Below are 72,089 nucleotides of genomic sequence, written 5' to 3' on the forward strand. Positions count from 1 at the left end.
TGGGGCAGGAGCTGGCATCCTCTTTATAACTCCTCAAGGGGATTCTATACCAAAATCATACCGCTTATCATTTCCTTGCGCTAACAATATAGCGGAATATGAGGCATTAACAACTGGATTACGGATCACAGTTCAGTGGAAGATCCAAGAACTTCGTGTTTTTGGGGATTCTCAACTTGTAATCCATCAAGCAACTGATGATTACCAAACAAAAGATGAAAAATTAATGCCTTACAAACAAATGGTGGATGACCTGAAACAACACTTCACAAAGATAGATTTTGAGCAGATACCAAGAGAGTAGAATCGCGCCGCAGATACCATGGCTACAATTGCTTCCCTGATCTATCTACTTCCAAATGAGACCCTCTATGAGTTCTTGGTGGATAACCTTTTGGTTCCTTCATATGAGATCATTCCTACTGAGATGATATGTGTTGTTGGTCCCGAGTCCCAGTTATATGGTTCCATTTTCACATACCTTCGTGACAATACCCTACCTCCTGATCTATCAAATAACCAACGTCGCACTTTCATTCGCCAATCCTCTCGATATGTCATTTTAGCTGATATCCTATACCGGCGAGGTCTAGATGGCACTCTCCTTAGATGTTTAGAAAGTGACGAAGCTCAGATTGTGTTACGGGAAGTACATGAAGGGATATGTGGTCCACATGCTAGTGGTCCTACCTTGGCCAAGAAACTTATCAGGACTGGATATTACTGGCCCAATATGGAAAAGGACTCATATCAGTTTGTCAAGAAATGTAAGCAATGTCAAATTCATGGAGACCTCATACATGCGCCAGCACAAGAACTTCAACCAATTGCGTCTCCTTGACCCTTTTGTCAGTGGGGACTCGATCTCATAGGCAAGATTCACCCTCCTTCTTCCAATGGTCATAAATTCATTATCACTACCACAGAGTATTTCACAAAATGGATTGAAGTTGTACCTCTCACACAAGTCACTGGAAAATAGATTGCTACGTTCATCCTCAATTATATCATTTGTCGATACGGTATTCCTGTTTCTATTATCACTGATAACGGGCGTCCTTTTAAAAATCAGGATGTTCGTGAACTTTGTGACTGCTTCCATATTTCCCATTGTTTCTCCACGCCATATTACCCCCAAGGTAATGGTCAAGCTGAGGCGTCTAATAAGACAATCCTTAAAATCCTCAAAAAGACAATCGACGATGCTGGCTGTAATTGGCATATCCAACTTAATCCTGCACTTTGGGCATACCGCACAAGTGTTCGCACACCCACAAGAGCTACACCCTATTCACTTGTCTACGGCACTGAAGCCATCTTGCCTATTGAGGTTGAGCTACCCTCTTTACGGGTCTCTTTGCAAAACATCATCAGTGATGAAGACTATAGGGTCTCTCGCTTACAAGAACTTGAACTATTGGATGAATGAAGACAAACTGCTTTTAACATCTCAAGGCTTATCAACAATGAATGAGTCGCAGCTACAATCACAAGGTCAAGCCTCGCACATTTGAGGTAGGTGATTTGGTTCTTAGAGAAAACCCCAAAAATCAGCAAGACAGAGAGAAGAAGGGCAAGTTCGAACCAAATTGGCTTGGTCCTTACATCATTACAGCAGCATATGGATCTGGGGCATATCAGCTCTCAACTACAGAAGGTGAACCTTTGGAGGATCCTATCAACAGCATGCACCTTCGCAGGTTCTACACATAGCTCTTTGGAATATCCTAATTCAAAAAATACAAAAAAATCAAAAAATTCAAAAATACAAAAAAAAATTATAAAATATAAAAAATCGTTACTTGGTGAAAACCTGGCAAACAGGCGCCTTGTGACACAAAAAAACATTGAAAAATCGAAAAAAGTAAAGAGAAATATTTTCGTCCAACAGTGAAAACCACTTCGGTGGCGCCCTGGGCAAGTACCATGGTGAAAACTGGGTCACCAGCGCCATGCGTAGAGACATTGCTCCTCCCTCCTTTAGGATTCACTTTCATCACTTCACTTTGCACACACTCACGACCTATTCATCCATAATAAACTTACTCATTCCCATCATAGCTTGTTATTGATCTACCCAAGATTGGTTCGCCATTTATAATAAACCTTCCTTTTCACTCCTTTCCATCCATAATAAATCAGATCCTATCTGTGGCTAAGGCAAATCCTACATCTAGTGATGGGTGTGGAACTGAGAACATCACATGTTTCGAGGAGTACAGTTTCTTCCAGCTTCCTTCAGGCTATCCGCGCACAATTCGCAATAAAGCAACATTTGCATCACAGATCCACAATAAAGTTTCATCTTCTCCACAATAAAGTATTAGTTTCATGGATTCAGTCAGTTTCAGATGAGACACAGCAGCAACAATGGGCTTCAACAAATCAAATCTTTCAACAGACTCAGACAACATATGGTTCAGTGCTATCTATCCTTTCTATGAAAGTAAACATTGTGACCACAATCAAATAAGACTTATACAAGTGACAAGAGACACTAAACTTGAGGACTACAGTGGATGTTGGTGTCGAGTCTTAGTTTTCTTTTGATTTTATCTTTTGGTGACATGTCTTTTAGCTTTTCCAAGACGTGTCTGACTAGAGATTCTATCTCCAGGATATCTTTGACTAGAAAGGCGAGGATGGGGTATCGTCACCTATTTGTATTTGCTATCTATGGATTGTCTCTTAGTAATGCTATGACTTGTCCAAGGATATGAGGACACTGAGAGTCTAGTGTGAACTGGGGCATTCTTTGTTTGTGACTGTCATATCTCCATGCAAACAGGTACAATGACTTTCTGGGTCGAACATATGCCTCGATTGTCATAACCTACTTGTCATAATAAAGCTCAATGATGATAACGCACAAGAAGCTCTTTCACTTTCATATCTTCTATCTTTCATCCCCCTTTCTTGATTGACTTCCATCGTCCTTCTCGAATCCGCGTAGCCTGCTATCACATGACTGAGTATAATGACACACCAAAAACATTTGCATTTCATGTAGTTGCACCTGCATTACCACATATAAGCATTTCATACATACATATAGATATCACAACTGAATCACATCTTGCACCCAACACCTATTAGCACAATTTACATTTTCATTATCATATTCATCTGCATTACATACATTCGCATTTGCATCATACATACACATTTAAAACATAAAAGAAGAAAAATATTGCATTTCATTATGTACATATTTGCATCCATATCATAATCCATCACATAAAACATACACCATGAAACATCTCATCACATAGGTACACATACATATAGTTGTCGCAAAGATGAATCATCTCATATATATATATATATATATATATATATAATGTGTCATGATACAATGATGTCAAAAAAATCATATGGCTACAATCACCCGAAGGTGTCTACATCATCATACAAAAATGATATAATACTGATACATAGGGAGCCCTCTACGGCTATGATGAACTCCCTCCCTCGGAGCCGCCTGGCCTCAACGAAATCTGAGCCCCCGAAGGACCCGCCCCAAGATCATCCCTCCTATCCCCTCTATCTGGTGGTGGTGGAGGACCCATAACCCCACCACTAGATGCCTATCTCCTCCAGCTCCCTCCCATAGCTGTCGCTGTCTGCGATGGTCTATGGAAGCTCCTCGCCCGCTGATCAGCTGGCACCACACCATAATAGAGATCCCGCCAATAACCGATCTCCTCCCTTGCCCGCAGGACGTAGACATATCCAGCCCCTATGTCCTCTGCCGCCTGCCTCCCAGCCCTCAATGTTGTCTCAGCCTCTGTGTAGTGTTGAATGGCCTGATCCCGCTCCCGCTCAGTATCTCTGAGCCGCCTCCTGAACCTATCCCTCTCCCTCTCCAGGTCTTGGATCTCATCTGCTTGTCCCTAGCAGATCTCCCTCAGCTCCGTCAGCTCATCCTCCTCTGCCTCAGCCCCCTGTGGCTCCCCCTGTACAGGTGCCTGCCCCTATGCCTGTGCCTGTACTGGTGCCTGTACTAGTGCCTGTCCCTATATCTGTCCCTGTACCTGTCCTTGTACCTATCCCTGTACCTGCACCTATCTGGGACCCTGTGCTGCTAGCACCTGTAGCGGTAATCCACCGCGACCCCTCACCACCCGAGCCTGCCTATCCTCTCCACCCTCCCTCCATGGTGCCACCCTCCTCTCTCCAACTGCCTCCCTCCTCCTCCGTCGGCCTCTACCACCATCATCTCCATCATCATCACCATCCCCTCCACCATCTCCATCTAGTAGCTCTCCTGGATCCGTCAAGCGGGGGAATGGATGCTCGGCCCAGTATGCTGTGTACTCGGCATCCATGTCGGCATCCTTGATCTCTAGCCACATGTCCCAAGGTAGGGGCATCATCTCTACTAGCTGTGTAACAACCTGATCATATGATAATAAAGGCCCAAACTGCACCGGATCTCTGACAGTCCGTGCATACATGCCTGAACCTCGTGGCATCCGCTGGATCCTGCCGAACTGCCTGCCCACCCTATCCACTAGCTGCCTCTCTAGTACATAGGGCGTCCGCCCAATCAGATACTTGCTCTGAAAGGTGTAGGGAAGCTCTACCGCATCATCCTCCCACTGCTCACATCCCAGGTATGGCCTCCATATGACCATATCAATGTCATCAATCACCCGCCACCAATGCTCTAACCTGCCAATCCGTGGCTGCGAAGTGATCATGTCGTACAAGTGTACAAAACTGCGTCTGTGACCTCTGCCCCTGAAATGTATCGGTCTCATCACTAGCAGATGCTCATAGGCCCACACCTGTAACAATGTGACCCCGCAGCCCAATCCCACTGACCCGTGGTATATAAACTGATGCAGCTCGTAATACAGGTGTGCTAGCACACACGATCCCCAAACATATCTGGTGTGTTGTGTCACCAGTGTCTCCAATGCACCTCCCCAGCCCATAGCCAACCCTCGTGTCGCTCTATCAGGACACAAGAACCCACTGATCGCTCCTCCTATCATTGCTGGCTGCGCCAATCCTGTAGTAGTCATGGTGTCCCAAGCCACATGCCCTGCCCTCATCTCCAGTCCTGAGTCCTGGAATACTCATCTCAGGGCCTCCCTGTCTCCATCTCGATCGTAGGGAATCAACTCCCCATCGATTGGTATCCTCAGGATCCTATATACATCCTCCAGGGTAACTGTCATCTCCCCCATCGGCAAATGAAACATACAAGTCTCTGAGTGCCATCTCTCCACCAGTGCAGTCAACATTCCCATGTTCGCCCGAAACTCAGGCACGTATAGAATATGTCTCAGACCCATAGCCTCAATAGCCGCTCGGTCCTCGAATGTCAGCTCAGGTCACAATCTCTGAGTCGATGGGAATCTCTCCCGTGACTCCAACATAGGCAAATACTCCTGCAGTCAAGCAAATCAATCATGTCAGTCATAGTGGCATTCACTGTTCATCACAAAATGCTACTTTTTATCTAAGTGCATATGGTATTTTGTCCTAGTGACACTCACTAATCATCACAAAGTGTTGCTATCTATCCTAGTGACACTCACTGTTCATCACAAAGTGTTGCTTCTATCCTAGTGGTACTCCCTGTTCATCACAAAGTACTACGTGTTTTGCACTCCCTGTTCATCACAAAGTGCTCCTCACATTTGCACTCACTGTTCATCACAAAGTGCTGCTCATATTTTAGTACTCCCTGTTCATCACAAAGTACTCTATCTTGGTACTCACTGTTCATCACAAAGTGCCTTGATCTATTCTAGTCTTCCCTAGAGGACCTGTTTGAGTGTATCCTCTCAGCAGCTTATCCAATCGACAGCGTATGTTCATCACAGAACTGTGACCTAGAAGACACAAATTCACATTTTCTAACACAAACGCGCTTTCCTGACATAAACGCGCTTGAAGACTGCATAAACGCGCCTGTTTTTCACAGACGTGCTTGAAACACACAGACGTGCCTATGCTCTGCACAGACGCACCTAGGCAACACAGACGTGCCTTCTTGGCATAGATGTGCCTACACATCACAGACGTGGCCGCATTAGGCACATACGCGTTTTCCATCACAGACGCACCTAGCACCAACACAGACGCGCCTAGCGAGCATAGACGCGTCTGGCACCAACGCAGATGCACCTAGACGTTTTTGACATTTTTTTTGACCCTATTCTAAGCGCATTTATTACCCTATCTAGCATGCATTAATGACAACAATAAATGCAACAAAGTACGAGGAGGTTTTGCGGTACTTACCGGCTCTCCTGCCTCGGTTGGCCTCTGGAATCGGCGAACGTGGTCGAATCTGTGAATAAAGGCCATCGCTGCTGATTGTTGCTGCTCTATTCTCGCTCTGCACTCTAATCTCTTGGATGTGTGGATGACAATGAGGATGTAGTTCCCCCGTGGTCTATCTTATAGACTGCCCTAGCCCTCGTTTCCCGAGTCAATCTTCGTTATCTCGTGACTCTGTCACTTTATCCGGTTAGTCCATTCTATCCCGTCTTTCTTATCAAGAGATTGTCTGTGATCTTTTCAGACATTTTCATCCAATCTCTCGAGGGGGCATATCATTCCCATCTTGGGGCAACTCTGTATCAGTTCATCTTATCTTCTTTGAAACAACGCAACAAGCCGCATTGTCTCAAAGAGGGGCAAAATGTAGACACCTAAAATTGTCCAGTCTAATTAAATAAATATTTTATTTATTTAATTATCTAAGCTTAATTCTTCTATTAATTAAATAAATCTTTATTTATTTAATTAATTCATTTATCCTCTTCTAGCCTTATTTCTCATTTGAATAAATACATTTATTTATTTAAATTATCCTTTTCCTAAATTAAATAAACATTTTATTTATTTAATTGATCCCACTTCTTCTATTAATTAATTAAATAAATCTTTATTTATTTAATTAAATTATTAACCTTTTCTACCCATGACACATGTCATTTATCTCTTAATTCATACACTACCTACCCTCTCATTATTTTATTATTTCTTTTACCTACCCTCTAATCATAGCCGACCTCCTTTTACACCTCTCAATCTTATCCCTCCATTTCATGTAGTGTCTTCTATATAAGGAGATGCTTCCTTCATTATCAAACCCTAATCAATCATCTTAGTGACTTGACTACACTATGATCCTACTTGCAACCACATTCCGTTCTTTGTTGAGCTCTTGTGCACATAAAATCTGAGAGCAAATATATCAAGCAAGATCAATGGAGATAGGAAGAATGGAGATCCAAACCCTATTGGACATGTGATGGTATAATCTTTGTGATTTCATTTGATTTGCATTGTCTTAGGTAATCTTCATGTGTTATGGTGGATCTTTGTTGTTGTTAGGCTAGGGTTTTGTGGTTGAATTCATTTAGCCTTTCGATATTATTGTTATCAATTTTCACCATATACACTTTTAAAAACTGAATTTCCTCTAACACCATTTTTCAAATATATATATATATATATATATATATCGAATTAAAAACAATATTAAATATTACACATTGCAAAAGAAATAACATTTACTGTGATTTTGTTTTGACTAGTTTGTTTTTTTTACACAAAAAAAAACTCATGGCAACAATGCATTTCCAACACATGTATTTAACTACTCAATTGGCCCTAACGCTAGGAGAACGGATCCGATTCAATCCACAAATAAAATTTTCATATATAATATCATTATTCCACATAATAATTTTACATTTAAAACATCAGATTCACATTTTTCAAAAAGTCTAAGGAGACCAATAACCAGGTTTTGGAGGTCATCCACCATTGATGGACAAAATATTAAAACTTGCCAAATCAAAAATTCCTTAAAGCCCATTGGTTGATGGGTGCACAACATCACACTTTTGAAATAAAATTCACTTTTTGGGCATACATAAAAATTTGGGCAGCATTTTCCTAAAGCAACTCTTATTTATAAAAATGAAGCATACAAATTCAAATATAAACTAAAATCCAAAATTTAAGTTGGAGAAAGGTTCTAAATCCATTTGCTATCCATTTGCAACAAGAATTACACAATTTCATAAAGAATCAAGGGAGAAATCAAATAAACTCACCTTCAAGTTGAAGAATTTCAAAATGAAACATGGAGCCAAAGACTCTGAAAGAACTCACGAAAACTGAGTAGCAACAAGAGTTTTCCCACTCGAATCCAACAAGCTCCTACCCACAAAATTTCTCCAGGCATATCCTTCCCAATCAAAATTTCAAAATTCATTGCAGGGTTGGAAATATGCAAAATTTGGAAAATAATAATCCTTGTTCAAAAAATGCATAACCCCCCATTTTAATTCCCCCATATGGTAATAAATAAATACTCTAATTTTTCTAGCTTAATAGAATTTGATTATCAATTTATAAAAAACAATGGTCTTATTTTTATTTCTTTTAAACAATTACTCAAGCCAAAATATAATTTAACTTTCACTAATAATTCAACATTCACTCTAACTTAGACAATTAAAAATAATCAATTAATTAATTAACCACAAAAATGATTCTAATATAATTTATTCTTAATTCCCTTTAATCAACACAACACATATTAAATTCTCATTAACTACTCAAGAAGAGAATAATTAAACACACAAAACGCATAACACACAACACTCAACTGAAACCAATAACACACAACACTCAACTGAAACCAATAACACACAACACTCAACTGAAACCAAAATAGAACATGACACACATACCAATGCTGGAAAAGTGGCCTACTTGGCGAACCGACAAGGCAAACAAAAGACTGATGACGCTCACAATTGAGCAAGGCTAGGGTTAACTTTAGGACTTTAGACCTACCTCATCCACTTCCATTGGGTTAATTAGGTACGCTCAGACCTGTGGAGTCAGATGGAGACGATACCTCGTACCTATACTATACTTTTACCTGCAATTTCCTGCATCAAGGAACCACATATGTGTATATATACAAACACAGTAGACACACCGGTGAAGGAGAATCGTGACGTTCCCTATCTCACCAAAGTGAGTGAAGGAAAATCATCTCCTCGCACCCCATACACTTTCACACAACATGCCAATGTATACATAAAGCAACTCGCACATAAAGTAAATGTGTTAGTCCATCATACATAAAGCAATTAGGTATGCTCAAACCTGTGGAGCCAGATGGAGACAATACCTCGTACCTATACGATACTTTTACCTGCAATTTTCTGCATCAAGGAACCACATATGTGTATATATATACAAACACAGTAGACACACCAATGAAGGAGAATCATGACATTCCCTGTCTCACCGAAGTGAGTGAAGGAAAATCATCTCCTTGCACCCCATACACTTTCACACAACATGCCAATATATACATAAAGCAACTCGCACATAAAGTAAATGTGTTAGTCCATCATTAATAATGCATAAAAAAACTTCACATTTTATCATTTATAGAGTAAAATGTAGAAGTAGAGTTTACAACTACTCATCAATAAGCAATAATGTAAATTCAATATTTATTCCTCAATGTAAAATAATGCATAATCATATGCACCTAATCACATTCCCAAGTATAACACTAGAATAACACACCACAATCACAATAAATCAACCATCCACGTAAGCCACATAAAAGTCAACCTTGGTCAACAAGGTCAAAATGGGTCTGAACAAGGTAAGGGTATTATATCAATTTCCTACAATTCACTTAGCATCCAATCTCTTTCCATAGGGATTGAATCTAGTGAATTCAACCCCCCTCTTTTAAATGTAATGTGCATGAGAAGTTGAAGGGAATCCTTTGTGAAACTTTCACTCCTCTTTTGAGGGGAGTTAAGCTTTCCACTTGATCTCCTCTCATCACTTTTTGCCACATTATTTGGTGAACCCGACGTGCCTACATGCTTTACATTGAAAATGATTTCATATTTTTCATTTACAAGTTTAATTTTCTTGCAAAACTTAGTGGTTAATTCAATCAAAACCCTAGTTGTTAAAATTGAAATTGAAATTGTGTTTTGCCAAAAATTGCTATCTATTATCTTAGATCTGAAAATTACATTGCTTATCAAATTCAATTATTTCATTGTCTTATTCAATTTGCAAATCAAATTTATAAAATTAAGTGGTTAATTGTCAAAATCGTAATTTTCAAAAATCAAAGATTGGATTCACATTTAATTTTCAGATTTGGGACTATTTTCAGACTTGTCTTCTTGCCTAAAATTCAAATTTTCAATTTCCCTCCTTTTTTTCCAAAATTCAAAATTTCAAAATTTCGTGGTTAGGTCCCAAACCCCTAATTTTTAAATTTACTTGGATTTTGTGCAAATTTAAATCAATTTCAATCAATTTCAGTTTTCTAAATATTATTCAAGGTGGCCCTATCCATTAGATTTGACCTTTTTCAAATTTGCAATTCAATTTCTTATCTTTTAAAAACCCCTAATAGGGTCCTATTTTGACATTCAAACTTTAATTTCGCCTATCTAGAGTTCGTAAAATCAATCAATTTTTGTGGCTTAGCTCTAAAATCATCATAGCTATCATCCCTGAAAATTTTCAAAAAAGTTGGGCGAACCAAATACACTTTCAACCTGGTCCTTGGCTTTTTTACCAAAATTTCGGGAGACTGTTATGACTGTATTTAATTGGTTAAATCCAGAAAATTGGTTGATTTTGTCAAATTTTTATCCCTCTAAAATAAAAAAATACTTCCCAATTTCAACATCACAACTTTTAAAGAAACATTTAAAATAAAGTGGTTACTTATAATCTGCCCTAATTTTAAAATCTTAATTTTGTCAATTTTAATTTTAATTAAGTAGTATCCTATTGGCCCTAATTTTAAATTTTAATCTCTTTTTATTCATCATAAATTTTCTTGGAGATTGTGTCATTCCTTCTTTCCACAAAGTTCAAATCGTCTAATCATAATTTCCTTGGATTTTTGCATTATTCAATTTTGCAAACTTTATCCCCAAAATTCAAAATTCAAATTTTCCCTCTAGTGCATGAGTTTTACAACAATTAGTCCTACCTCTACTATCCCCATTAGACGAAGCATTAGAATTAAGGCTTCCCAAGGTTTAATTCCCGAGGAGATGGAGCCTAATTTGGGTGACTTCTACAATGAGGATATTGCTAATTCTTCTCGTCCTAATAACGTCCCTATCTACCCAATTGATGATTCCCATGATGAAGAAGAAGCTTCGAATAGATTTTTCATAGATCAACTATCAAAATTGGACAATCGATTCGATAACTTCCAACAATGGATGTACCAAGAATGTCCCAATAGTGAAGCTCTTCCATTAATTGAAGGTCTAAAACGCATGATTCAAAGTGATAAGAATGAAATTGGTATATTGTGTGGTATTGCTCACATTGTTGATTCTAATGTTATGCCTATGAAGAGTTGTGTTGAGAACTTAGGTTATTCACAACCTTCTACACAAATCAATCATTCTATTCCTTTGACCACTTCAATGACTAGCATTCCTACTTTCACTTTAAACATCATGGCTACATAAACTCAACATGTCATACCTACAACCATTAGTCATGGGGTAAATCCCTCTTCTTCATTCAATCCTCCATCTTTATCTATGCCTTCAATGAGTATTCATATTGTCTCTCAACCAATCAATGTGACACAAGGGGGCAATTCGTTCAATAATTTTACTCCTCCCTTTAGTGTCCCATTTCCTACTCAATCATCGCCTATGCCTAATTATCATAGTGTCCCACCACCTTATTCTCAATCAATGCCTTCTTTCAATAACATCACACCACCTTCTCAATCAAACATGTCTAAGATAAATTCCTCAACCGAAGCAACCATTAATAACCTTTCTCAAACTGTGTTATCATTGCAACAACAAATCGGTTCTATGAGTCAATCCAAGTTTAGTGTGCCCACATTTGATGTTGTGAGCCCAGATTGTCTTGATATTGTTAGAGTCGTCCCTCCTAAACATGTTGAAGTCCCTCAATTGGAACTCTATAATGGAAAAGGTGATCCTTTAACACATGTCAAAACATTCCAAACTTTGTGCACTGACTTTGCTTATGATCAAAGATTGCTTGCCAAATTGTTTACTAAAACATTAAGAGATAAGGCTTTACAATGGTATTGCTCTTTGCCTTCTTATTCTATTACTTCTTTTCAACAATTAGAAAATGCTTTTATTCAATAATTTCAAAACAACATAGGTGCTAAAATCACTTTGACTGATTTAATGCATTGTAAACAAGGTGTTAAAGAAAAATTGACTAATTTCATTGGTAGATATAAGCATTTGTGTTCTCAAATTTCTTTTCCAGTGCCTGATTGTGCATTAGGAAAAAAATCTTCTTTCTGAGTTTACTTCATTTCCGCAGTTGTGCGCAACACTTCACAATTATCAACTGACTGTGAGTCAACTAGAGCAATCTACTCCTATGGCTCTGAGTGATAAGGGTGAGAGTGCTCAACAACCATTTGTGAAGTTCAAACCAAAGAAAGGCTTCATCAAATTCAATGACACCATCAACAACAACAATGTTAATGCTACAATAGGTGTGCCTCCTATTTATAAATTTTTCAAAAGAGAAAGACAATTTACTCCTTTGAATGAATCTTTGTATAGCATCATGTCTCAATTGTTACAAAGAAACGTTATCAAACTTCCTCCAATAAAACCAATTGACCCTTCTAAGGAAGCCTCACCTTACTTTGATAATAATTCTTTTTGTCAATTTCATTGTCAACCTAGTCATGATACTGAGAAATGTTTTGCATAAAAAAGTAAGATTCAAGACTTGATTGATAATAATACTATATCAGTGGCAGGTGTGAGTGATAAGGGAAACAAATCAATAGCTCCTCCCAATCAAAATGTTAATATTTTCACTGATCATTTACCCTCTCATTCCTCTAACATGATTGAGACTGAACATACCTCTTTCTCTCCCTCTAATCTCACTACCATGGTCCAAATTTGGTGAATATGGTACAGAAATAAGAAACACCTAAGAATCAATGTATCACATTCGACCCTAGTGAGACCATTACAGCACCCAAAGATCCAAGGCCAACCTTGTCGAGGTGTGCTTATTGATCCCTCTTGCATGGTTAATGTCATCACTGGAGAATATCTTTATACTTTACATTTTCATCAATCAATCTATGATGATACTAATATGGTCACTAAGTTATTTGATGAATTTTCTTGTCCTATTGTTGGTTCTATCACACTCCCTATTGAGGTTCACACTAAATCTACAGATGTCAACTTTGTTATCATTCCTTCATCTGAACAATTCCATGTGAAGTTAGGCTACCCTTGGCTATCTTCCATGAAGGCTATTGCCTCTCCAATCCATAAGTGTTTGAAATTTCTCCACAATGGAGAAATCATATTAACTATAGATTATTTTGACCAATCAAAATAAGCCCAGGTGTTCCTATTGATTACTTTTGGCCTCAACAATTTCAATCTCTTCCAAAAAGAAGTGACGCTCTCTTTCAATCTTATCAAAAATGAAAGAAAGATATGATCTTATCCTTAAGCCAACCTAGAACTCCAACACTTGATATCCCCATTATTCTTGAAGATGAAGTTATTCCTCTAGCAAATAGAACTAATCTTCCTCCTAAGGAAGGTTCTCAACCTATTCCTATGGATGAAACTATGCCTTATCCTAAGAAGAACAATAATATCCCTCCTAAGGTTAGACCTGCACCTCCTCCTCTTGATGGACCTGGTCTTCTTCCTGCACCAAATATTCCTCCTTTATATGGTGAAGTTCCGCCTCCTTGCTCTTATAGAGAGAAGAGACTTGCCTCTCCTCTTGTTCAACCTAACCATCCAACTACCAAAGATGCTAATTGTCATGCATGTGAAGTGTATACCTGTTCCTGCATCACAAAACACTCAAAAGATCATTACAAGCATGCTTAGAAAATAAAGCAAAGAAAGATAAACCATAGCTAATTGATCTATCACCTCCTTCTAAATGAGAGTATGAATTTTGTTCTCAGATCTGGTTAGGCAAATTCTAGTGACTTGACTACACCTAGATGGAGGATTTAAATGATAAATGATGCATTTAAGCTAGAAATGATAATGATTAAGCTACATGATTCCATGATTATGCTAGAAAATATGCTAAAATGATGCAATTAAGCTATGATAACAATGCTCAAATGATAAACTAAGATTGCATATGCCTATAGTAACAATGCCTGAAATGCAAATGTGATGCGATGATTATTGCTCCAAAATAGGATCTATTTATAGGATTTCCAAGGCCAGGGGTGAGGTAGCGGGAATCAACAGTCAAGATTAAGTCTGAAGATATCAATTGTGAAATTGGAGGAGGTTGGAAAAGAGGTTGGATGAAAGGGAACATTTGTCATCTCTATGGTGACAAGTGTTAAGAAGCTTCTAGAAAGGTTGGATGAAAGGGAACATTTGCCATCCCTATGGTGACAAGTGTCAAGAAGCTTTTCTCATGAGAGAGCAAGGTGTCCAAGGAAAGGGGACATATGGCCCAAGAATGCCATGTGTCTCAAGGGAAGAGTAGGTTTAATTAAACCTAGGGTTAGATGGAAGGAGTTAGGTTTAGAAGGGGTTAGCTTAGGTGGTTAGAAGTTAGGAGGCATGTGGGTAAATTTAAATTTAAAATTCAAATAAGACTAATTAATTCTCAACAACTCATAATTTAATTTGTTTTAATTATTAGAAGATTAGAAGAATTAATTGAAGATGGGGGGAAAATTAATTAATTTGAATTAATTAATCAAAGGGGATTATGAAAATGAACCTATTAAATAAATCCTTAGATTTATTAATAAGTAAATGAAAGGGGGGATTTAATCAAATTACTTACTAAATTTAATTAAATTAGGAAGGGGAATTAATTAAATAATTGCTTATTTAATTAATTATCTTCAGACCATTTTTAGGTGTATACATTTTGCCCCTCTTTGAAGTGAGGTGTGATGACGCGTTGATTCAAAGAATAATCTCATTTTGATGATGATATTGGTTCGATAGGATGCCCCATCTATTGATTGATAAAATTTGATACGATGATGTCCCCTCGGGAGATCAATTGAGATAATTGATCTTTGGAATTTTTAGATTTTTTACAAAATTGATATCCCGATTAGAAATTATTTGATGTCTGCAACTGTGGTTAATGAAAATGCGATTTCTACGATCATAGTGATGTAGTTCTTGATTATTGATAAAGCTTGATTGGTTAGATTGATAAGATCAAGATTCAGTCCAGTTTCAGGAATGACACCTCCTCTATAAGACAAAGATGATCAAAGCGTCTGGTTTCAGGAACGATATATCCTGTATAAGACATGATCAGAACGTCTAGTTTCAGGAAAGATACATCTTGTATAAGACATGAGAAAATTGATTTAGATGTGATCGATTGATAGAATTGATAAGATTGATTGGATAAAGAACTGACAGTTTGTTGATATCAAGTTGCAGAAAGATTTAGATATGCTGATGTTGGTTTTGTTGAGAAGGTGGTATAAGATTTTTGTCGAGTCGACAATATCTAGAGAGATATGAGTCATCAGTCTGATTGCGTATACACTTGTGATGATACCTTGATGATTCATACAATAGATTGAACCTTGGATAAAAGGAGCATGTGAGATCCCATGCAAGAATGAAATGCAAGCTAAATGCAAAGCTACGAGCAGACTAGTCACTGGATTATTGCATTTTTGTCATCACTGAGCTTTTTAAAATGTGGGAAGTGAGTGCAAACATCGATGGTATAATTAAACCATGATGACCTGAGCACTACTTTCTTGGATTTTGATATGGCAAGTTAGCACAAGCATCGAGCTATAATTGAACCGAGATGACTTGAGTGTTGCTTGCGTAAAACAGACAGTATTAACCATTTCAATACGCAAATCGGAAATGTCTTCGATGCTACTCCGATGATCATGTCTTGAGACAAATTTGCACATATTAATGATTAATTTATAGACAATAGACAAGAAAAATATCATGTTTCTTCCTTGTTCCTCTAGTCAAAGACATCCTGGAGTCACTCAGAAATCATGATAGCGAAAATAAATTATAGAAAAGTTGAACAGTCATGTTAAAATTAATGATCCAAAAGATATCATCCATACGTTTATACTGACTTTGTGATAGTTTGATGGTTGATAATTTGATCTTGTGTTCAATGTTGGATATGTTTCAGTTTTCTCTTGGTAAGATTTGTCTAATTGTTTGTTCTACCTGTTTGATTAAGCTCAAAATGATTAAGAGTTTTGCCCCCAACTAAGTGCAGGATTTTGCCCCAAGCCTAGAAACAAATTCATTATGATATACCCAATGATCCAAACCATGGCGAGAAGCCACCTGAGATGCCTGCATATGTACAAAGGCTTTATGATGCATATGAATAGCGCCAATGGAAAAATGAATGCAAGCAAAAAGATGCATGAACTAATAGATGGAAGAGCTAGCTGACAGATAGTGCCTATTTGCCAGGTTTTCACCATCTATTTTTATTGCACTTTTTCTCATATTTGATTTTTTTTTCTGCTTTTTCACTGTTTTTTATTTTTTTATTTTTTTCAATGTTTTTTTTTAATTTTCTGCTTTTTCACTGTTTTTGGATTTTTTTCTTTTTCAGACATAAAACTTCTTTAGATGCATGCTATTGATGGGTTCTTCAAGTTGATCTTCGTCCTATGTTGATAGTTGACATGCTCTTGATTCGAATACTGTTGTGGTCACAAATGATCCGAATATTGTTGTGATCACAAACGGACCTAACCAGTTTGGTTCAAACTTTCCCCTCTTTTCTCGATCTGCTTGGTTGCGTGGAGAGTATAATGGGAAAATTGGCAGATAAAGTTTTTCTTTTGATTTTTCAATAAGTCGAGAGGTAAGGTGTTATCTTTCAGGTATGTGTAAGCTTGGTCATAGCACGAGGAATCATGCCCCACAAGGTGATAGATAGTTTGGGAATCAGGAAAATTATGAGCACGGTAAAACAACTCTTCCACTAGGAATTCATAACATTGTTGGTTTTCCTATGTCTGAAGGAGAGAAGCAAGTGTAGCCATGACATGTGCTACTTTGTTGTCATTTCTTGGAATCTGCTGGAAAGTTATTTCTACAAAGTATTTCTTGATATCATCAACCATCTTTTTATAAGGCATTATTTTTTCATCTTTTGTTTGATAGTCATCATTAATTTGATTAATGACGAGCGAAGAGTCTCCAAAGACTTAAAGTTGTGTAATATTCCATTCTATAGCCATTTTGATACCTGTAACCAAAGCTTCATACTTTGTTGTGTTATTGGTGCATGGAAAACTTAATTTGTATGCTTTTGGGATTGTATGACCTTGTGGTGTGATGAATAGAATACCTACTCCTGATCCATGATGTGTTCTATTATTTATGCCTACTCTTGGACTAATATTCAGGTGATGCATTGTAAGATATGGATCGAACCCTGGAATGTTTGTATATGAACAGGTAAAGTTGATTTTCCATCCTTTGAAGGGTTCCAAATATTTTTGCTTTGCTAGTTTTGATAGAGAAGTTGTTGGATATAGATCAGTTGTGCCAATGATAACTGCATCTACTGGTTCTATTAGGATAGATAACTTCTCTTGATAAAATTAAGGTAAGGTGTCAAATCTCCCATCTTCCAGCACCTCGAGGAGGTTTTCACCATTAGATACATCCTTTATTTTAACTTTTTCTCTATCCAATGTTGCCAATAAATGGTTTTCAACATTATACCTTATATGTTTTCTTGATTTTCATTTTTGCGACTAGGAGATTTAACACCCACTTGACATGGAAATATGTTAGCGGAATCCCTGGTGAAAGTTGTTGCAGGTTTGATTTCATTAAGATATAAGGATATGGCCTGGTCATTCGGTAAGGTATCAATTGCAATATGTCCTTCATTTTCCCAGTCCATAGGTTCAGGAGGGATTAAGGACAAAGGATCCTCATGTTGAATTATGTCAAAGATATTAGGGGTCACGATAGAGATGTCAAAGCTTTCAATATGTATTTCCATATCTAGAATGATACTCTCATCAGAATGACCTTGCGCGAGTAGCTCCTGATCATCCTTGGTTAAGTCCATGTTAGTCGAATATGATTATGATTCAAGTACGCTAGTTCCTAATGTTTGCCCTGCATACGCGTGAACTACATTGACATCTACATATGCTTCTTCCCTTTCAATTTCAAGTTGCTCTTATTTGTTTTTCCATGATAGCAAATATTCTTCGTTCCCTCGATCTTTTAGCTACATTTGTTTTTCCATGTTTGACAAAATTGATGCAAATGATTGTTCTTTGGATTGTGTGCTTGAAGATGTTGCCTCTCTATTATGTGAAACAATGAACTTTGGAGCTGATTTTAGATTATTACAACACTGCAATGGATTTGAGTCTCCTGATATTGTGATTTCCTGCCCATTGTATGGAAATTTTAAGCACTGATGATATGTTGATGGAATAGCTTGTATGTCCTGTATCCATGGTCTCCCCAAGAGTATGCTATATGGTAGGTCCAAGTCTAGAACTTGGCATGTTGTATCTTTTTGCAAAGGTCCCACGCTGATGGGTAAAATCACAATTCCTTTAGAGGAATGCTCTTCTTAATAATATGCTTTAATTTTTATCTTTTTTTCTGGGGATCAATTGCATCTTTTGAATAACCTAGAGCACGGACAACACTCAAAGAGCAGATGTTTAAGCCAGCTCCCCCATCTATTAGGACATATTTAACGAGTGTTTTATGAATGCGGACTTCAATTTGCAAAGAGGCGCTATGGGGATGTTGCAAGGAATCAATGCTTGGATATGAAGGAGATGAGCTTTGAATAGGATCCTCTGAAATAAGCTTGATGACAATCATGGATATCTTGTGGGGAACTTCATCTTTGGATGTATTCTTATAGAGGGATGAACCTTTTCTAGACATAGGTGCGTGATTGTGATCTTCTTTAGTCAAATCCTTTAGGGACATCTTTAAGAGTTACATAAAAGAGTCACCTTTCTTTTGAGATGTATTTGAATCCTTGTGAGGTTTTAACATAGTTGGATTTTTAATTTTGAACTTGTTTGATTGCTCTGATATGTTGGCTTGTTATATCTTTTTCTTGTGTTTTGCTTTGGTATGTCATGTTGATATGATTTTTAGCTATTTCAAATGTTTTTATTTCCATTTTAGGGGTTTGATTGTCCAAAAGTTGTTTTGATAAGTGATCAACTGTTAATGTAAATGTGATACCGCGATATGACATGAAAAGATGATTCAAGTGTTTAAAGGTTTGCAAGTTTTTCAATCTTCGGTTTTGGAGTGCAATGATGATGATTTGATAAAAACCAAGTCTAGTAGGAATGATATATCCTACGATGTGGGACAAGATTATCCTGACCAAATGTTTCAGTTTTGTTATAGAGGATGATAGATCTCGATGAGAAACTATGTTTGAGTGATCAGTTTATCAAATAGGGTGATAATGCACTTTGAGATGTTTAGATCTTAAACTTGTTGAGGGTGAGCACTTGAAAATCTTGAGGTGTTTATGTTCTAAAGTCTGATTCTGACGGATGATGACTTGATCAAGCGAACTAAGGAGATAATTTAAGCACAGAATGACAAAGAACGAGTGTTTATGATTACTTCAAATTGATCAAGAAAAAATGACAGATCTAAAAAAAGGCATACAAGACACAACTCTGGACTGGTAGAGACAGAAACTCGTACGATAGATTATATAGCCTCAAATGACAAAAGATATAAACCTATATGACAAACTAAGATTTTCATTGGAAACAATAGAGGGTCGTACGACAATACTTTCTTAACCATACGATAAAATAGATTACTTGTACAACAAAACTTACTAAGCCATACGACAAAAGATAAATCCCATATGATAAATGACTAGCTCATACGATAGAGAACCTGACTCGTACAATAGATAACAAAGCAAGGATAAAAAGTGTTTGTTTGTTCGAATTTTGATCACTGAAGTTTAATGTTTTGCTTATGTTTTCCAGTTTTAGATGTTTGATTTTTCAATTTAGGGATGAATACACAGCAAACACATGATGTGATAAGTGACTCCAAGCATGCTAAACCCTAAGGAAGTTGGCTGAGGAGAGAAAACCTTTGCTTGCAAACTTAGGTACACACCCAATAGCTAATCAAAATACAACCATTGAGTCTCATGCAATGGGTTCTCAACGTCGTATTATCCGACTCCAAATGCTAATGGGGGCACGATATGGCAAGTGTCTTGGGAGAGTTACTATCTCTCTTGCACAAAGATTATCACCCTTTCAGAGGTGAATCAGGTAGCTTCTAATTTAATCAGTACTTGTAAGGGATTCGTTTGACGCGTCGGGGTATAATAATCAATTAAGAGGTCTCCCAGCCTTGAAAACCAAGGTTCTCTATACCCGAAGGTATGGAGGAGAGCTATTCCCGAGCACTCTCGTTGACTTGATTTTCATCAAATCACATTTATTTTATAGTGGGTTGGATTACTTAGTGTTAGTTGTTCCCACTTAGGTCATTCCCCTCTCACTAGCCGTAATGGCTAAGATTTATTAGCTCCTCGGGAGGGAAGGCCTGCTAAAGATATGTATTAATGAAAACAAATGATGAGTCTAGCTTTCTGATCACCTAAGAAAGGTGAGAGCATACTCTCCTATCATCAAAGACACAAAATACATGATTGTTCATTCCTTTAGAAAAATACAAGTGCTTAGAAAGATTTAATAAATACACACAGTTTTGTTGAATTCTCCTTAGGCAACCTACAAAATAGATCCATTAGTAATCATGATGTGTTTGGAATTTGGTCTTTGACTAGCGTATCTTCGACCATCGTCCTACAGAAAAGAGTTAGGCTACCAAAAATCTCACAAACAAGTCAGGATTAGCATTAGTAAAGTTTAAATTAAAACCTGAAAGCCCTAAAATGCAGTCAATTTAAAACTACAAAGGCAGAGATTTGTACGACATGATTTACCAGCTCGTACAACAAAACTTTAGATCTTGTGTGAATGAAGAAGCGGGCTCGTACAACAATTAATAAGCTCGTACGAATCATGATGGATTGTCATCCTGGATCATAAAGGAGTTCATACGAGGCTACAAAGGAGCTCGTACGAGTTTCTTATTTTGTCCCAAGCAAAGATGAGTGTTGATGAAGCTTGAGAGGCCAAAAATGATTATTCCAGCCCCACGGTGGGCGCCAAAATGTCATGCCTATAAAGTGTATACCTGTTCCTGCAACATAAAACACTCAATAGATCATTACAAGCATTGTTAGCAAATAAAGCAAAGAAAGATAAACCATAGCTAATCGATCTATCACCTCCTAGTAAATGCGAGTATGTATTTTTCTCTTAGATCTGGTCAGGCAAATTCCATTGACTTGACTACACCTAGATGGAGGATTTAAATGACAAATGATGCATTTAAGCTAGTAATGATAATGATCAAGCTACACGATTCCATGATTATGCTAGAAAATATGCTAAAATGATGCAATTAAGCTATGATAAAAATGCTCAAATGATAAACTAAGATTGCATATGCCTATAGTAACAATGCCTGAAATGCAAATGTGATGGGATGATTATTGCTCCAAAATGGGATCTATTTATAGGATTTCCAAGGCCAAGGGTGAGGTGGCAGAAATCAACGGTCAATATTAAGTCTGAAGATATCAATGGTGAAAATGGAGGAGGTTGGAAAAGAGGTTGGATGAAAGGGAACATTTGTCATCTCTATGGTGACAAGTGTCAAGAAGCTTCTAGAAAGGTTGGATGAAAGGGAACATTTGCCATCTCTATGGTGACAAGTGACAAGAAGCTTTGCTCATGAGAGAGCAAGGTGTCCAAGGAAAGGGGACATGTGGCCCAAGAATGCCATGTGTCTCAAGGGAAGAGTAGGTTTAATTAAACCTAGGGTTAGATGGAAGGAGTTAGGTTTAGAAGGGGTTAGGTTAGGTGGTTAGAAGTTAGGAGGCATGTGGGTAAATTTGAATTTAAAATTCAAATAAGACTAATTAATTCTCAACAACTCATAAATTGATTTGTTTTAATTATTAGAAGATTAGAAGAATTAATTGAAGATGGGGGGAAAATTAATTAATTTGAATTAATTAATCAAAGGGGATTATGAAAATGAACCTATTAAATAAATCCTTAGATTTATTAATAAGTAAATGAAAGGGGGAATTTAATCAAATTACTTACTGAATTCAATTAAATTAGGAAGGGGGATTAATTAAATAATTGCTTATTTAATTAATTATCTTCGGACCATTTTTAGGTGTATACATTTTGCCCCTCTTTGAAGCGAGGTGTGATGACGCGTTGATTCAAAGAATAATCTCATTTTGATGATGATATTGGGTCGATAGGATGCCCTAGCTATTGATTGATAAAATTTGATACGATGATGCCCCCTCGGGAGATCAATTGAGATAATTAGTCTTTGGAGTTTTTAGATTTTTTGTGAAATTGATATCCCGATTAGAAATGATTTGATCTCTACAATTGTGGTTAATGAAAATGCAATTTCTACGATCATGGTGATGTAGTTCTTGATTATTGATAAATCTTGATTGGTTAGATTGATACGATCGAGATTCAGTCCGGTTTCAAGAATGACACCTCCTGTATAAGACAAAGATGATCAAAGCGTTTGGTTTCAGGAATGATATATCCTATATAAGACATGATCAGAACGTCTAGTTTCAGGAAAGATACATCCTGTATAAGACATGAGAAAATTGATTTAGATGTGATCAATTGATAGAATTGATAAGATTGATTGGATAAAGAACTAACAGTTTGTTGATATCAAGTTGCAGAAAGATTTAGATATGCTGATGTTGGTTCTGTTGAGAAGGTGGCATAAGATTTTTGTCGGGTCGACAATATCTAGAGAGATATGAGTCATCAATCTGATTGCGTATACACTTGTGATGATACCTTGATGATTCCTACGATAGATTGAACCTTGGATAAAAGGAGCATGTGAGATCCCATGCAAGAATGGAATGCAAGCTAAAAGCAAAGCTACGAGCAGACCAGTCACTAGATTATTGCATTTTTGTCATCACTGAGCTTTTTAAAATGTGGGAAGTGAGTGCAAACATCGATGGCATAATTAAACCATGATGACCTGAGCACTGCTTTCTTGGATTTTGATATAGCAAGTTAGCACAAGCATCGAGCTATAATTGAACCGAGATGACCTGAGTGTTTCTTGCATAAAACAAACAGTATTAACCATTTCAATACGCAAATCGGAAATGTCTTCAATGCTACTCCGATGATCATGTCCTGAGATAAATTTGCACATATTAATGATTAATTTACAAACAACTGACAAGAAAAATATCATGTTTCTTCCTTATTCCTCTAGTCAAAGACATCCTAGAGTCACTCAGAAATCATGATAGCGAAAATCAATTATAGAAAAGTTGAACAATCATTTTAAAATTTATGATCCAAAAGATATCATCCATGCGTTTATACTGACTTTGTGATAGTTTGATGGTTGATAATTTGATCTTGTGTTCAATGTTGGATATGTTTCAGTTTTCTCTTGATAAGATTTGTCTAATTGTTTGTTCTACCTGTTTGGTTAAGCTCAAAATGATTAAGAGTTTTGCCCCCAACTAAGTGCAGGATTTTGCCCCAAGCCTAGAAACAAATTCGTTATGATATACCCAATGATCGAAACCATGGCGAGAAGCCACTCGAGATGCCTGCTTATGTACAAAGGCTTTATGATGCATATGAACAGTACCGATGGAAAAATGAATGCAAGCAGAAAGATGCATGAACTAATAGATGGAAGAGCTAGCTGACAGATAGCGCCTATTTGCCAGGTTTTCACCATCTATTTTTATTGCACTTTTTCTCATATTTGATTTTTTAAATTTTTTTTTGTTTTTTCACTGTTTTTTATTTTTTTTGCTTTTTCACTGTTTTTTTTATATTTGTTTTTTCACTGTTTTTGGATTTTTTGCTTTTTCAGACATAAAACTTCTTAAGATGCATGCTATTGATGGGTTCTTCAAGTTGATCTTCATCCTATGTTGATAGTTGATATGCTTCTAATCCGAATATTGTTGTGATCACAAATGGACCTAACTAGTTTGGTTCAAACTTTCCTTTCTTTTCTCGATCTACCTGGTTGTGTGGATTTTCTTTTAATACTAGTTCCCCTAATTGAAAAATTTGTGGTTTGACCTTGTGATTATAGCTCCGGAACATTCTTTGTTGATATACCTTTAAATGATCAAATGCATTTTGTCTTCATTCATGGATCAGTTCTAACTCTTGTAATCTAGATACTTGTTGTTCTTCATCTGGGATGAGACCTTTTAATGATACTCGTAGAGAAGGTATCTCTACTTCTATTGGCAATATTACTTTTGCTCCATAAACAAGAGAGAAAGGTGTGACACCTGTTGGTGTGCGGATACTGGTATGGTAGGCCCATAGAGAAGGGTTTAATTGAATATGCCAATCTCTTCCCGCATCATTCACTGTCTTTTTGAGGATTTTCATAATAGTTTTGTTTGATGCTTCTGCTTGCCCATTTCCTTATGGATAGTATGGTGTGGAGAATCTGTGTTGGATCTTGAATTTCTCACATAGCTCTTGTACATCTTGATTCTTGAATGGTCACCCATTATCAGTGATAATGGTCATTGGTATCCCATAGCGACAGATGATATAATTCAAGATAAATGCAACAATTTGTTTTCCTGCGATATTTATTAAAGGTACTGCCTCAATCCATTTTGTGAAATATTCTGTAGCTACAAGGATGAATTTGTGACCATTAGATGAAGAAAAATTTATATTTCATACTAGATCAAGACCCCATTGGCAAAAAGGCCAAGATGTTGCTAAAGCATGAAGTTCTTGTGCCAGTGCATGAATCAAATTCCCATGGATCTGACATTGTTTGCATGTTCTAGCTATCTAAAAATAATCTCGTTCCATGGGTGGCCAATAATAGCCCAAGCGTATGAGTTTTTTTGAAAGGGTAATACCACTTGAATGAGTGCCATAAATGTCGTTATGGACTTCATGTAAGGCCTTCTCAGATTCTTCTTGTTCGAGACATCTTAAAAGAGTACCATCTAGACCTCGTTTAAATAGGGTATCCGCGACAAGAGTAAAATGGGGAGATTGGTGAATAAAATTTCTTTTTTGATTTTTTGATAAGTCAGGAGGTAAGGTGTTATCTTTCAGGTATGTGTAAGTTTGGTCGTAGCATGAGGAATCATGCCCCACAAGGTCATAGATAGTTTGGGAATTAGGACAATTATGAGCAGGGTAAAACAACTCTTCCACTAGGAATTCATAACGTTGTTGGTTTTCCTGTGTCTGAAGGAGAGAAGCAAGTGTAGCCATGACGTCTGTTGCTTTGTTGTCATTTCTTGGAATCTGCTGGAAAGTTGTTTCTACAAAGTATTTCTTGATATCATCAACCATCTTTTTATAAGGCATTAATTTTTCATCTTTTGTTTGATAGTCATCATTAATTTGATTAATGACGAGCGGAGAGTCTCCAAAGGCTTGAAGTTGTGTAATATTCCATTCTATAGCCATTTTGATACCTGTAACCAAAGCTTCATACTCTGATGTGTTATTGGTGTATGGAAATCTTAATTTGTATGCTTTTGGGATTGTATGACCTTGTGGTGTGATGAATAGAATACCTGCTCCTGATCCATGATGTGTTCTATTATTGATGTCTGCTCCTGGACTGATATTCGGGTGATGTATTGTAAGATATTGATCGGACCCTGGAATGTCTGTATATGAACAGGTAAAGTTTATTTGCCATCCTTTGAAGGGTTCCAAATATTTTTGCTTTGCTGGTTCTGATAGAGAAGTTGCTGGATATAGATCAATTGTGCCAATGATAACTGCCTCTGCTGGTTCTATTAGGATAGATAACTTCTCTTGATAAAATTAAGGTAAGGTGTCAAATCTCCCATCTTCCAGAGCCTCGAGGAGATTTTCACCGTTAGATACATCCTTTATTTTTATTTTTTCTCGATTCAATGTTGCCAATAAATGGTTTTCAACATTATACTTGATATTGTTTTCTTGATTTTCATTTTTGCGACTAGGAGATTTAACACCCACTTGACATGGAAATATGTTAGCGGAATCCCTGGTGAAAGTTGTTGTGGGTTTGACTTCATTAAGATATAAGGATATGGCCTGGTCATTTGGTAAGGTATCAATTGCAATATGTCCTTCATTTTCCCAGTCCATAGGTTCAGGAGGGATTAAGGATAAAGGATCCTCATGTTGAATTATGTCAAAGATATTAGGGGTCATGATAGAGATGTCAAAGCTTTCAATATGTATTTCCATGTCTAGAATGATACTCTCATCAGAATGACCTCACACGAGTAGCTCCTTATCATCCTTGGTTAAGTCCATGTCAGCTGAATGTGATTCTGATTCAAGTAGGCTAGTTCCTAATGTTTTCCCTGCATACGTGTGAACTACATCGACATCTACATCTGCTTCTTCCCTTTCAATTTCAAGTTGCTCTTGTTTGTTTTTCCATGATAACAAATATTCTTTGTTCCCTCGATCTTTTAGCTGCATTTGTTTTTCCATGTTTGATAAAATTGATGCAAATGATTGTTCTTTGGATTGTGTGCTTGAAGATGTTGCCTCTCTATTATGTGAAACAATGACCTCTTGAGATGATTTCAGATTATTACAACACTGCAATGGATTTGAGCCTGCTAATATTGTGATTTCCTGCCCATTGTATGGAAATTTTAAGCACTGATGATATGTTGATGGAATAGCTTGTATGTCCTGTATCTTAGGTCTCCCCAAGAGTATGTTATATGGTATGTCCAAGTCTAGAACTTGGCATGTTGTGTCTTTGTTGCAAAGGTCCCATGCTGATGGGTAACATCACAATTCCTTTAGAGGAATGCTCTTCTTCATCATATGCTTTGATTTTTATCTTTTTTTATCTTTTTTTCTAGAGATCATATGTTCATGGATATCCCGTGGGGAACTTCATCTTTGGATGTATTCTTATAGAGGGATGAGCCTTTGCTAGACATAGGTGCGTGATTGTGATCTTCTTTAGTCAAATCCTTTAGGGACATCTTTAAGAGTTGCATAAAAGAGTCACCTTTCTTTTGAGATGTATTTGAATCCTTGTGAGGTTTTAACATAGTTGGATTTTGATTTTGAAGTTGTTTAATTGCTCTGATATGTTGGCTTGTTATGTCTTTTTCTTGTGTTTTGCTTTGGTATGTCATGTTGATATGATTTTTAGCTATTTCAAAATGTTTTTGTTTCCATTTCAGGGGTTTGATTGTCCAAAAGTTGTTTTGATAAGTGATCAACTGTTAATGTAAATGTGATAGCACGATATGACATGGAAAGATGATTCAAGTGTTTACAGGTTTGCAAGTTTTTCGATCTTCATTTATGGAGTGCAATGATGATGATTTGATAAAAACCAAGTCTAGTAGGAATGATATATCCTACTATGTGGGACAAGATTATCCTGACCAAACATTTCAGTTTCGTGATAGAGGATGATAGACCCCGATGAGAAACTATGTTTGAGTGATCAGTTTATCAAATAGGGTGATAATGCACTTTGAGATGTTTAGATATTGAACTTGTTGAGGATGAGCACTTGAAAATCTTGAGGTGTTTATGTTCTAAAGTCTGATTTCGACGGATAATGACTTGATCAAGCGAACTAAGGAGATAATTTAAGCACCGAATGACAGAGAATGAGCATTTATGATTACTTCAAATTGATCAAGCAAAAATGAATGATTTGAAAAAGGCATGCAAGACATAGCTTTGGACTGGCAGAAATAGAGACTCATACGACATATCATATAGCCTCAAATGACAAAAGATACAAACCTATACGACAAACTAAGATTTTCATGTGAAACAACAGAGGCTTGTACGACAATACTTTCTGAACCATACGATAAAACATATTACTCATACGACAAAACTTACTAAGCCATACGACAAAAGATAAATCCCATACGATAAATGACTAGCTCATACGATAGAGAACCTGACTCGTACAACAGATAATAGAGCAGGGATAAAAAGTGTTTGTTTGTTCGAATTTTGATCACTGAAGTTTAATGTTTTGCTTATGTTTTCCAGTTTTAGATGTCCGATTTTTCAATTTAGGGATGAATACACAGCAAACACATGATGTGATAAGTGACTCCAAGCATGCTAAACCCTAAGGAAGTTGGCTAAGGAGAGAAAACCTTTGCTTGCAAACTTAGGTACACACCCAATAGCTAATCAGAATACGACCGTTGAGTCTCATGCAATGGATTCTCAACGCCATATTATCCAACTCCAAATGCTAATGGGGGCACGATATGGCAAGTGTCTTGGGAGAGTTACTATCTCTCTTGCACAAAGATTATCACCCTTTCGGAGGTGAATTGGGTAGCTTCTAATTTAATCAGTACTTGTAAGGGATTCGTTCGACGCGTCGGGGTATAATACTCAATTAAGAGGTCTCCCAGCCTTGAAAACCAAGGTTCTCTATACCCAAAGGTATGGAGGAGAGCTATTCCCGAGCACTCTCGTTGACTTGATTTTCATCAAATCACATTTATTTTATAGTGGGTTGGATTACTTGGCATTAGCCGTTCCTAATTAGGTCATTCCCCTCTCACTAGCTGTAATGGCTAAGAGTTATTAGCTCCTCGGGAGGGCAGGCCTGCTAAAGATATGCATTAATGAAAACAAATGATGAGTCTAGCTTTCTGATCACCTAAGAAAGTTGAGAGCATACTCTCCTATCATCAAAGACACAAAATACATGATTGTTCATTCCTTTATAAAAATACAAGTGCCTAGAAAGATTTAATAAATACACAAAGTTTTGTTGAATTCTCCTTAGGCAACCTACAAAATAGATCCATTAGTAATCATGATGTGTTTGGAATTTGGTCTTTGACTAGTGTATCTTTGACCATCATCCTGTAGAAAAGAGTTAGGCTGCCAAAAATTTCACAAACAAGTCAGGATTAGCATTAGTAAAGCTCAAATTAAAACCTGAAAGCCCTAAAATGCAGTCTATTTAAAAATACAGAGGCAGAGACTCGTACGACATGATTTACCAGCTCGTACGACAAAACTTTAGATCTCGTGCGAATGAAGAAACGAGCTCGTGCGACAATTAAGAAGCTCGTACGACAAAACTTTAGATCTCGCACGAATGAAGAAACGAGCTCGTACGACAATTAAGAAGCTCGTACGAATCATGATGGATTGTCATCGCGGATCATAAAGGAGTTCGTATGAGGCTACAAAGGAGCTCTTACGAGTTTCTGATTCTATCCCGAGCAAAGATGAGTGTTGATGAAGCTTGATAGGCCAAAAATGATGATTCCAACCCCACGGTGGGCGCCAAAATGTCATGCCTGTGAAGTGTATACCTATTCCTGCAACACAAAACACTCAATAGATCATTACAAGCATGGTTAGCAAATAAAGCAAAGAAAGTTAAACCATAGCTAATCGATCTATCTCCTCCTAGTAAATGCGAGTATGAATTTTGCTCTCATATCTGGTTAGGCAAATTCCAGTGACTTGACTACACCTGGATGGAGGATTTAAATGATAAATGATGCATTTAAGCTAGCAATGATAATGATTAAGCTACATGATTCCATGATTATGCTAGAAAATATGCTAAAATGATGCAATTAAGTTATGATAACAATGCTCAAATGATAAACTAAGATTGCATATGCCTATAGTAACAATGCCTAAAATGCAAATGTGATGGGATGATTATTGCTCCAAAATGGGATCTATTTATAGGATTTCCAAGGCCAGGGGGTGAGGTGGCAGGAATCAATGATCAAGATTAAGTTTGAAGATATCAATGGTGAAATTGGAGGAGGTTGGAAAAGAGGTTGGATGAAAGGGGACATTTTTCATCTCTATGATGACAAGTGTCAAGAAGCTTCTAGAAAGGTTGGACGAAAGGGAACATTTGCCATCTCTATGGTGACAAGTGTCTAGAAGCTTTTCTCATGAGAGAGAAATGTGTCCAAGGAAAGGGGACATATGGCCCAAGAATGCCATGTGTCTCAAGGGAAGAGTAGGTTTAATTAAACCTAGGGTTAGATGGAAGGAGTTAGGTTTAGAAGGGGTTAGGTTAGGTGGTTATAAGTTAGGAGGCATGTGGGTAAATTTGAATTTAAAATTCAAATAAGACTAATTAATTCTCAACAACTCATAAATTTATTTGTTTTAATTAATTAGAAGATTAGAAGAATTAATTGAAGATGGGGGAAAATTAATTAATTTGAATTAATTAATCAAATGGGATTATAAAAATGAACTTATTAATTAAATCCTTAGATTTATTAATAAGTAGATGAAAGGGGGAATTTAATCAAATTACTTAGTGAATTCAATTAAATTAGGAAGGGGGATCAATTAAATAATTGCTTATTTAATTAATTATCTTCAGACCATTTTTAGGTGTATACAATAACATTCCTCTTTTAACAAATATTTCTCCTTCAACAAACATTCCTCCTTCAATAAATATTCCTCCTTCTTCTCAGCCTTCCGCTAAGACTCGACAAAATCGTTGTGCAAGAGATCGCTAACGAAAAGGTCATGCTAGAGATCGTGAAGTTGTTTCTCAAACTATTCAATTTCCCAAAACACCAACAGTTGACATGATTCCATTTTCTCCTAAGCAAGATGTTGAACCTAAATCTCCAAATCATAAGTTGCAAAAAACATGTGATGGTTTTACTTCTATTCATGTTAGGGATCCTCTTTCTATAAATCTTGATGAAGAAACAGGTGAAAATATTATTCATGATGTCAATACAACTCCTAATGCTTATGATAGTGAATATGAATATGTTGATGTTGACAAACATTTATATACAGAATTTTCAAAAGCCTTGATCCTAGCTCCTCGAATCGAACAAAGTGACTTAGCACATAGGCCTAGTCCTTATTTGGATCTTGTGATAGCTCCATCTTTTGTGCTCAATGTCACTCCTCTGGCATGTTTCCCGCCTTCCCAAAATAGTGATCAACAAGATCAGGAGGTGGATGTCGTGCTAGACTAGCTGCATTAGCACTGCAGATCCTCTACCTCTCTCCTTTCTTTCTCTTTTGTGCCAATTATTCTATGCGTATCCATGTTCTTCTATTTTTTGTCCCTAGTGATGTCTACTTGAGGATGATGTAAAGCATTGAGATCTCTTTTGGTCTCTTTCATGTTGATTCAAAAGACGCATGTGTTCCTGGTGCAGGAGCACCTAGTCATGCTTCACTCTCCATTTGTTTTTGATATTTTTCATGTTTAAGTGTCTTGTTAGTTTTGAAATGTTTTCATAGGTTGTTTTTAGTCGTTTCATATGTGTTTGATCTCATTTTGTGCTTGAGAGATCAAGTTTTGCTTCTTAGGGCTTGAATTGTCAATTTTGTGCTTCTAGGCCAAAAAGGGCTTAAAAGTGAGAAATTGCCTTATAGGCCTAGAAATGGTTGGGAAAGTTTTGGAACATGTTTTGTGAGTGATTTAATCATTCCTAAGTGTCTAGGAGGGATATATAGGTTAGGTTTCTCAAAAATGTCATTTGGAGCAACAAAAGTTGCTTCCTTGTTTGGAAAAGTAGTCATTTTTAGGACAAGATTGTAAAAGAAAACCTCCTACAACTGCTTGTCTGTACAGGACCTCATAACTGATTCATGGTGTTATAAATATTCCTTCCTCTTCTTTGTATAGGGTTTGGCAATTGTATTTGAAGACATTCTCAATTGGAAATATCAAGAATTCTGGCTTTTTAATGGTTTTTGAACTCTTTTTCTTGTGACAATCTGTATTGGACAGTTCCTTTCCATATTGTACTTGTTGGAGATTGTTCTTAATGTACATTTAGGCATTTTATGTATTAGTTTCATTGGTTAAGCATTTGGAAGTTGATTATACAGATTAGTTCATTTTTGGCTTTTGACTGCCCTGTCAAGGGTTTGGGCCTCAAAAATATATCAACTTGTCTAAATCCAGGTTTGGGCTCCCATGGATGGACTTAGACAAGTTTTATGGCAAATTTATAGTGTAAATACTTCACATTTTGGCCAGGGTTGTGAGAAAGAAGAGTTTTTGAGCATATGCTAGGCAAATTGGAAATGGATTTGGCTGGCAATGTGAGTAAAACCAAACTTGTTTGTGTTCAAAGACCAATTTGAGTGAGAAAACTAGAGGCAAAGGTTTGCACTAGCATTCAAGGATTTTTGGATGCATTTGGAGCTCCAAACAATGTACTTTTCATCTTGCAAAGTGTGTGTTAATTCTAGCTGGCAGCAAGTACCCAATTTTGGGGATTTAATGAATATTTGGGTCTAAACTTGCTTTGTGTATATATCCATGCCTTAGAATCTTGTGGCAGGTGTTGGAAAGGTGTTTTGAAGTTACCATAGACCTTGGTGAAGGTTTCCATGCTATTCTAACCTTGAAAGTGCAGTAAAACAGTGAAAGGGCAGTCATAATGCATAAAACAGTCAAATAAATATTTGTGTGGCAAGTGTTTGTCATAATGTCATGTAGGATAGGGATGGAGAGTTGATTCAAATGATGTGGCAGAGTTCCTACATGAATTTGGGGGCTTGGTTTGCAGTTTAGAATTGACTTCCTTTGTAACTTGGATGAAACCCTCTCAAAACCCTACTTATTTGCCTAAAAACTTGGATAGTCACCATACCAACTTCTCAGGGGCTAAAACCAGGAAAATATTTGATTTTACACCTATTTGATACCATCCATGTCAAGTTTTATGATGGTAAGGGTCATCATCATCCTATGCAAGCAAATTTCACTCAATTAGCCCTTTTTAGCTCTGTTTTCACAAAAGTTAAATCCGATTGTCCAAATGATGTATGAACCTTCCAAACTTGTCCAAAATAGTTGAAAGACATGCTATGGACCTATTCCCATCAATTTAGATAGTCAAGACATGATTTTGGAGTTTGGATCCCTGGTGGAGGACTTGAGTAACTTGAAGAAGCAAACTAGAACAATGTTGCATAACACACAATAGGGTGGTTGTTTGAGGAGAAGTGTGGGTGTTGGAGTTTGATGTTGCCAAAAACTAATTGAATGCACTATAAAAACATATCCTTGGGTCCACTTGTCAAATTAGACCAATTTAGGCTTATTGAGTAACTTCTCACTCAATCTCCCTATCAGTTCCCTTTCTTCCAAGGTGGTTTCCTTTCTTTGGGGAATGAGGACTATTCTATGCACATATATAGATATACATGAGTTATCATACAACATAGTGACCACGAGGAAAGTTAAGCCACCTCGTGCTTTGTGTTTTGTGTTCATTATCCTTGGGTTTATTCCTCGATTGGGGGCTAAATCCTTGCGATAACGTGCTCCCTCTCTTTCTCTCCCTTGGGTGTATCCTACCTTAAAGTAATCGCTCCCGATAAGGCGTACATGATCTATTTAATGTGGGGGCATACACTTCGCTCATATTTTCCTTCTTGATACTTGGAGTTACTTAGTGAACTTGGCCTTGCTTTGTAGTTTTTGGTATCCTTGTTTTTCATGACTCATAGTGAGGGGAACCTTACTACTTGCAACCATGGTCTCCCTCTTGATCTTCCCTTTTACTTTGTCAATCGAAGTCGTAAGATCCTTATTCCACTGGGGGCTTGGTGTATCTTGCCTACTTGACATGGTGAAAGTCTTTCAATCTTGTTTCCTTTTACTTTACCAATAGTATTGGCATACGCTTACTCCCACTAAAGTGGGGGCTAAATGTAGCGTCATAAAATTGCGACCCTTGCAATTTTCGACCGCATTTGGGTCTTTGCGTTGGCGGATGAATCCCTAAGCCTGATTGGAGACCCGAGACATGCTCAAAACATCAAAAGCTTGCATTTTCTACCACCCCACATTGCCTATTGTCACTACCTGTCCTAAATTAGGGCAGGCTAGGGGCATGGCACCACTATCCACCACCCTATTTTGGGCCTTCCTTGATCAAACTTTGCATTGGGCTTGTCAATTGTGAGTGGGAAAAAGTTTTCCTATGTTGGCCTAAGACAGAAAATCAGCTAAATACCCCTAATTGGCAAGTATATAAGGAGCATTTCCCCTCCTATTTGCATAAGTTGGGAAGCGAAGTCAAGCGAAAATCAAGTTCATGAGCATAGCGATGATAAGCAGCAAGCAAACATTCAAGCATCCATTGAGCATTTCAAGTCTCCTTTCAAGGCTAGGTGTTGCATTCAAATCAATGATTCAACCATTGAAGAGGTGATCTCTATCAACATTTAAGACATTCTATTCCACGTATCCTTTCAAGCAATTCTATCAACATTTCAATTGCATCCTCTCTGGAGGTGGGTTCTACTTCAGACATTTCTTTTCATTTACTTGCAAGTATTTTCAATCACTTGGTTAGTTCCAAAATGGGGTTTGACCTGAAGGCAAACCCCCAATCCCAACAACATTTTCCTCTCTTTTCTGTGTGTAGGTTGCAGGTGCACAACTGCAATTGTAGGTTTAGGATTCATTTTCAGAGACGAAAAAACCCTTTTTGGCGCGCAGATTTTTCAGAGGACCAAGTGCAACTTCAACCTGATCTCGACAACTTTTGCTCAAATTTGTAGGGAGGCTTCATCTTGACATTTCACTACTAATTCCAGGTGCACAACTTCATCCCACATCTCTATCTCAAGATATAATTGCTTCTTTGTCATCTTTACACTTAGTCTCAATTCACTTAATTCAACTTGTCTATTTTAAAAGAGGGTTACTTTACTTTCCAAATTCATTGTCAATTTCCTACAATTCACTTAGCATCCAATCTCTTTCCATAGGGATTGGATCTAGTGAATTAAACCCCGCTCTTTTAAATGTAATGTGCATGAGAAGTTGAAGGGAATCCTTTGTGACACTTTCACTCCTCTTTTGAGGGGAGTAAAGCTTTCCACTTGATCCCCCCTCATCACTTTTCACCGCATTACACTTATTATAAACTCACCCCATTATATTGGGTCAAAAATGTGTCATCCTTTATCAAGAATCTCTTTCACCTAACAATAGGAGGAAGGTATGAATTCTTGTTCCCCTTCTTTTCTTTTGGCAGAAGTTGTTATATTTGTTCAAGAAACTCCTCTTAGAGGTAGATGTCTTTTGAGAAAAGATCTCTTCTCCTTCAAGGATCTCCTTTACACTTGTTGCAAGATATCTCCATTTCAACTATCTTGTCCTTTCTTATAAGAGTATTCTTTAGCTTGGATTTATGAACATTGTTGCTTGAAAGGATATCTCCTCGGTGTCGAAGGTGTGTATCCTTGTTTCTAGCATTTCTTAAGACATTAACATAAAGCTAAGTTGACATCTTAAGCGGGGGCACCCATATCACTCTCTTTGTACCATATTGTACCATATCTTGACATGTCTTAAACCGGGTGTTCATCCTCAGAACCATAGGAAACTCTTAGAGCGAGATGCTTCACACCCGAAACCAGACGCAACATTGATATATGTCTTGAGCGGGGTTATACATCACCGAAAACAGAGTAAATAAACTCTTACACAGGATGTCCTCAAAACCAGGCATGTATCTATTCCAATCAGGGTTACACATTCTTGGAACCAGAGGAAACTCTTAGAGCGAGATGTTCCCGAAGCCAAACATTTGCCCCTTAGAATTTACACATTCACCATTTGGCATTTGCATTTACACTACATGTCTTAAACATGTTGATGCACTCTCTTATACGACATGCTATATGCTTGAAACCAAACATCACTTGCACACACACACGAGGATGATTGGAACTAGCTAAAAATAGCTAAAATATTCCTATTCTCCTCCCCAACATTGATCACCTAGAAAAACACATCTGGGGGCAAGTATCCATGTCCTTTCTCATCATTCTTCTCATGGATCACCTAGAAAAACACATCTAGTTTGCATCTATGTTCTCTCTTTCCTTCTTCTCATGAGCTCATAGCTTTGCTATTGATGTTTCATGGATGATGTGTGCTTTGCTCTTTTATGTGATTGCTCGTGTTCTTCATATGGTATTTTTCAAGAATGTTATTAGTGGTTGAGACATTTTGATATCGAGGTCTCTTCGGCTAGTTGACTTGAGGTCTTGTTTTTGGTTCTTAGCTTTTGTGTGTTGTGTGTCTTTTGTCTTTTTCCCTTTATTTGTCTTTTTATCTTTGTTTGAATTTTTGTTTTTGTCTTGTTTTTGTGTGCCTTTTCATATGTTTGAGTGAGTTAAGATCCTAAGATTGGGGGCTTGGTTCCTCAAAATTAGTGATGTCTTAGGCTCCTTGTGATTTTGCTCCTCATTCCTCTTCTACTTCATCTCTCTTTCATCTACTTTACAGTGAGTATTTGCGTAAGCTCATACTCCTGCTAAAGTGGAGGTTAAATATAGTGTCCTACATTGTACTCCCTTACAATTTAGTCCACATTTTGGGCCCTCACCTTAGTGTGTCTCACAATGCTTAATTAAGACTTGATCATGCTTACATCATGGAAACATGACCTTGCTTTTACTTCATACACCACATAGCCCCTTTTTCCTGACCCTAAAATGGGGTAGGAATATGGCATGACACCTTGATCCTCATTGGGACCAAGGTGCCACACCTTGGTCCTCCCTATTTGGGCCCCTCTTTGAAACCTTTGGGCATTTTCAAATTTGGGCAAGAAACCTAGCCCCATGTCGGCCTATGTCAGAAAATTAACATGTTTTTCGACGAGCAAGTATATAAGGAGGTCTCCCCCTCTCATTTGGATAGACAAAAAGGGAGATAAGGATACAAAGGTGAAATTATAATCATCGAGCATCCAAGTATTCTTCATCAAGCATCTCTAGAGGTCTTCAAGCCTGCATTCTTCATTCATCAATTATGGAGCAACATTACATCATTCACATGCAAGCATGTGTGTATGATTAGGGTTTTGTCGTGTTCATACCATTTCATATGACATATGTGATTACATTCAAGAAGCAAATCATCATTATCAACCATTGCAAATTTGAGGTATATCCTTCCATTATTTATTTTAGTATTTGCAATATTTCTATCAAAGTTAATTCCTAAACTAGGTTTGACTTAGGCAAGCCCCTATTCCCAACCTATTTCCCTTTCTTTCTATGTCTACGAAACAGGTACAAAGTTGCAATCTTTAGAATCGACATTATTTATAGGATGAATCAATCCCCCTTTGGTGTGCAAAGAGTTCGAAGGACCAAGGCAAATTTCGCCATGGTTCCGTCATTTTAGGAGCTCCTTTGGGGATCAAATCCAAATTTGCTTATATTTATCAGATCGATGTGCATGCCTCAACCCGATGACTGTAGCTTATAGTTTATGTGTTTTTACCTTCATTTTCAACACTTTACCCTAATTTCAGCAATTCAACTTACAAAAGAGGGCAAACAATTTCATCCCTTGAATCCAATCAGTATTTTTAGTCCTTATCTTTGCTGGTTTGTGACTACGTCTATTGGATTCAACCCTATTTTGAATGTAATGGTCCCTAAGTAAAAAATATCGATTTTCATCCTTTTTGTGGTGGAAGCCCTAATATTTTCACCATTACACCTGCCTATTAGAGTGGTTCACTTCCCCCCCTCTACAACGATGCTACAATAAGTATGCGTCTGTTAGTTTATTTGGTCCAAATATGCAACCCAGTTAGAGGTCATACTAGTTAGCACACCAACTCTGCTTCACAAAGTACGTCCTTCTTAGCAATTTCCTCCTCTAGCTCTTCCTTGATTACACCTTCCTAACCCGATGCCTCCTCCTCTACATACTCTAGATCCTTACTCCATAGATAGTTTTCCATCCAACCTTCTCTCTCATTAAAAATTACTCCCATTAGTTTTTGTAGGAAGACAATATTTTTACGAATTGAAGGCTTTCTTCCCTCAAACAACTTTGGCTCCAATGATCTTATCAAAGGGTATTTTTTAACCTCCCTTCCCATACTTTCAGATTACATAATAATCTCGAAGAAGATGAATCATCTTATCTCCATCAACATTTTCTAAGATGTTGTCAATCTCTATTAGAATATTGCTCTTGAAAACCTTTTGGTAAAGCAATTTTGCCCCATCCTTTGGCTCACCCATTACCAATAGGATTGTCAAAAACATAGCTAGAACATTAGAATTCACTAGATGCCTATGGTATTCCCACAAGAACTCCTCACCCAATATGGTCTTCACCGCATGAGTGACCAACTCATGCACAAATATTAGGATGGTCTTGAGTTGTTTCTCAGTTATGTCGCCAATAAACAACATTTGGTGCTTTTTCACTAACAATCGAATAGGGTTATCCATGTGGACAACAACTTATTCCTAACAATCTTGCCAGAATTATGTGTTATCCTTGATCGCCTAGATTGTTAAATAACCAACAACATCTGTCATTCACCAAATTGCCTTCTTCAAGGTGCCAAGTTTTGATCATGTCCAAGGTGGTTCCAGTCACATCGTATCACCTCAAATCCTTCAATGATCCTTTGATGAAAATATCACATATTTCATTGTCCCGAATGCCTCAACTTCCCTACCATAGATTGATGACAATCGATACCATTTGTTGCCACGTATCCTCCCAAGTTTTTGTACCTTACATCTACCACCTAAATAATCAAGTTCAATGCAGGCTGAGTACTTTGTTGTCTGCAGTAATCATGTGTGGCTAATGCAAATAAAGGGTTATTTCCAACACAATCTTCATTCAAGATTGGTCATGGAATCTATCCTAGTCACCACCTAAAATCCACCTTAGATCCCAATCAACTTTAAGTATTGTATCCACTATGTTAACAGACCCCACCAAACGCTTGTTTGGAGATCTCATCTACCTTCTCATTTTCTTCACAAAAAACCATGTGTTACTTTAAAGTCCCCTAACTTGCTGATAACATCTCTAATGGGTTTCAACAATCTCCTCAACCTCGAATTAGGTGTATCACTCTAACGAATAGCGTTGATGGTGATCAGAGAATTGCCTTCAAGGTGTATACGACTAGCCTGCAACTCTAATCCTAGAGATAGTCCAAGGAGCACCGCTCGATTTTTTGCCATATTATTCGTAGTTTCTCCCAAAAATTTAGATTTTTTTCCTGAAGATGTTGCCCTCATGATCCTTGGCAATACATTTCCCACCACAAAGGGCTTGGATTCCCTTGAGAGGCGCCATCACAGTTTACCTTAATCCATCTTGGCTCTAGTGGGTGCCATTTCACACCCAACCTAGGGTTGATGGGAAGATCAACCTTCCTTGCCCCATTAACGAGGGTATTATATATAATATATTAAACTGTCGATATTAACATTATTATTGAATACATAATTATAAATTATTTTTCATTAATACGATAATAATAAAAAAATATAATATATTAATAAATTTCCTATATTAAATATAATAATATCAACAATAGTATAGTTAATAATCTAATAATCTAATATTATATAATTATAATTATTAAATTTATTTAATGTTTGATCAATGTTGTGTTGTTTTTAGATTGAATTGTGTAAATTTTTACATCAATGTTTATCTATGACCCATCATGAAGAATGAAAATACTAGAGAAAAAGAAACTCGGAGTAAAAACCTAATATCGCTTATTTAATGTTTTCTATAATTTTTTTTTTTTCTAAAATATAACATAAAGACGGAAATAATATAACAGCCTACATTCTTGAAGCTACAAGGATATCAAAACCCTAAACTAGCGAGAGAGAGTCGAACCCTAATTATATTGCTAAACCCCCAGGCTGCCCTACCCGAACACATTCTCACGATAACGCTACTTCCATATAGCGAAGGGGTTGCAGGGTCTGGTCAGCCATGGCGACAGCTTGCACGGTGAAAGATGTTTCTCCTCACGAGTTTATCCCTACCTACGCTGCACATCTGAAGCGATCCGGAAAGGTAGTTCAACGATTTTGGAAAAAGAAAAAAATGATGTTGGGTTTTTAAATCTTCGTTTTAACAAATTGAATGTTCTGAAATTCGTTTAGTTGATGAAATTGAAATGAAAATTTACAGATTGAATTGCCACACTGGACGGATATTGTAAAGACAGCTACATTTAAGGAACTTGCGCCCTATGATTCTGATTGGTACTATGTTAGAGCAGGTATGGTTGTTGGAATTTGATTGCAGCTTGCGCCTTTAGTCTGTGTTTCTTTTCTCCATGTAAACGAGTTCATTCTGATCTTTAGTTTTGATTCAGTTAGCTATTTAATAAGGGGTTTTAAGAATATTTCGGTTTGCAAAGTTGTATACACGGTAGTTCATGTTTGTAGATATACAAACAAAGAAGTGACAGAGCCAAAAGGTCAGTACTCTCCTTTGCCTGTACTGATAAATGCTCAGAGGCTATCCAAATCTTACTATTCTGATGAAACCCCTCACTATTCGTAACACGTTATATTGCCTTGACAAATTGGGGTCCAGAGAATTGCTTTCAAATTTTAGCATTTTACTTCACATGATACAGGGGGTTTGTTCGATCCGCGTATCACTATGTCTGGACTCGACCTAACGTTGAAGAGATGCTATCACTCTGACTATTGAACTGATCAAACTCCCTTATGATTTCCCTCGGCGATTGACGTTGGTAGCAAGTAGTTGGTTCACCGAGTATGGGACAAATTTTATAGAATGATAATACATTTACGTACATTACCTTTGCATCTCCATACATCTCCTAGAACCGAGTCCTTTGAAAAGTGGGAACCTTCTTATAGATGTTTCTCATATATATTATTTTAATTTGTGTTGTGCGATTCTAATATGCTGATACGTGGTTGGTTGAAACTAAAAAGAACTAAAATAAGGCACTTATAAACTTTTATTTCTTTTTCTTTTTGCATAAATGTTTACAATTATTATTTTTTAGATTTATTTCTTATCAATCCAATAAGAGGTAATGGTACAAACAGAAACAATAATAAGGCTTTATGTGTGTACATGTAAAGCTCTATTACTTGATTGAAAATAGTCATCTCTAAGGACACCTGTACTGCATTTTTAAAATAATAGCATTCTTCTTCCAGTCCTTTTTTGTTTTTAGGGGATCTTGGGTTCTGTTGTCAATGCTAAGTTGCACCTTTGAGAGAGTGTTATTCAGGCTCTCTCCCTAGCTCACAAGCATGGAAACATTCTGGGCCTGTGGGTTGCCAGTAGGTTGGAGTGAGTCTCCAGAGAGGGCTGGTTCCTTTGTTACTTCACCTAACTTAACCTATGCTACTGCTGATTATTGTGGAAAAGGGGAGAAAAGACATTGAAATGAAATCTAAGTGTTAATGGGGTGATGCACCAAACTCCTCAAGACCTATACTACTGTTTCTTGCCACACAGTCTCAATTACTCAGCTATTTTCACACAACTCAAGCATTTCACATGCTCATGCGTCAGTGTTTTGCAAGAAGGTTTGAATTTGCACAGTTTTGAGAAGGAAATTGTATTTTTAAACAGTTAATGATTGTTTATAGTCGTTACACAACTAACAACCTGCATGAATGTACGTGTCTTTTGTTCAAAGGTGATGTAAATGAGAGATTTGTTTGAGGATTTCATTAAAATTCATGGAAAACATGCATCAATCATCATATTACACACAAAGAACAGGCTTTTGAAGACAAGAGATTGAATTTTATTGATACAAAGAGGTGCTCTTATAGTGATATATGGTCTAAAATTACTTGATAGTTGCTTGAAAAAGTGAAATACGATGCTGTCCTGGTATGAAAACTATGTTCCAGTTACAAAATTTAGCCTCTAAACCAGGAAGATATTCATAGCAATTACAATGCTTAGTTTTGCACTAGACAGGGGTCCCTCTTCTCTATCCCAACATTTAGGACATGCCTAAAGATAATAAATAATCTTTTTCTTTCTTGACCTGATAGCTGACCTCCACTTGGTGCTGGAAAACTGACTTATCTTGTTTGACTCTACAAAAAGGTCTTAAGTGGCGTTGGAGAAGTGCTGAAGTTTCAAAACTCTCTTTCCCTTGATTGCTGCTAGAAGGACTCCCACATACTTGTGAACTGTTGAAACTGCTCATAACTGTCTCCTACATATGCTTTCCACTTGCTCATAAATTTCCAGTACTCCTAACTGTTGTAACTGTTCTCCCCTTGCTTTTGTTATTTTTATGATCAGATTTGCAATACACAGAAACACACATGAACAAAATAGAACACATCACATATCCTGGGAAAACCCTCCTACTTGAGGGAGAAAAACTCAGCAACAATATCTCTTATATATTGAAGTAATTTGATTACAATAAGACCAACACACAGCCAATTATGAGGCCACTCACAAGGCCGATCTGCAACTATAATAATGGCACGGCTTAACATCATATATCGACTTCCTTGAGACAAGTATCGAACTTCTGAAGATGAATGAACTGCTGAAGGAGAGCGTTCTGAATGCAAATATATTCAGTGTCCAAGAGTGAGGTTGCCTTATGCCTTTTTATGTGTATTGTGCCCCTCCACATGAGTCGTCCTCCTTGAGAAGGAGGACGACTCTTCAATTAGAAGAGTGGCGACTTAAATAAGTTGGGCGATCATAAACAATTAAGTCTCCCGCTGCTAATAACACATCAACACTCCCTCTTTAGCTAGGGAGACATTTTCTTAGATACGCATGTCATGGAGTCTCTCAACATGACACTCACAATGGCTACACCCATTAGTGAGAAGAGTTTATCACGGAGTCTCTCAACGTGATATCAATGATGTCCATCATGGCTACTCCCATGTGGAAAGAACATGTGTACAAGTGCCGATCACGGAGTCACTCAACGTGATGTCATCATGGAGTCTCTCAACATGATGTCCACTATGGCTACTCCCATGTGGTAAAACACAAGTATAGAGAGTTCATCACGGAGTCTCTCAACGCGATGTTGTCATGGAGCCTCTCAACATGACATCCACCATGGCTACTCCTAGAGGGTGGAACAAGGGCTTTCACCTCAAATTTCTCTATCACAAAGAAGGATGCATTAGCAAAGGCTTGCACTTCAAACTTCCCTTTCACAAAGAAGAATGCATTAACAAGGGCTTGCACCTCAAACAAAGAAGAATGCGTTAACAAGGGCTTGAACCTCAAACTTTTCTCTCACAGAGAAGAATGCATTAATACAAATCCTCATGATGATGAGGTTCCCTTTGAAGCTTCAAGTTCTTTCATCAACCTCCTCACCTCCTTGTCCAAGGTTGCTTCTGTTGGTTTGTCAAACTCCCTCTAAATGTTATTTCCTTTTCTTTGAAGAAACTGATCATAATGACAATAAGTTCTTCCTCTTCAAGAGATGTCTCAACTCAGTCCCATGACAGCAAGCTGTGTCTCCATTCTTCAGCCTGTGCGACTCCCTCACAAGATGCATCAAGCTCTTCCTCCCCTGAATGCAATCTCTTATCATCCTTGTTCTCCTTGGTCCGCCCTGAAAGCATTTTAGAGAGTTTAATAATAGTTCATTGAACTAAATTATCTCGAAGAGAAATACCAATGCCAGAAGCATTACATGATTCATTATCCTAATGATATTTTATGAATGAACGCGAGATACTTATCTCTTTATTGATCCTGATAAATACCAATCACTGCACTCAATATAACTTGCTGCTCTTGCACTCAGATCAGTCCACAACCTTCCTTCTACAGGTTCATGGCATGATCACAAGCCCATGTCCCAGTATTAACAGTGACTCAGAATACATCAACACTGAGATTTGAAGTGATGGCTGGGTAAATTTGAATATGGTCTTTGTCCATTAAAATTGATCGATGCGCTCTTTTTCTAGCTGACAAGAGAGGAAAATCTCTAGGCGTACAATGTCCTCTGACCTGCAGATTGATGTCGTTGCAGGGAAGTATGACTTCGTAGTCTCAACCCTTCGTCAATCAACAAAGATGAGCCAATTAGAATCAACTGCAAACAACTTCTCAACCTGAATACTTCCAGCAAACCCGAAGTCTACAAAGATAGGGTAATCTGATTGTCACCAAGCTGTTCTGAATTGCATAACAAAATGATAACAATCTGCAAATGAACTTATACAATCTCTATTTTGTCAATCCGACTAACATCTCCTCCACTTGAGGAAGCTTATCTTATATTCGCTGAAACGAATCTCTCTGTATGAAATATTAGCCACAATAAGTAGAGTATATGGAACCTTATCCCATGCTCTGTGGGTTCTGTCTCTATTTTGTCCGCATCGCAGGTGGAGGGCTGCTAATTCAGGTGATGCAACGCCTGCATCTTTGTTGGAGAGGCCATCTTCTGCATGTCCAGTGCAAATGGCGGCTTCCACGACTTCGGCGGCATGATCCTGCACATTCCATACGCCTCCTTAGGTCTGTGAACTGCCTCACAACAACTGAAGCTCAAAAAATGGTGATTCCTTTGACGAAATTAATGTCCTTTGAGTGAATATGCCACTGATTAATCGCTGAACTTTGTTAATCTGATGTAATTTGATACTTGCATCAATACACCTGCCAATATTGTTGGGTCCAGACCGATTCCTTCATAAGGTGATTTGCTATGATGTTCAATGGCAAAAATAACAATATAGAACCGAACTTTGTATAGCAGATCTCAGGGGTTGACTCGCTGTCAAGGAAGCTATATTCGCTGTTGGTTTGCAATCTTGGTGTAACCCAAACAAATAATCACACTCTTCTGATTGGTTGTGATTATGTGAGATTGGAACTCAGACTGGACACAAGTCGCAGATCTTAAAATCAGAATCGTTCTTCACAAACTCATCACAGCTCCTATCACAATCGCATGGATCAATATTATATGAATCTTTGCCACTGTGAGGATCACTGTTATCCTCTCAACCTGCAATGTTGCTTAAACAAATCTGATCGGACTTTCTGAACCTGCTCTGATACCATGTTGTTTTTATGATCAGATTTGCAATACACAGAAACACACATGAACAAAACAGAACACAGCACATATCCTGGGAAAACCCTCCTACTTGAGGGAGAAAAACTCAGCAACAATATTTCTTATATATTGAAGTAATTTGATTACAATAAGACCAACACACAGCCAATTATGAGGCCACTCACAAGGCCGATCTGCAACTATAATATTGGCACGGCTTGACATCATATATCGACTTCCTTGAGACAAGTATCGAACTGCTGAAGATGAATGAACTGTTGAAGGAGAGCGATCTGAATGCAAATATATTCAGTGTCCAAGAGTGAGGTTGCCTTGTGCCTTTATATGTGTATTGTGCCCCTACACAGGAGTCCTCCTCCTCAAGGAGGACGACTCTTCAATTAGAAGAGTGGCGACTAAAATAAGTCGGGCCATAAATAATCCTTGGTCGGCGATCATAAACAATTAAGTCTCCTGCCGCTAATAATACATCAACAGCTTTTAGGACATGAAAGTGGTTGAAATGATAAAAACCTCCTTAGGGGCATGGGGAATTTTTTAGGATAAGAAAATGATACGTGCCATCATCATTGAGAAATTCTTGCCTTAACATTCCTACTATCTTTTCATCATCTTTACCATTTATCATCCAATTCATTGTCATTAAGTCTGCTATTGTGCTCTCTGTGCACTTATCATTGTTCTCATCCTCATGCTTTCATCAAACATAAAATAATGCTCATTTTCCTTGCATTTAACTGTCCACTGTTTCTATAGGACTTGTCTTGTTCTTTACTCTATATCAGATCTCCCATCAAACTGTCCTCTGCTCACATGAATAATTTTCATGATTCTCATGATACCAGTGTTCTCTAGGTTTCTTAGGGTCAGCATACTGCGACTGCGATATTCCTGAACTCTGTTCGCCTTAAAGTCTTTACCATCTCTGTGACCTGCCCCTTGGATCTCTTTTGTCAAGCACTACTTCTCGGTCTGTAGAACACTTAAGATGCTCCCATGACTATCTTCTCATCTTCTCATCTTTGAGATGGTATCAGGATTCGCAGAACATTTTTGTCCAACTGTTATCTAAGCCTTATCTCATCAAGCCGTGTCATAATGCTGAGATAAGACTATCATCAACTGAACAAAGACTCTAGACCAGATGGTTTCACTTCTGGCTTCTCTCAAACTTTTTGGGTTTTGATAAAGGAGGACATAGTACAAGTATTTTATAATTGGTAGATTATCTATATCTTTGTAGGAATAGTGAACAGAGCATTCAAACACTTTCGTTTTGGTGAAATATAGGTTCAAAAGATGAAGTGGTAGTTCAGGTTTGTCAAGTAATAGAAGTTACAAACAACTTAAGTCTTTTTAATGACATTCTAAGTTGTTTAAGAATTGTGTTCCTAGATTCGCGGTTGAATTGGTACTGAATTAGTTATATTTTGTTTCTCCACCTTTTAAACATTTCGCATATCTTCGATAATCCTGAATCTTGTTTAATTAATCAATAATCAAAGCATGCTGTTCATAATTTTTGCTATCTTGAAATCCAATGTTTGTTAATCTAGGTGAGTTTAAATGCTATCAATGTGGTTTTTTCTTGGGTCTTACAGAATTAAAAGGTACAAAATTTTAATTAATTAACTATTCCAAATTTGATGAACAAATAGAACACATGATGACATTCAAAATTTGATGTTTAAATACCACATGATTCTATTAGGGAAAGGTCTTGCTTAATGGAAACTCGTTGGTGCATTGAAATCAACAAAATCTAACATCGCTATGCAAATCATGAGCCCCAAGTTTGTGGGTCCTAAGTAAAAAGTTATATTGTACAAGTACACCAGCTGCGATCTGGCTTGCTTAGAAAGATATATTACATGTTAATCTTATATTATTATGTTCCATTATTGGATTTCTTTAATGTTCTTTGAATTTCTATTGCATTTACTAGCTCATTCAATTTCATCATGATATATTCCTGTAAAGATGCTCAGCATATTATTGCATAGTTTTATACATTCAAATATTGGACATTTGTCTCCTGCGCTGAAGTTTAGTGCAGTCATTGGACTCATTTAAATTTGATCTCAGTAATTTTTTATACTGCATTGTAAAAATGTACTAGACTCAGCTTTTTTGAGTGCCTATGCACTAGCATTTTCTTTCATCATGCTTCTCTTGACTTGTTTTCTGTTACCATTTGTTTCATGGTTCAAGTGAGAATTGCTAATTAAGCATGTTTGATTTTTTTAACTTAATATCAGCATCAATGGCAAGGAAAATCTATTTAAACCAGGGAATTGGAGTTGGGGCTTTCCGAAAGATATATGGTGGCCGTAGAAGGAATGGTGTTGCTCCACCACATTTTTGTAAAAGCAGTGGGTCTATTGCTCGACATATACTCCAGCAATTGGAAAAAATCGGCATTGTTGAGATTGATACTAATGGGTGAGTGCTTTCATTTGTTTTTACTTTGTGCTTATTTGTGCTTGTACCTTGAATGTGCAGTTCGGTATGGTCCCAAATGTTTTGACAAGCAAATTTGTTTTGCATTACAGTGGAAGGCGCATCACTTCCAACGGCCAAAGGGATCTTGACCAAGTCGCTGGTCGGATTGCAGTTGCTGCACCCTGAGCAATATGCAATTGGATTTGTGGTTTTCACAAAGCAATTTCAGTTTGTTCATGTTTGGTTGAATGTTAAACAGATATTTTTAGGCTTTTAGGCCTATATAATTTATTGCGGAAGTGCTTCATGGAGCAATGGTTTGAGAAAACTGGGTTGCAGTTTAGTTATGGTTTAAGAATGTTTTGTAGTTGGTAGTTTTGGTTCAGGAATGCTTTGGATAAGATCATTTTAATTTGCATGAAGGGGAGTTTTTTCATCTCATTTATCAATTATCGCCTTAAACGATGCTAGTTAATGCTCCTGGATGCTAAATCTTATACAATACTACAAATTTCAAATTGTTTCCGATGTGGGGATCTCCACTTTTAATATAGTTTAATTTAAGGTTGAAGCGTTAAATACAATATCCAATAGAGATCACAGATTCACCTATTTTCCATTTGTCCTTTTCATCACAGTTTGTTTCTGGCAGTAACTGTTTTCTAAAGAAAACCTGAGCTTGTAGTTATTTGCTACCATTATTTTTTGCAAACAATATTGTGTTGTACTTGATATGCAATGCTGTCTTGTTTAGAAACTATAACTAAAGTCTGGTCTTACATATGTAAAAGAGTTTTTGGCAAATCAAGCAAATGGATATGCACACAACAATAACTCACATGTTATACTTAAGTAAACTTTAAAAAATCCTCTGGTTTTGAAACTATGGTTGGGACTAGGGTTTATTTGGTGTGCTAGTCATAAGTCAAAGCCATTGAATGCCTTCGGAAGTAATGAGTTTATGCTGTAGAAATCTGCAACACGATGTTAAGGTTATGTTCCGAGTTAAATGTTTAGTTTGGTTGAGGCGGCTTTGTATGGTCTCAGTGAGTTGGTTTCATAAATGAAAGATGTCCAACGGTAGTGATCTCCAACTGTATGTATTGAGTAAACCATGCATGTATATGCTTCAATGCTCTTTCCAATACCAAGCTTTTGGATTTAGACAAATGTTATGGAGGCGTTCATAAGAATTCTTGTGGATACACCTGGATGTATGCTAAAGTTTTGACAATCCATGAATGAAATGTTAAAAGCTTTTGAAACAACGTAAGAGGTTGATATGTGCTGCTTCTGGATTCAATTTTGTGTGTGTTTTTTCATCAATGTTTTGGATCACACTCTCTGATTTTTCTCCTTATGATTTCTTTCTCATTGTGATGATGGATCATGGAGTGTGATCCGAAACGTTGATGAAAAAACACACAATCGAACCCAGAAGTAGCGCATAACAATCTCATGGATTGTGGAAATCTACTAGCATTAACATAAGAGGTTGTTTCACATCAATGGTGAACTTAACAGGCTATTTTACATCAATTATTCTCATTCATTACCAAGATGCCAAATATTAGTTTTGGATCACCTTTGTGGATTATTTTGCCAGGCTGAAAAAAATATTCTAACATTTTGGAATGCTCAGTAAATGTTTTCATTTAAATCAAGTGATTTTGTAGTGTTCTCTGAAACATTGGTGCGCAATCGTTCCAGTGTTTCCAAAGCCATTCCTTTTCATTTAACACGTTTATATCACGGGATTTGATACGTTCCCTTATTTCGATATGATGTATAATCTGAGTTTCTATGGTAATGATGAGCAGAACAATGGTTCGCTGATTGCCATTTCATTCAATGATGCCATACTGTTCATGATTGCAAAATACGCCTAGCAAGACATGCCTAAGACTGTAATTAACTATTTAGGATAGGTTTTGTTGATCGCAAATACACAAGTCTATTTCACAAATTTGTTTCATAGGCGGTGAATAATTTGACTGTTTTTTATGAGGTTGCCTTATATTTCATCCCTCCACTAAGCGGGAAGACAAGGAGATTGATTGAATTTGTATTTTTATTTTAATCTATAGTCAAGTTTGGGGTTATTGCTCTCTTTTTGATTTTGGCCGTTTTTAAAATGATAATGGTTCAGTTTCAGAAAATGAAATTTTATGTGAAATCGTCAAGAGTTAGTAAAAGTAAAACAGATGTAAATCTCCCATTGTTAATTTATTTATTTATTTATTAATTTATTACTGAACAACGGTGAAGCTGCAGATTAGGCCCGAACAAGCGTACAGCCAGGTAAACACAAGCGGAAAGAATTGACCTTGAGAGATTTAAATCCATTGTTACTTCATTTAATTTGTGACTTCATTGTTTAAAAATGTAAATATGGAAGAGTTTTTGAAAAAAATAAAAAATGTAAATGTGCACACGAGCTTCTTGCTTAAAAATGTATAAAATTGTAAATTTGCACGAGTTTTGTTTTTAAAAATGTAAATGTGGCCGAGTTTATATGAAATATTTTATTTCTGATATTTACAAATGGGTGTTTGGGTTGGTTTGTGCCTTGACGGAAGCTTGCTTAGCTCTGGTTCCGTATGTCAGTGGGTGTGCTATGGGCTTTCTTGTCAGTGTGGTTACCAATATGCTTGTAATGTCTGAAATTAAATTCTTTTTCTAGGAGGAATTATTGTGTATTTATTGAAATTGTTTTTAGTTTTTTTGCTTATTAGAGATCTAAATTCCTTTCATATAAGTTTCTTGTCTAATCATAAAAAAATGTTTTTTAATAGTTGACTGCTTCGATAAATAAACAAACCCATTAAAAAAAATACAACAAAAAAGTGTGGACAGTTCCATTAGAACAGTGAAAAAATGATGCGAAGTTTTAGTATTAAGGGGGAGGAATCAAATGAACATTTATGTATGGACCATGTCAGATGATGTGTATATATACTATTAAAAGTTTTAGCTGTTTTTACAATGCCAACCATTTTTGTGATAGTTTTGCTTATGCTTTGATATAATAAAATGCTAGGTTTGCTGTGTGCTTATTTTGTGGTTTGAGATGCAATTTACATGTTTATGGTGCCTGTGCAATTTCAAGAAATGAAAGCAGAATTCTTTATAGTTTTGAGTATTGAAAGTTTTACCGGTTCTTAAAATATCAAATCATTTTTGTTGTACTTATGTTTATGATTTGATATCATAAAGTGTTAGGTGTGCGTTGTGCTCTCTTCGTGGTTTAAGATGTAATTTACATGCTTATGGTGCCCGTGCAATTTCAGGAATTTAAATTTATTTCTCCATTTAATGAGCAACTGAAACTGTTTTAAGGAGTTTTTAGTTAAAAAGATGAACCCTTTTCATGAAGATGTTTTTAAAGATGCCTTTATTTATGGATTGCATCTCTTATCTGTCAAAGAAAGTCGGAGCGTTTTTTCTATGCATGGACTAACTTCTAAGAATGAATGTTATCCCATGGCAAGAGCCATTTGCAATTTCCTTCCCTTTTGAAGATGCCAAATAGGACTCTTATTGTCGTAAGTAACATTCAAGAATGCTTTTGTAATGCTACAAAGTATTGAAATCAATAAAGAGTAGATACAAACAAGACACAAACAATTGGTATCTTTTATCAGTTATTAGGTTGGATTGTCTACTTATTAGATGCCTTTTATGAAGAGTACAAGGTAGTTCCATATTGCTACAAGTCATCTCTTTCACAGAAATTTTCATTTTCAAAATATTTTTATGTTAAGATAAGATCGTACCTTCACTCTACTATATCATGAATCAAAAGACATTTTTTCCAACATTTTAGAACACAAACTCAAATTCATAGAAATTTTCTTCCATCCCATATGGTTGATGGGATATTAGGCTTGCACCATATTATAACTACACATATACACATATTTTCTTAGTGGTGTTGCCCATTTCTTGTGATGCTTTCTTGACAAACATATCTATGTTGGTCGTATTCCATTCTCAAGAGTAGAGTTTTGTTTCAACGAATTTCCTCATGGGAGAAACTATGACTAATTTTCATTTCATTATTGGACATTTAAGTTAGCCCTTTAGCCCTTTGCATATGGTACAAATATTATCTTAATAGCAAATATTCTTGTGAGTAGAAAATATTCCTAGTTTCCCAGTTTCCCAAAATGTCGTTGCCGAATCATGAATATCGATGAGTACTGGTTAAGTGTTCAACCTAAAATGATGTGTGTTGCCATCAATGACAACACAACTAAACCGAATGAGTGTCAATTCCCAACATCATCTAGTTGTATATCGAGAGTATGCGAGTCTGTCGGAAGGGGTGACCTTGAATAATGTCATAAAATTGCGACCTTGCAATTTTCAATCGCATTTGGGTCTTCACATTGGCAAAATGAATCCCTAAGACTGACTAGGGACCCGAGACATGCTCGCACCTCCCAAAACATGCATTTCCTCGCATCCTGCACTGCCTATTCCCACTTCCTATCCTGAATTAGGGCAAGAGAGGGGCATGTCACCACTGTCCTTGCCCTACTTTTTGGCCCCATTTGCATTAATCCTACATTGGGCTTGTCAAATGATAAGTGAGAAAAGTTTCCCTATGTCGGCCTAAGACGTAAAATTAGTCAAATAACCCTAATTGACGAATATATAAGATGTATTTTCCTCTCCCATTTGCATAAGTTCAATAAGTGGAAATTGCGATCCTAAGAGAAATTCCATTCAAGCATTCAAGCATCGTGCATCTCAAGTGTCCTTTCAAGGCTAGGTGTCGCATTAAAGTCAAGGATTCAACCATTGAAAATGAGATCTCTTTGACATCCTATTCTACATATCCTTTCAAATAACTCTATCAACATTTCAATTGCATCCTCTCTTGAGGTGAATTCTACTTCAGTCATTTACTTGCAAGTACTTTTTCATCATTTGGTTAATTCCAAAAGTAGGGTTTGACCTAAAGGCAAACCCCCAATCCCAACAACATTTCCTCTCTTTTATGTGTGTAGGTTGCAGGAGCACAACTGTATTTGCAGGTTTAGGCTTCATTTTCGGAGACAGAAAAACCCTTTTTGGCGTGCGGATTTTTTGGAGGACCAAGTGCACTTTCAACCCGATCCTGATAAATTTCACTCAAATTTACAGGGGAGCTTCGTCTCAACTTTTTTACTACTAATTCCAAGTGCACAACTTCATCCCACATTTCTATCTCAAGTTATAATCATTTTTTTACCATCTTTACACTTAGTCTCAAATTGCCTAATTTAACTTGTCCATTCTAAAAGAGGCGTTACTTTACTTTTCAAATTCATTATCAATTCACTTAGCATTCAATCCCTTTCCATTGATATTGGATCTAGCGAATTCAACCCCCTCTTTTAATGTAATGTGCGCGAGAGGTTGACGAGGATCCTTTGTGAAACTTTCACTCCTTTCTTGAGGAGGGTAAATCTTTCCACTTGATCTCCTCATCACCTTTTAAACCATTACATTTTGGTGAACCCGACGTCTTACATGCTTGACATTTCACATTATTGCATATTTTTCATTTACAAGTTTCATTTTCTTGCAAAACTTAGTGGTTAATTCATTCAAAACCCTAGTTGTTAAAATTGGAATTGAACTTGTGTTTTGCAAACATTGCTATCTATTGTTTGACCTGAAAATTGCATTAAATTCAATTTCTTCTTTGTCAATTTTATGAAATGAAGTGGTTAATTGTCAAAATCTTAATTTTCAAAAATCAACTTGAATTTGTGCAAAAATTCAATTAACATTTAATTTTTCAGATTTGGAACTATTTTTAGCTTTGTCTTCTTGCCTAAAATTTAAATTTTCAATTTCCCTCCTTTTTCCAAAATTCAAAATTCAAAAATTTAGTGGTTAGGTCCTAAAACCCTAATTTTCAAATTCATTTAGATTTTGTGTAAATTTCAATCAATTTAAACCAATTTTAGTTTTCCAAACATTATTCAAGGTGACCTTATCCATTAGGTTTGACCTTTTTCAAATTTGCAATTCAATTTCTTATCTTTTTTCAAAACCCTAACAAGGTCCTATTTTCATATTCAAACCTTAATTTTGCTTATCTAAAAATCGTAAAATCAACTGTTAGAATATTTAATCTTTACTTGGCTTAGGTTTATTTGTATTTAGTTTAGGATATTCCTTTGGAATTCCCACATGTAATTTGTTCTCTAGTACATGTGTGAGGACAAGTCATTTCTTTTATTTTCCTTTATTAAGGAATATTAGATTTCCTCCATAAGAGGATGTGGACAGATGGCACACACATTTTATGAATGGTGGCATTCATAGATTTGGGAGTTACTTTGTAACTCCTCTCCTCATCTCTATTTAAGAGATGTCTCCTCTTTCATTTCTTCTCAATGATGTTATTGTAAAAGAGTCTCTCTCTCTCTCTCTCTCTCACACACACACACACACACACATTTTAGGCATTGCCTCATTCATAATATCACAAGGGGTTTTTCTTTGATTTTCCCCTTTCAAAAGTTCTTGTGCCTCCTTCATCACATTTGGGTGATTTCTCCAAGGTTTTTGCATTTCTCTCGGTAACATTTACTTCATCAATTAACTTACTTGGATTGTGTTTTTCTGTCCTTGCTCTTGCATTTCCTTTCATGGTATCAGAGTGGGTTTCTAATCCTTGTTTCAAGTTGAGATTGATGAAGGTTACCATTCTGTGGAGTTCACCTTCTTGGAGGCATTCTTGAGAGGAGAAGAAGTTCTTTCTCTAATATTTTTTACTTTGCAGGTTTTTAATTTCATATTTTAATTTTTTTTTTCAAACTTGTTAACAAGTTTGCATGCCGGTTTAATCTTCACATATTCTAGTTTTTTTAAAATATAAATAGTTTTGGAAGGCTTGCCGCCAAAACTATTGTGCTAACCTCTTTTACTGTATTTTTTGATTTACTTTGGTTTTGGAAGGCTTGCCACCAAACCCATTTTTGTATATGTTGTTTTGGAAGGCTTGTTGCCAAAACATTCTCTGTTTATTTGCAGGTTTGTTTAAAAAAAAACATCTCAATTAATTTTCTGATATTGTTGTTTTGCAAAAATCTCATAGTTTGTTCTACAAGATAGATTTAATATTAAATAATTATTCCTATCGGAACAAATATAATCAATATTGGCATCTGTGTATTCTAATTTTCTCTGTTAATTTTGTCTTTGCTAATCTGATTTATTTATCACAGTTCCCCTATTTTCAGAACAAAAAAAATAATCATTTTTTCTTTACGTCTTTGCACTCTGTTTCATTTTTTTTCATAATGCCTTTGTTCTTATGTATTGTTTATGGCATACAAAACTCTGACTGAAATTTCTATCAGTTTATAACGTATCGTTTCATTGCTTACGCTTAATTAATTTCTCTTAAAGTATCGTTTATTGCACTTTTATAAAACTTTAAACTTCCTTTTCTTAATCTCACATATAAAGTTAAGTTTTCAAAAACATAAAGTTTTAAGTATATTTAAAAAATTAAAAAAAAGTTAATACACTTTTTAATATATAAAAAGCTTTAAATAGTTTATATTAAAAGTTTGAAAAGTTTATAACTTTTTTTATTTAAAATAACAAATTTTATTAATACATATAATTTTTTTTAATAAATTTTTTAATATAAATTATTTTATTAATAAAGATATAAAGTTTTTATTAATATAAAGTTTATTTAAATAAAATTAAAGTTTAAAAAAAAATATTTTAAATTTGTTAATAAAGATTTAATTTTTTTTTAATAAATTATTATGAAATTTTTAAATCAAGGAGGTTAATTTTTTGTTTTTTAATCAAAGGGGTAATTTTTTTTTACTAACCATTATTTTGCTATCATGTCTACATTAATTTTGGAAATTAAATTAAATAGTTCCAATTATCATTCATGGAAAACACATATCTCATTTATTTTTCATTTCAAACACCTTTTGGATGTTGCTACTAATAAAACCTCAAAGCTCGCTTCAACTTCTCGTCAAGCTGACCAAGATAGATGGAAGGCTCAAAATGAGAAAGCATTTGGTTTAATTGGTATTTCAATGGTTCCTGATTTGTATGTTCTAATTGGAAATTGTACAAAAGCGTATGAAGCTTGGGAAATTTTAAAAACAACTTATGATAGCTCAAATGAATCCCGAAAAATTCAGCTTCAAGTTCAACTTGAAGATCTCAGGTATACAAATTTTAAAACTATGGATGAATTCTTATTAAAGTTTGATTATGTTAATAGTCAATTAACTGGTTTAGGAGTTACTCTAGTTGATTTATGTTTAATTCATCTTATTCTTAAAAAATGTCTTCCTTGTCAATTTCAGCAATTTATTACGAATATTCATGCTCAACTTGCTATTCCTAGCTTAGCTACTCAATTAACTTATGAATTTTTTCGTAATTTATTACGTCAAGAGGAAGCTAAATTAATTCAATTTGGTACTCTTAAGAGTAGTGAACATGCTTTTATGTCTAAAAACCAAAATCATAACAATAATTTTAGATCCAATTATAATAATCATAATCATAATAATAGTCACAAAATTTCTAATTATCAATCTCATTCTAAATCCTATCATAACAATTCTCATAATAATAATCATAATAATACGTACAATAATCAAAGGAATAATTCTCAAACAAGACCCCATTGCACATATTGTGGGAAAGATGGACATATTACTAATAATTGTTTTAAGAAGCAAAATGATAAAAAGCCCATGAATCAAAATAATCAAAATAATCAACAACATAAACCTCATTATAAGAAAGGTAATAATAATGGTAATTCATCTCGTCATGCATTTATATGTACTTATAATGTTTTTGATTAAAGTAAAAGCAGGTTTTGAAGGGGCCCCGAAACCCTTTACAAAGGACCTTACAAGATAAAAGTATTAAGAAACCAGGAGGAACAAACATTAGGAAAACCAGCAAAATAACTAGAAAAAACCAACTAAAGCCCCAAAAAACCAGCAAAAAGCTAGCCAAACCCGACAAAAGGAACTAATTTATATTTTTCAGGGCATTAACCAAGTTACTGCTAATCCCATACAAGTCTTTGATATTATCCCTAAGATTAGGGATATCCTTAGCAGAAGTAGCAACAACTTTCTTAACACTCGCTCTAGTTCTCTTTGCAGCTCCACCCGGTGTAGCTTCTCCACTTCCAATCTCGATTGCATCTTCATCCATGTCGAGGTCCACCACCGGTTTGGGAGAGCTGGAGTTATCGAGGACCTTCGAAATATCCTTTAGGTTTTTTGTAACAACAGACAAGATATTCGGGATAATACCCAGCAGGTTTTTCATCGCCACTTTCCCTTCTTCTAGATAGTCAATCTGAGCAGCCATTTTTTTAACTTTTTCCTCCATGTCCTTCTTCCATTGCTTCTGATCCCTGTCATCTTCCTTCCTTTTCTCATCCATCTGTTTCCCATTTTTTTCTAGGTTCTTCAATAGTTCATATGTCCATTTGTCATAACCCAATCTAGCCTCAATGAGTTTTTTAAGGTTATCCAAGAATAACCCTTCTCTAGCGCTTTCCTTATCCTCACTCAAACTATCCTTAGCCATATCCTTCTCAGGTTCCTTGTTCTTCTCCCTCTCATAATTCAAATCTTTTTCCTCATTATCCTTATCATCCAAATTCACCATAGGTTGGCTGTTGTCGTTGCCTAAGCTAGCACTGTGAATTGGGCTATCATTGTCGAACTCGTTCTCACCTTCTTCATCCTCTGCACCCACATCCTCATCTTTCCAACTGTCCTCACCCTTTGACTCGTCCGTTTCCATTTCACTGCCCTCTTTTCTAGTTTCCTCTGTGTCATTCTTTTCATCATGGGCTTTCATCCCAGTGGCACTCTTGCTTTTTTTACATGTACTTATAATATTTCTCAACCACTTGAGTGGATTATTGATTCTGGTGCATCTCAACATGTTACTTCTCATAAAGAATGTTTTGAATCTTTGCATCTCAACACTTCCAATATTCCTGTTCAATTAGCTAATAATCATAGTTGCCAAGTTGAAGCTATTGGTGATGTGAATGTTAATGAGAAATTACATGATGTTCTTTATGTTCCTGAATTAAAATCAAATTTGATTTCAGTTCCTAAACTTTGTCAAGATTATAAGGTTAACTTTTATAGGGGCATGTGTTCTATCATTGATCCAAAAACTAATCATGTTATTGCTACTGCTAAAATGGATAGTGATAACTTATTCAAGTTCTATGAATTTGCTCCTACAAAGTATTCCTTGCTTACTACTGTTGATTTTACTATATGGCATGAAAGACTTGGCCATCTCAATTATGATTATATTTCATTTATGCAAAAAACAAATATGGCTGATGGATTGCCTACTATTGTTCCTTCTCAAATTGTTTGCAATGGTTGCATGAGTGGTAAGATGCATATGGAACCCTTTCCTCATGGTCAATCTTGGAGGGCATATACTAAATTGCATCTAGTTCATAGTGATCTCTTGGGTCCCATGGAGAATCCCTCCATCCAAGGTTCAAGGTATGCTCTTACCTTTGTTGATGATTTTTCAAAGAGAACATGGATATATTTCCTTCATAGTAAGGATCAAGTGCTTGATGTGTTTACTGAATTTCATATGTTTGTAGAAAGACAATCTGGTTCTAAAATTAAGATTCTTCATACTGACAATGGAAGAGAATATGTCAATAATGCATTTAATGCTTATTTGAAATCTTTTGGAATTAAACATGAGCTTACCATTCCTTATACACCACAACAAAATGGTGTGGCAGAACGAAAGCATAAGACAATTGTTGAAATGGCTAGATGTTTATTGCATGCAAAAAATATGGATTACAAGTTTTGGGCTGAAGCTATGGCTTGTGCAACTTATTTAATTAATAGAACACCTACCAAAGCCTTAAAGGATAAAAAACCCGAAGAAGCTTGGTTTGGTAGAAAGCCCAATTTGCAGAATTTAAGAATTTTTGGTTCCATAGCTTATGTTCACAAATCTAAGAAGAAAAGAAAAAAATTAGATGCTAAATCTTCTCCTTTTATTTTTGTTGGTTATGATGAAAATAGTAAAGGTTATAGAGTTTACAATCCTATTACTAACAAGGTAAAAGTTGCAAGAGATGTTTGTATTGCAGAAAAAGGCATTCGTGATTGTTCTAAAGTGGAGGATGATGAACTTGCTCAAAGCAAAGTTGTGCTTGTGGAGGACCAACCTCCTTCTCTTAACCCTACTCCTAATGCATCTCTTTCTATTCCTTCTAGTGATAGTGATGATGATAATAATAACTCTACTCCTCATGACTCTTCTTCTAGTGATGAATCCATTACTTCTAAAAGAAGACCTAAATGGTTTAAATCTTTAATTCAAGATAGTGATGAATACTTAGCTAGAATGGATAGAATTCAAGCTAGAAGAGTTAATTATTGTAATTATGCTTTAATGACTACTATTATGGCTTCTAATGATCCTAAAACATTTGATCAAGCTAAAAATCAACCGCATTGGAAAAAAGCAATGAAGGAAGAATATGATACTTTAATTTCTAACCAAACTTGGGATTTAGTTCCCTTGCCTCATGGTAAAAATATTGTTTCTTGCAAATGGCTTTATAAAACTAAATTGAATGCTAATAATCAAGTTAGTAAATTTAAAGCTAGATTAGTTGCTAGAGATTTTTCTCAAATTGAAGGCTTAGATTATACTGAGACTTTTGCTCCTGTTGCTAAAATGCCTACAATTAAACTTGTGCTTTCTTTGGCTTCTAGAATGAATTGGCCTACTCACCAAATGGATGTTAAAAGTGCTTTTCTTAATCATGATTTACATGAGGAAATTTATATGTCTCAACCTCCTGGTTTTATTAAAGAAGGTAATGCACACTTAGTTTGTAAATTAAAGAAATCAATTTATGGATTAAAGCAATCTCCTAGGGAGTGGTATTCAAAGATTAATGCATTCTTTCTTTCTCAAGGCTTTACTAGAAGTAAAAATGATCCTAACTTGTATATTAAACATAGTGAAGATGATATTATCATTATTATCTTGTATGTAGATGATTTGATTCTTACTTCAAGTTCCAATACTTTGATTTATAATATTAAGTTTCAACTTAATCAAAAATTTCAAATGACTGATTTAGGTCTTTTACATTATTTCTTAGGAATGCAAATTTGACAAACCTCTAAAGGAATTTTCTTATCTCAAAGTAAATATGCTCAAGATCTCATCGATAAGTTTAAAATGAATGATGCTCACCATGTTTCAATTCCTATTGAATTAGGCACAAAGTTAATGCTTGATATGCAAACTCCTCTTGTTGATCCTACTTTGTATAGACAATTAGTTGGAAGTTTGAATTATTTAACTCTTACTAGGCTGGATATTGCTTATAGTGTTGGTTTGGTTTCAAGATTCATGTCTAAACCTCAACAAACACACTTTAAAGTTGCTAAAAGAATTTTAAGATATATTAAAGGAACTATTAATGTAGGTTTGTTTTATGATGCAAATTCTGATTTTACTTTAAACGATTTTACTGATTCTGATCTAGGTGGAGATCCCAATGATGGGAAATCTACTTGTGGTTATTGTTTTTTTGTTGGTTCAGGAGCAATTTCTTGGAATAGTAAAAAGCAACAATCTACCTCCCTTGGATCCACTGAAGCCGAGTACAAAGGATGCACTAATGCTTCCAAAGAAGCCTTGTGGCTTAGAAGACTACTTGAAGATTTGGGTCTACCTCAACACGAACCAACTCCATTGTATAGTGACAACCAAAGTGCCATTGCATTGGCTAAAAATCCAGTATTCCATGCAAGGACAAAACACATTGCTCTCCAACACCACTTTATTAGAGAACAAATTGAAGACAAGCAAGTTTCACTGCTCTATTGCAAGGGGGAAGACCAAGTTGCAAATATTTTGACCAAGACACTTTGTAAAGAAAAGTTACAATTTCATTGTAAAAATCTTGGATTGCAACCCATTGAAGGGTTTGATGTAAACTCCCCAAGTAAAGCTTAAGGGGGGGTGTTAGAATATTTAATCTTTACTTGGCATAGGTTTATTTGTATTTAGTTTAGGATATTCCTTTGGAATTCCTACATGTAATTTGTCCTCTAGTACATGTGTGAGGACAAGTAATTTCTTTTATTTTCCTTTATTAAGGAATATTAGATTTCCTTCGTAAGAGGATGTGGACACATGGCACACAAATTTTATGAATGGTGGCATTCATAGATTTGGGAGTTACTTTGTAACTCCTTTCCTCATCTCTATTTAAGAGATGTCTCCTCTCTCATTTCTTCTCAATGATGTTATTGTAAAAGAGCCTCTCTCTCTCTCTCTCTCACTCACACACACACACACACACACACACACACACACACACACATTTTAGGCATTGCCTCATTCATAATATCACAAGGGGTTTTTCTTTTATTTTCCCCTTTCAAAAGTTCTTGTGCCTCCTTCTTCACATTTGGGTGATTTCTCTAAGGTTTTTGCATTTCTCTTGGTAACATTTACTTCATCAATTAACTTACTTGGATTTTGTTTTTCTTCCTTTCTCTTGTATTTCCTTTCATCAACCAATTTATTGGGGTTAGCTCTAAAATCATCGTAGCTTTCATCCCTGAAAATTTCTGAAAAAGTTGGGTGGACCAGGTGCACTTTCAACCCGGTCCTCAGTTTTTTCTCGAAATTTTGGGAGACTGTTATGACTGTATTTCATTGCTTAAATCCATAAAATTGGTTGATTTTGTCCAATTTGGATCCCTCTGAAATAAAAAATACTTCATAAATTCAACATCACAACTTTCAAGAAAATATTTAAAATTAAGTGGTTAATTGTAATTTGCCTTGATTTTTAAAATACTAATTTTGTTAATTTTAATTTTAAAGTGAAGTGGTATCCTATTGGCCCTAATTTTAAAATTTCAATTTCTTTTCATTCACCATAAAAAATTATTTTGGAAATTGTGTCATTTCTTCTTTCAACAACATTCAAATTGTATAATCATCATTTGTGCGTTGTTCAATTTTGCAAACTTTGTTCACCAAATTTAAAACTCAAATTCAAATTTTCCCTCTGGTGCATGAGTTTTACCACTATTAGTCCTACCTCTACTATCTCCGTTAGATGAAACATTAGAATTAAGGCTTCCCAAGGTTTAATTTCCGAAGAGATGGAGCTTAATTTAGGTGACTTCTTCAATGAGGATAATGCTAATTCTTCTCATCCTAATAACATCCCTATCTACCCAATTGATGATTCCAATGATGAAGAAGAAGCTTTGACTAAAGTTTCCATAGATCAACTTTCAAAACTGGATAATCAATTCGACAACTTCCAACAATGGATGTCCCAAGAATATCCTAATAGTGAAGATCTTCCATTAATTGAAGGTCTAAAACACATGATTCAAAGTGATAAGAATGGAATTGATATACTGCATGGTATTTCTCATATTTTTGATTCTAATTTCATACCTATAAAGAGTTGTGCTGAGACCTTAGGTTATTCACAACCTCGTACACAAATCAATCATTCTATTCTTTTGACCACTTCAATGACTAGTATTCCTACTTTCACTTCAAACATCATGACTACATCAACTCAAAATGTTATACCTACAAATATTAGTCATGGGGGAAATCCCTCTTCTTCATTCAATCATCCATCTTTATCTATGCCTTCAATAAGTATTCCTCTTGTCTCTCAACCACTTAATGTGACACAAGGGGGAAATTCATCCAATCATTCTATCCCTCCTTTTAGTGTCCCATTCCCTACTCAATCATCACCTATTCCTACTTACCATAGTGCTCCTCCACATTATTCTCAATCAATACCTTCTTTCAATAATGTAACACCACCTTCTCAATCAAACATGTCTAACATAAATTCTTCAACCGAAGCAACCATTAATAGCCTTGCCCAAACTATGTCATCATTGCAACAACAAATTGCTTCTATGAGTCGATCCAAGTTTAGTGTGCCCACATTTGATGTTGTGAGCCCACTTTCTCTTGATATTGTTAGAGTTGTCCCTCCTAAACATGTTGAAGTCCCTCAGTTGGAACTCTATAATGGAAAAGGTGATCCTTTCACACATGTCAAGAAATTCCAAACTTTGTGTACTGACTTTGCTTATGATCAAAGATTGCTTGCCAAATTGTTTACTAGAAAACTAAGAGATAAGGCTTTACAATGGTATTGCTCTTTGCCTTCCTATTCTATTACTTATTTCCAACAATTAGCAAATGCTTTTATTCAACAATTTCAAAACAACATAGGTCCTAAAATCACTTTGACTAATTTAATGCATTGTAAACAAGGTGTTAAAGAAAAAGTGACTGATTTCATTGGTAGATATAAGCATTTGTATTCTCAATTTTCTTTTCCAGTGCCTGATAATGATATTCAAAGAATTTTCATTTCTAATTTGCCAAAAGATATTAGGGACAAACTTCTCCTTTCTGAGTTTACTTCCTTTCCATAGTTGTGCACAACACTTCACAATTATCAACTGACTGTGAGTCAATTGGAGCAATCTACTCCCATGGCTCTGAGTGATAAGGGTGACAATGCTCAACAACCGTTTGCAAAGTTCAAATTGGGAAAAGGATTGATCAAATTCAATGACACCATCATCAACAACAATGTGAATGCTACAACAGGGGTGCCTCCTATTTCTAAATTTTTCAAAAGAGAAAGACAATTTACTCATTTGAATGAATCTTTGCATAGCATAATGTCTCAATTGTTACAAAGAAATGTTATCAACCTTCCTCTAATAAAACTAGTTGACCCTTCTAAGGCGGCCTCACCTAACTTTGATAATAATTATTTTTGTCAATTTCATCGTCAACCTGGTCATGATACTGAGAAATGTTTTACATTAAAAATTAAGATTTAAGACCTGATTGATAATAATACTATAGTTGTGGCAGGTGTGAATGATAAGGGAAACAAATCAGTATCTCTTCCTAATCAAAATCTTAAGATTTTTACTGATCCTTTACCCTCTCATAGCTCTAACATGATGGAGACTGAACATATCTCTTTCTCTCTCTTTGATCTTACTACCATGGCTACAAATTTGGTGAATATGGTAGAGAAACAAGAAACACCTAAGGATTCATGTATCACATTTGATCCTAGTGAGACTATTAGAGCACCTGATGGACCTTTATACATAGTTGTGAAGATTCAAGATAAACCTTGTCGTGGTGTGCTTATTGACCCCTCTTGCATGGTTAATGTCATCACTGAAGAGTATCTTTTCACTTTATGTTTGTATAACCAATCTATGATGATACTAATGTGGTCATTAAGTTATTTGATGGTTTTTCTTGTCCTACCATTAGTTCTATCACACTCCCCATTGAGGTTCACACTAAATCTATAGATGTCAACTTTGTCGTCATTCCTTCATGTGAACAATTTCGTATGAAGTTAGGTTACCCTTGGCTATCTTCCATGAAGGCTATTGCCTCTCCAATCCATAAGTGTTTGCAATTTCCCCACAATGGAGAAATCATAACTGTTAGCCATAGATTATTTCAACCAACCGAAAGAAGGCCCAATGTTCCTATTGATTACTTTTGGCCTCAACAATTGTTGAACACAATGTACCCCTAAGAGGGTGGTGAATCGGTGCTTCTTGAAATATTTTCCTTTTAAAAAACCTTGGAACATTGGTTATCACCCTAAGCACTAAACAATCAAATGGGTAAGATAAATGTGGATATCAAAAGAGACAAACACACAAATGCATAACCCACAATACCAGATGGACGAGGAAAACCCAATGTGGGAAAAACCTCAGTGAGAAATGCCGCTGGAGTCTACTGCTCCAATCCAGCTTCACAATAAAACAATAGATTACAATGATTTAGGGCACCAACCCAAGGAGCACCAACCCCTACACCAAGCTCCAACTCGGTGTTGTATAATGAAATATAATTTTGATACAATTATAGCACCTAGTTGCAAATGAGTTCTGCAACACCCGATCAATGGTTTTCTGCCGGTTAACAACCTCCTTTTCTTCATTGGTTCTTACATTTCCGATTATCAGATTAATCTCTCTGATCACTCACTGGTTACTCCTAGCCTCTCTTATTTCTCCCCCAGCCTCACAACACAGTGTATCACTCTTGGATGCCTTCTTAACCAATCACTCCTCATCGGTTTTCTTGACTGTTAGACTGTAACAATTTAAAACCTAACCAATCACTCCATCACCAACTTGATCCATATTAGATTTGATCCAATCTACTTTTCTGGAGAGATGATATGCACGTCATCGATCAGCACCGCCAACACCTCACATTCCAATGTGCGTTTTTTATATTTGGATGTTTGCACTATGCTTTTTTGTGTTTCTCTGTCACACACCATTAAGGGATTAGTTATTTCCTTCAGAAAATGGTTATGAAGATTAGATCTTCTTGCAAGACCAGTTCAATCGCTTTCCATCTTGTCTTCCTCAAGCTACAACCTTCTGCCATCCTTCCATGATTTTTTGGGTTCTTCATAAAAGATGACCTGCTTGTTAACTGTTATGTTGATGAACACTTCACTGACCTCTGCATGATCACCACCTGGCTTCCACCTGTCATCCTTGTTGACATCCATCTATTCTTGGTTTGCTAGGTCAGTTTGACATCCTTCACCGACCAAGATTGATTATCGGTTCAACTCATCTTACCGATATAACCTAACTTCACTAGTGGGCCTTCATACCTGCAGACCTCTTCTCTGTTGGAGGGTCAACTTGGCTTTCCATCAAAACATGCTGGTCCAACATCTCAGTACATTTACCGGCAACATTAAGCTTCACTATGTATACTGGTTCACATCCTTCAGTTCTTCTTTGCCTTGCTTGCTTTGCCTTGCTGGTAGTCCTACTTTACCGGTAGATGATGTATTTCATGTGTACCAGTAACATACCTTTCTATCTACTTACACACACATGGATTGACATCATCATGTCTTACTTCACTCATACCGGTCACTACTACTTACTTGTCGGTGACCATACCAAACCAGTTGACATCAATGACAACCTAATGCCAATAATGCCAACAATCTCCCCCTTTGGAAATGATGTCAACTCACTGCAAGTATTCACACATGTATATTTCTCCCCCTTTGACACAATGACAAAGGGTCAAGATACTTCATTCTTCCTCCTTTGATTCATACTTATCTCCCCCAAGTCAAATCTTCACTTAGTGATTACAGCCGGTATTGAGACATACAACCCTGAACTTTCCCTAGGGTCAGCGTGTGGTTCAAGAGACATAGATGCTACTATGAAATCCCCCTAAACCATATATCTCCTTACAAAATTAAGTGCATGAGGCAGGTGACACAACTCCCAACTTGTTTGTTAAGTACTCAAAAGTGCTTATCGACAATAGTTTGGTGAAGATGTCTACCACTTGTTCTTTTGTAGGGACATATTCCATCTTTACTTCCTATCCTTCAACCTTCTCTCTGAGAAAATGATACTTGATGGCTATATTCTCTGTCCTTGAATGCATCACCAGGTTCTTTGATATGTTGATGGAACTTGAATTATCACACCGGATGAGAATAGGATAAGAGATGTCCACCTGTATGCCCTTGAGGGCTTGTTTCATCCAAAGCACCTGAGAGTGACATGTAGTAGCAGTAATGTATTCTACTTTAGCAGTTAATAGAGAGACTGAATCTTGCTTCTTGCTATGCCATGAGACCAACCGATCACCTAGGAAGAATGCACCACCACTTGTGGTCTTCTAGTCATCAATGCAACCTGCCCAATTAGCATCAGTATATGTTTCCAAGATGACTTCCCCTTGTTTAGAGTACCACAAACCATAACTGAGTGTCCCTTGCAGGTACCTAAAATTTTTGCTTACGACATTCATATGTGACTGCTTAGGTGCTGCTTGAAATCTACCCACCATGCACACTGCCTGCACAATATCTAGTCTAGAGATAGTAAAATATAATAAGCTGCCTATCATGGATCTATACAATGTCTGATCCACCACTAGTGATTCATCATTCTATCTTATTTTCTTCTGGTCACCATGGGGGTACTTACCAGTTTGCAATCCTCTATTTGAAACTTCTTTAACATATCCTTTGCATACTTGGTTTGTGAGATAAAGATTCCCTTATCTAGTTGTGATATCTACAAACCAAGAAATTATGTCAATTCTCCAAGCATTGACATCTCAAATTCTGACTGCATCCGATCAACAAAATCTTTGCAAAGAGTGTCCTTGTTGCCTCCAAAATTGATGTCATCTACATACACAGCCACAATGATCATGTGATTTCCATTTGCCTTGATGTATAGATTGTTGTCAACACTCCCCTTTTTGAATCCTTGGTCCTTCAGATACTGATCTTGCCTTGAATACCATGCTCTAGGAGCCCGCTCTAAACCATACAGGGCTTTCTTCAACCGATACACAAAGGTTTCATCATCATGTAACAAAAATCCTTTCGATTGCTCCATGTACACTTCTTCTTCCAAATTTCCATTGAGGAAGGCAAATTTTACATCTATTTGATATACCTTATAACCCTTGTAGGCTGAAAAAGATAGAAACATCCTAATTGCTTCTAGTCTAGCCACTGGTGCAAATGTTTCTTCAAAATCAATGCCCTCCACTTGAGAGTAACCTTTGCACACAAGTATAGTTTTGTGCCTAAAATTTTTACCTTCTTCATTCATCTTATTTCAGTAGACCCATTTGGTGCCAATGATGTTCTTGTCTTCCGGTCTAGAGACTAATTCCCAAGTCTTGTTCTTCTCAATCTACTGCAACTCTTCTTCCATGGCATCCATCCATTTCTGACTTTTGTTGGCCATTGAATGTTTTAGGTTCTACTTCAGTCATAAGGAAAAAATGACCTGTTCATCATTCTGGGCAAGTCTTCTCTTAGTCTGCACACCATCACTCTTATTACCTAAAATTTTGTCTTCTAGGTGGTTTATCTGCACATAACGGTTAGGAAACTTTTTGGATGCTTCTTTTGGTTCATTGTCTTACTAAGCTTCTTCACCTTCATCACTAGAATCATCATATCAGTTCACTTATGCTTGTCTGCCTTTATGCATATCCTCATCAACTCTTACATGCACACTCTCAATGACTCTTCTTAGTCTTTTGTTATAGCATTTATAGGCCTTGATGTTGGTTGAGTAACCAAGGAAGATTCCTTCATCACTCCTGGAATCAAAACTACTTCAACCATCCATGTCTCTCTTGACAAAACACTTGCTTCCAAATACCTTGAAGTAATTGACTGATGGTTTTCGGTCATACCACAACTCATAAGGTGTCATTCTACTGTTTGTTCTTAGTTGAACCCGATTCAAGATGTATGCAGTAGTATGAACTACTTCCTTCCAATAAATGTCCAGCAAACTGGCCTCATTTAACATGGTTATGGCCATCTCCTTGACTGTCCTATTCTTTCTTTCTACCACACCATTTTGTTTTGGTGTCCTGGGGGTGGAGTATTGCCTTTTGATTCCATCTCTTTCACAGTAATCTTCAAACTCATTTAATGTGAACTCTCAACCCCGGTCTAATCTTAGACACTTCAACTTGCACCCACTTTCCTTCTCTACCATCTTCCGAAAGATCTTGAATCTGTCAAATGCTTGTGATTTATCTTGTAGGAAAGTGACCCATGTCATCCTTGACTATTTATCAATGAAGAGCATAAAATATCTTTCACCGGCAAGAGCTCTTGTCCTAGTTGGACCACACAGATCTGTATGTACAATTTCAAGTTCTCTTGAGGTGTTGTGTTCTTTTCTTCTGAAGCTCACCTTACTCCGCTTTCCTTTCACACATTCATCACAAAATTTGCTTACCGGTTTGATGATGGGTGGAATATTTCTTACACACCACTTTTTGCTTACTGCAACTAAGTTATCAAAATTTATGTGGCCTAGTCTTCTGTGCCACAACCAACTTTTATCCACTTGTCCCAACATGCATTGGGATTCAAAACATTCATTCAGATTATATACATTACCATATGTCCTCTTACCTTCGGTTACAGTCTAACTGGTACTCTCCTTTATCTGGAAGTTGGTAGAATCAAAGGTGAATTTATAACCTTTGTCATACATCTAACTCACACTCAACAAGTTGTGCTTCAGGCCTTCCACATAATACATGTTGTAGCGTCCTAAAATTGTGACACTTGCAATTTCGACCGCATTTGGGTCTTCACGATGGCGACGCAACACTGAACCTGAATGGAGACCCTGAAACCTGTTTATGACACCAAAAACTGCATTTTTCCAAGCACCCTGCCTGATCCCTCCTTGCACCCTGCTGTCCCGGGAGGTGGGACCAGGGCGCCCAGCGCCCTGGTCCCCCAAGACCATGGCGCCCAGCGCCCTGGTCCCTGGCCCTATTTTGGGCCCGGTCTCCTATGGGGCTTCGGGTCTTTTTGTTTGCAAATTGGAAAATAACATTTCCTGGTCGGCCTAAGGTCGGGAAAATCAGTCTATCAGCCCCAATTGACAAGTATATAAACTACATTTTCCTCTCCCATTTGGTAAGATAGATGGATGGGAAAAAAGGCGGAAGCGATATTCAAACATTCAAGCATTCAAGCATTCAAGCATTCCTTCAAACAATTAATCATTCTAAATCTCCATTCAAGGCTAAGTGTTGCATTCAAGACAAGGATTCAACCATTGAAGAGGAGATCACATACAACATACAACATACTACATACATTACACCTTCGCATGTAAGAATACAAACATTCTTACAACAAGGTATCAATACTTGTTTACATTACAAACATTTACATTTACAGCATTCTCATTTCTTGGTTAATTCCAAAACCGGGGTTTGACCTAAAGGCAAACCCCTCATCCCTAACCCCCCAATCGTCCTCTCTTTTTTGTGTGTAGGTTGCAGGTACGCGGCTGTAATTGGAGATCTGGAATCCTTGTGCAGAGACGAACAGATCCACCTTCGTTTCGCGGATTTTTCGGAGGATCGTGTGCACGCCGGGCACCATCGTCCCGTCAACTTTCGCTCAAATTTGCAGAACAGCACCGTCTCGACATTTTACTGCTAATTCCAGGTCCGCAGCTTCATCCCATATCCCTATCTCTGTTTATAAGCGAATCTTTCCTACTTTACATGCATTCCTAGTTCAATCTTTCTATCTACATTCTTTACAAAAGAGGGTATCCTTGATGTCTTAACCCTTGAAACTCATATAGAATCCAATCTTGCATTGCGTGGGATTGGATCTTGTGGGTTTCAACCCCTCTTTTGAATGTAAAGTCCTTCCTAAGTGAAAACCATCAACCCGAGTGACTCTCCCTTCTCTCTCCTTGGAGTTGGGGAGGGGAGAACAACTAGGGTTCGATTTTTCCGCTTTACATTTTGGTGAACCCGACGTGAACATCCTTTCTGATTATTCATGGTTAGATTTGAAAATTGGATTCCTTGATTACATTTCCATGTTTGATCTTTTGCAAAATTTTAGAAGTTAATTGCATAAAAACCCTAAATTTTCTTTTTAGTAATTGAGCTTGTGAAATGTTTAATTGTTAATGCTTGTTTCAGATCTGCCCTTCTACTGCAAATTATCAAATCATACCTGTGCTTTAATTTTGAAAATTAAGTGGTTAAGTGTCAAAACCCTAATTTTTAAAACCCTCTTGATTCAACCTTTGTCCGACAATTTCACTGATCAAAACATCTCCAAATCGGCTGTAACTTTGGATTCCGCAATAAAATCACAATATCTTTCATCCCTGAAAATTTGGAAAAAAATTGCGAGGACCGTGTGCACCCCGAGCGCCATCGTCCCCGACATTTTTTTCGAAATTTCGGGAGCTAGATCTTACTGTATTTTTCTGCTAAAATCCAAAATTTTGGCTGATTTTATCAATTTTAGCACCTTCAAAATTAAAGTCAAAGTTGGTCTAGCGATTGCTTGGATAAAGGCTTCTAATCATTCAAAAATTGTTGAAATTGAAATTCCTATCAAAATTGTGTTTCTTACTATCCTAAATCTGAAAAGTGTGTTGGCATTCATCCGAAATTTCAGTGTTTTATTCAAATTCTTGCAATTTGTGACTTTTGAAATTAAGTACTTAATTACAACAACTTTGATTTCCGCTTTCAAAATTGAATTTTGCGTGAAATTGAGTCAACTTCTAAATTTCAAAACTTGCATTGCTCTTAACATTCCTTCTAAAATCATAAAATTCAAAATTTCAATTTTCCCCTCTTTTTCAAAATTCAAAATTTACATTTTTCAACAATCTTGGTAGGGTTCAATTTTGAGATTGCAACTTTAATTTGGCCTATCTACAGATCGTAAAATCACTCAATTTTTTCAGGTTAGCTGTAAAATCATCATAACTTTCATCCCTACAAATTTCGAAAAAATTTGCGAGGACCGTGTGCACCCCGAGCGCCACGGTCCCGGACATTTTTTCCGAAATTTCGGGAGATTGTCCTGATTGTATTTAACAGCTTAAATCTAGAAGATTGGCTGATTTTACTGAAATTTGCTACCTCTAAAATTCAAAATCTTCTCTCTTTCTTTAGTGCATGAGTTTTACAACAATAAGCCCTACTTACACTATTCCCGTTAGACGAAGCCTTAGAATTAAGTCCTTCCAAGGTTTAATTACTGAGGAGATGGAACCTAATTTGAATGGCCTTTTTAACGAGGACATGGGTAATTCCTCTAATCCTCTTAATGATGAAGAAGCTCTCCATGAGGTTTCTGTAGAACAACTTTCAAAATTGGATAACCAATTTGATGATTTTCGACAATGGATGTCTCAAGAATACCCTGATAGTCAAGCTCTTCCTTTAATTGAGGGTCTAAAACGTATGCTTCAAAGTGATAAGAATGGAATAGATATTTTGTGTGGTATTGCACACATTGTGGATTCAAATGTGATGCCTATGAAGAGTTGTGCTGAAACTTTAGGTTATACACAACCTCCTACTCAAGACAATCATTCTATTCCTTTGACAACTCCTATTGCTAGTATACCTACTTTTACATCAAACATAATGACTACTTCAATACAAGACATTACTCCTATGATCACTAGTCATGGGGGCAATCCCTCTTCTTCAATCAACCCTCTTCCTTCATTCAATCCAACTTCTTCATTCATTCCTTCAATAAGTGTTCCTATTATATCACCACAAATGAACATGACGCAAGGGGGCAATTTGTTTTCCATTCCTCCTTGTAGTGTTCCCCCTGTCCAATCATCTCCTATGACTAACTACCATAGTGTTCCACCACCTTACTCTCTACCTTCTTTCAATAACATAACACCTCCATCACAATCTAACACGTCTAATATGAACTCTTCGACTGAAGCGACCATTAACAATCTTGCACAAACTGTCTCTTCTTTACAACAACAAATTGCTTCTATGAATCAATCTAAGTTTAGTGTGCCCACATTTGATGTTGCGAGCCCACTTTCTCT

The 72,089-nt window shown here is 36.5% G+C and overlaps 1 protein-coding gene across 1 annotated transcript; it reads left to right on the top strand.

The window, feature by feature from the left end:
• The first annotated feature begins 39,838 nt into the window (after positions 1-39,838).
• Positions 39,839-47,974, top strand: LOC131035200 (small ribosomal subunit protein eS19y). The gene is made up of 4 exons (XM_057966849.2): positions 39,839-40,076; positions 40,194-40,284; positions 47,355-47,538; positions 47,649-47,974. The coding sequence occupies exons 1-4, from the start codon at positions 39,993-39,995 to the stop codon at positions 47,722-47,724; spliced, it is 435 nt and encodes a 144-aa protein (XP_057822832.1). The 5' UTR covers positions 39,839-39,992; the 3' UTR covers positions 47,725-47,974.
• Positions 47,975-72,089: the final 24,115 nt, after the last annotated feature.

The sequence above is a fragment of the Cryptomeria japonica genome, chromosome 5, assembly GCF_030272615.1.
Source record: "Cryptomeria japonica chromosome 5, Sugi_1.0, whole genome shotgun sequence".
NCBI lineage: Eukaryota > Viridiplantae > Streptophyta > Pinopsida > Cupressales > Cupressaceae > Cryptomeria > Cryptomeria japonica.

Bases quoted from the DNA above. Each gene is read 5' to 3' on its own strand.
- LOC131035200 (XM_057966849.2), top strand. From the start codon at position 39,993: ATGGCGACAGCTTGCACGGTGAAAGATGTTTCTCCTCACGAGTTTATC. The intron at 40,077-40,193 runs GTAGTTCAACGA...GAAAATTTACAG, and splicing joins ATCTGAAGCGATCCGGAAAG to ATTGAATTGCCACACTGGAC. The intron at 47,539-47,648 runs GTGAGTGCTTTC...TTTGCATTACAG, and splicing joins GTTGAGATTGATACTAATGG to TGGAAGGCGCATCACTTCCA.